The 70,316-nt window shown below is 44.5% G+C and overlaps 4 protein-coding genes and 1 pseudogene across 7 annotated transcripts; 1 reads left to right on the top strand and 4 right to left on the bottom strand.

Annotated features, from left to right (window-relative positions):
- Positions 1-3,841: 3,841 nt before the first annotated feature.
- On the top strand, positions 3,842-8,290 carry LOC109767049 (uncharacterized). Of its 2 annotated transcripts, none has more exons than XM_045229691.2 (18): positions 3,842-4,470; positions 4,550-4,612; positions 4,791-4,853; positions 4,930-4,992; positions 5,070-5,132; positions 5,756-5,818; positions 5,895-5,957; positions 6,038-6,097; positions 6,177-6,239; positions 6,325-6,387; positions 6,465-6,527; positions 6,607-6,669; positions 6,759-6,821; positions 6,901-6,963; positions 7,041-7,103; positions 7,180-7,242; positions 7,316-7,375; positions 7,528-8,290. In XM_045229691.2, exons 1-18 carry the CDS (start codon positions 4,383-4,385, stop codon positions 8,205-8,207), a joined length of 1,770 nt encoding a protein of 589 aa, XP_045085626.1. In that variant the 5' UTR covers positions 3,842-4,382; the 3' UTR covers positions 8,208-8,290. The 2 variants fall into 2 exon arrangements, with proteins under 2 accessions (XP_045085626.1, XP_045085625.1); XM_045229690.2 differs by having other exon boundaries at positions 6,035-6,097.
- A 1,966-nt stretch (positions 8,291-10,256) lies between these two features.
- Positions 10,257-22,356, bottom strand: LOC109767047 (protein TPR1). Its single transcript, XM_073501048.1, has 16 exons — positions 22,227-22,356; positions 22,017-22,153; positions 16,320-16,475; positions 16,061-16,170; positions 15,868-15,937; positions 15,687-15,760; positions 15,491-15,586; positions 15,316-15,408; positions 14,940-15,067; positions 14,611-14,857; positions 14,366-14,533; positions 14,191-14,286; positions 13,913-14,065; positions 12,993-13,809; positions 12,641-12,872; positions 10,257-10,720 (listed from the first exon to the last, which is right to left on the bottom strand). Exons 3-16 carry the CDS (start codon positions 16,459-16,461, stop codon positions 10,711-10,713), a joined length of 2,436 nt encoding a protein of 811 aa, XP_073357149.1. The 5' UTR covers positions 16,462-16,475; positions 22,017-22,153; positions 22,227-22,356; the 3' UTR covers positions 10,257-10,710.
- A 1,194-nt stretch (positions 22,357-23,550) lies between these two features.
- LOC109767048 (uncharacterized) lies at positions 23,551-29,023 on the bottom strand (annotated as a pseudogene).
- Positions 29,024-42,226: 13,203 nt separating this feature from the next.
- LOC109767050 (phytyl ester synthase 1, chloroplastic) lies at positions 42,227-50,714 on the bottom strand. 2 transcript variants are annotated; one of them, XM_020325798.4, is made up of 14 exons: positions 50,545-50,714; positions 48,452-48,824; positions 48,307-48,358; positions 46,197-46,252; positions 45,635-45,793; positions 45,436-45,540; positions 44,699-44,805; positions 44,297-44,418; positions 44,098-44,203; positions 43,817-43,950; positions 43,355-43,724; positions 43,161-43,274; positions 42,786-42,874; positions 42,227-42,661 (listed from the first exon to the last, which is right to left on the bottom strand). In XM_020325798.4, exons 2-14 carry the CDS (start codon positions 48,801-48,803, stop codon positions 42,361-42,363), a joined length of 2,067 nt encoding a protein of 688 aa, XP_020181387.1. In that variant the 5' UTR covers positions 48,804-48,824; positions 50,545-50,714; the 3' UTR covers positions 42,227-42,360. The 2 variants fall into 2 exon arrangements, with proteins under 2 accessions (XP_020181387.1, XP_020181388.4); XM_020325799.4 differs by lacking the exons at positions 48,307-48,358; positions 48,452-48,824; positions 50,545-50,714 and adding an exon at positions 46,559-46,636.
- Positions 50,591-57,435, bottom strand: LOC109767051 (phytyl ester synthase 1, chloroplastic). 2 transcript variants are annotated; one of them, XM_020325800.4, is made up of 13 exons: positions 56,927-57,435; positions 56,737-56,788; positions 56,431-56,486; positions 54,762-54,920; positions 54,565-54,669; positions 53,823-53,929; positions 53,233-53,354; positions 53,034-53,139; positions 52,114-52,247; positions 51,651-52,020; positions 51,452-51,565; positions 51,211-51,296; positions 50,591-51,050 (listed from the first exon to the last, which is right to left on the bottom strand). In XM_020325800.4, the coding sequence occupies exons 1-13, from the start codon at positions 57,351-57,353 to the stop codon at positions 50,750-50,752; spliced, it is 2,139 nt and encodes a 712-aa protein (XP_020181389.3). In that variant the 5' UTR covers positions 57,354-57,435; the 3' UTR covers positions 50,591-50,749. The 2 variants fall into 2 exon arrangements, with proteins under 2 accessions (XP_020181389.3, XP_020181391.1); XM_020325802.4 differs by having other exon boundaries at positions 54,565-54,651; positions 56,927-57,375.
- Between the last annotated feature and the right edge of the window lie 12,881 nt (positions 57,436-70,316).

Below are 70,316 nucleotides of genomic sequence, written 5' to 3'. Positions count from 1 at the left end.
TCTTAGAACGGTCCTTCATTTTTTTTTAATTGTATTCTAACTAAAGTAGCCCGCTCGCAAATTTAATTGAAAATCAAATGAGCAAATGCCACATATGGACCGAGGGAATAAAATTCCAGTATGTTGTTCACATAATGTAAGAAGATCATTTAATTGAAAATCAAATGAGCAAATGCCACATATGAACCCAACGAATAAAATTGCAGTCTGTTGTTCACATACCGTAAGAAGATCATGTGCTGGCATTGAATGAACTAAATTATGCAGTGCATGCAAGGCATTTTGTTTGTTTGTGCATTAGGGAAAGCGAGACTGGTCACGGGCAATGATGGTTGATAGATGCTAAGGGGAAAATAAATCAACAGGTAGAAAGATTAATGGCAAACAATTCTCAATAAAAAATGATAGTAAAATAATTCGAACTTGTTTGTTGGTCCGCATCTATTAAATAGAATTGAAAAGAAAAAAAACTAAACTATGTAAGTTGTGTCTTCCTAAGCATATAGGTAGCTGAAAATGCAGTGAATATATTTTTTTCACAAACGTAGGTTCATAAGAAGACACAAGGCACACATACTTCCTATATTCCAAGCAGATAAGGCATAAAGTTTCTTTGGATAACTAATCTTGTCTCACGATTGATATAGTGTCAAGCATTCAGTGCAATCGTCTCATGCCCATTCAAACAATTGTTCTATAGGTCTTTGCACATGATGACTGTCTCATGTGAAATTACATTAAGTTTGCCTAGAGACCATAAAAACTTGCCAACTATGAATGATCCATAAACAAATACATGCATGGAGTGGTAGAATTGTATGATAGATACACACATCTTTGTATAACTGTTCTCTGCATGCATGCATACATATTGTTCTGAGTGTTGATGGTTCTGAAGAAATCTGTACCTGAACATCCATGCTGATGGTCATGTAGAAATCCCATATAGCCGCAGAACTTATCATGCAAAATTCAAAAAGGGGCAGCTCCTCACCTACACGCTGGCATGCTGATAGATCCCATATAGATGCAAAACTTGTCATGCTGATAAATCCCATATTTCTCTTTCTTAACATATACATTGCTTCTCTGTTTCTTGAACACACAAAATGTATCATTATATTTACAAATACGAAACTGAACCAATCACTGACTGCAAGCACTCCTCAAATCTGGATATTACATAATTCTGAAGATAAATTTCTCAAGTTTACAAAAATTTCAGAGAGAGAGAGAGAGAGAGAGAGAGAGAGAGAGAGAGAGAGAATCCAGTCCTTGTTGTTGCTTGAAGTGCTGAAGAGGAGCAGCAGTGGGGTAGCAGGGAGAAAAGAAGCAGCAACAGGTTGGGGTTCAGAGAAGCACATCAAAGGGAGATTCAGAGAGGAGTAGATGGGAAGGAGCAACAGCGGAGAGCAAAAAGATATTAGGATTAGCAAGGGGCAACAAGATTAGAGGAGCAGCAGTATAGAGAGTAAGGAGAAGAGAGGATACATGAATTTGTCTCTTCTTTCTCCCTCTTGTTTCTCTTTCTTTTTCCTCTACAGAGAGTCGCGGCCCTTGTGGAATCGCCAGATCCGCCTGCATCCGATCCATTCCCAGCGCCGCTGACCCTCGCGAGCTGCTCCTCGTCCTCCTGCATCGACCCGAGCATCCATGGGCGGCTGCTGCGTCTGCAATGACCGCGGGCGAGCGCGCGCGTCCGACGCATCCGGCGGCGCCGCCGGCAACGACCTCTTCCTCCGCGTCTCCCCTCATGCTCCTCATCTCGTCCGGCCAGCGTGCCGCCCGCGCCCGTCATGTTGCTCCCTGCCTCGCCGGACGGCCATCGCGACGTCACTGCCCGAGCGCCAACTCACACGCTAGCGGTGGCACGTCCTCCGGTGAGCGTCTCGTCTCCCGCTTGCAAGCTCCAGCTGCTGCCTCCCCTGGCGTTCTGCATCGAGCAGCCGCGCCGTCCCCAACCGCTTGAGCCGCCGCGTTGACCCTGCTCCACCTCGCCGTGTGGCAGCAGCCGTCCCCGCCGCCGGCAAGGGTGCCGCCCCTTACCCGAGCACATGGCCTGGCGAGGCGTCCTTCATCCTCCGTAACAACAAACGCATACAGACTATGGAGGCGTTGATTGGGTGAGGAATTGATGCGGGAATAGCCGGTTTGCATCATTGCATGGATCACATATGCCTGGTTCCAAGCATTAGCTATAATGACATCGCTGTCAATTAGGGATTGATTGTTGATTTCTTTTCTTGTAAATAACGCTTGCTCTCTTCTTCTATATAGGTATGGTACGCCTTTAGCATACTTTTAAAAAAAATTGTTGATTTCTTTATCTATTTGGAAGAGAGATTTCTGGTTGAGAGAAAACTTACGGAGGGGAAGTTTCGTCTGCCGGTGGAGTGGTGGTCAGCCTATTATAATGGCCAGTACTGGGCGCCGGCCGGCGCGCCGGCGAAAGTTTCGGCCAGTCAAGCCCCAGTCGTTCGATTTACTCAATAATAACCGTCCAGATTGCATCTTCTCCCTTGCGTGCAGGTCAAAGCCTCCTCCTTCCTCGCGTACGGGCTGCGCTCGACGCAAACGCATCCTCCACCATGGCGCCTCTTTCTCTTACCCGACCCTCGCGAAAAAACACCCGCCTCCCATGTCTACCCTCCCACGAAGGACGCCGCTCCTCGCTCGCCTCGCCGTCGACGTGCTGGCAACCACGCCGCCGCTGTTGAAGCTGCATCTCGTGGGTGTTTTGCGGCCCTCGTCGTCATTGGTTGCAACATGGCGTTGCTCCGTGGTCGCACCCTCCGCTGTCGTTTGGTAGCAGCCTCGCCATTGCAGCCTGCAACCTCGCCGTCAACCCGTCGTAGCCTCGCCGTCATAGCCATTGCTGGCTCTAGCTTGAAGCTTTTTTCATGGTCGCTTGAAGCTTTTTTCGTACCTGCTTCCAGCTTTTCCATGAGGGTTGAAGCTTTTCTGTCATGTCTGTTGAAGCTTTTTTATCCATCGGTTGTAACTTATACTAGGCCGGTTGAAGCTTTTTTCCATGTCCGTTTGCACCAATTCGCCACCGTTGCCGTCGCAGGTCGCGGTCTCCCCCCACATATGATGGATGTAGCAAAAATCCCGCCAGTAGTAGCAAAATCTTAGGACGGTTGCAACAAAAAAGCCACTGGCCTAGTAGGTCGCAGACCCACCGTGATGAATGTAGCAAATCCGTCGCCGGTAGTAGCAAAAAAATATGACGGTTGCAGCTTCTGGCTCAGCTGGTTGTAGCTTTCAGGGGGGAGGTCGTCGTTGGAGTGGAGCTAGATGGATGGACAGAGTGCGCCATGAGGACGAGGGGTAGGTGACACACGCCATGGCGCGTCTTCTCCAGCACCGATGGGGCCGTCCCATGTCGCTGGCCAAGGTCGTTGCAGCTCCGGCACCCCGCGGTTGTAGCATCTGCCAACGTCGTTCCAGCATCCCGTCGCTGCCGGTCTCCAGGATCCTGTCACCGCCAGTCTCCAGCACCCCGTCGCAGGACGCCATGGCCGTCGGTTGGTGGCGTCGTCGCCAAGGCTTGGATTGGATTGAGAAAGGAGAGAGCCAGGAGTGAGGAACGAATGGATGGGAACGAGTGCATCGCGTGAAGTTGTTTGCACGGGCCTGTGTGTTAGTGCGTTACGTGACGAAGCGGCCAGCCGAAGTTTCAGCCGGCGCACCGTTTTCAAACGTTTCCCTATTATAATTGCTAACTGCACCCCTGATAACTCATTAGATTAATCCAATCAGTTAGATTACATTGATTTAGATAATTAGACGGTGCTAATTAACCGGTGTACACTTAACGGGTGCATGTAAAAAAGTTCTTGTTTGATTGTTTAATAGTAGTGGAGATGGTGCTAATTAACCGGTGTACACTTAACGGGGTGCATGTAAAAAAGTTTTTGTTTGATTGTTTAGTAGTAGTGGAGATGAAGAAGTGGAGAAAACACACACACATTCAAGGGCATTCAGGTAGGTAGTGATGGTTAATTCCTCCCCGCAAAAAAAAAAGTGATGGTTAATTCCCGGACATTGCATGTCAGGCGAGATTATCGCACTAGGCAGCATGCACTCTGTGTGTGGGGGGTTAATCCGCTTATTATGGGCTGGTGATTAAAGCGCGTGATTTGGGGGATATTATTGCTGTTAAAAAAGGGCAAGGAGCATTCGTGGGGAGATATTATTCCAGTTAAAATATAACCATTTTCTATCCTTATGGTTTGTTTCCAAACCACAGCGTAGGTAGTAAATAAATAGAGAAAATTGCGGATTGTTTGCTACCACCGCTTTTTTCCCACTACAAATAGGCGCCTAGACCATCTCTTCTTCCTCGCCAAACAGAATTCAATTTCGTAGTTGATCTAGACATGGCGACCAAGCTTACGGCAATAGCCTTTTTCCTGCTCCTGCTCACCTTTGGTGAGTCCAGCAACAGGGTTGAACCTCCATCTTCTCGTAAGTACCAGTGCTAGATTTACCAAGTTGAGACTATTTCAAGTCTGAATCACCTCATATAGTTTGTTATCTCCCGCAGAAGAGAACACTTTTGATACGAGTGCTTATGCGGTTCGTTGGGACCCAGATCATGCACCATCTGGTAAGGACGACTTGTGCTACCTTATCAAGTACTCCCTCTGTTCGGAATTACTTGTCGCAGAAATGGATGTATCTAGACGTATTTTAGTTCTAGATACATCCACTTCCGAGACAAGTAATTCCGAACGGAGGGAGTAGCAGAATGTGTCAACTAACATGCATTTTGTTATTTTCTATAGAAGAAAAAGGTTTTGGTGAAAGTTCTTATGCGGTACATTGGGATCCAGATCACTCACCTTCAAGTAAGTACCTATGCTATCTGTACAAGTCGAGAATCTGTTGATTTAGAATCAACTTATATTTTGTTATTTCCTATAGAAGAAAATGGATTCGGTGAAAGTGCTTATGCGGTACATTGGGATCCCGATCACGCCCCTTCAAGTAAGTACCTATGCTATCTGAACCAAGTTGCAAATGTGTTAATTGAGAATCAACTCATAGTTTGTTATTTTCTGTAGAAGAAAACGGGTTCGGTGAAAGTGCTTATGCGGTACATTGGGATCCAGATCACGCCCCTTCAAGTAAGTACCTACATAAATGCTATCTGTACCAAGTCGAGGATTATTGTGAATGAACTTTTTCTTTTTTTGAACATTTATTATTAATGAACTTGGTAGAGTAATTAGGTGCAAGCTAGCTGGCTGGTGTGTAGTAGTACTAGCTAGTTGGCTTTGAGGTATGTTTTGCTCGTGTCAGGTTCAAATTGAATAGAGTTTGTACTAGTAGATGCCAACTCCGGTCAGGTTTTGTTAAGACATGTCCAACACTAGTAGGCTACGTGTGTCTATAGCTTGATGCGTCTAGGTATTCTTACACGCCCCATTCCCAGTAGGACTAAGTCTGTGTGGTCCTAGACTTTAATCGTTGAGAACAAAAAGAAGAAATAAATAGAAACTTTAGGGTGCGAGACGTACCCTTGGCCAAAGTTTTTGTGTGCATGTGCAATTTTATTTGACCGATCCTATGGTTGAAACTCAATAGAAATCATATGTTATTTCCTGCATAAGAAAACGGGTTTGGTGAAAGTGCTTATGCGGTACATTGGGATCCAGATCATGCCCCTTCAAGTAAGTACTAACGCAAGCTGTACCAAGTTGAGATCGTGTGAAGTCTGAATCACCTCATAGCTTTTTATTTCCTGCAGAAGAAAATGGTTTCGATGAGAGTGCTTATGCGGTACATTGGGATCCAGATCATTTACCTTCAAGTAAGTAACCTATATCTGTACAAGTCGAGCATGTGTTAATTGTATGAATCAACTCATAGTTTGTTATTTCACGCAGAAGGAAATGGGTTTGCTGAAAGTGCTTATGCGGTACATTGGGATCCAGATCGTGCCCCTTCAAGTAAGTACTGGTACTACTTTATCAAGTTTTGAATATGGTAAGTCTGAATCATATATCACATGTGTTATTTCCTCTAGAAGACAAGGGTTTTGGTGAAAGTGCGTATGCAGTACATTGGGATCCAGATCATGCACCTTCAAGTATGTACTTGTACTACCTTCTCAAGTTTTGAATATGGCATGTCTGAATCATATATCATATATGTGTTATTTCCTATAGAAGACAAGGGTTTCGGTGAAAGTGCTTATGCAGTACATTGGGATCCAGATCATGCACCTTCAAGTAAGTACTAATCTAATGCAATCTTTACCAATTCAAGATGGTGTCAACTGTGAATCAACACATGGTTTATATTATTTTTCTGTAGAAGAAAATGGTTTTGGTGCAAGTGCTTATGCGGTACATTGGGATCCAGATCACTCACCTTCAAGTAAGTACCTATGCTATCTGAACCAAGTCGCAAAAGTGTTAGTTGTGAATGAACTCATAGTTTGTTATTTTCTGCAGAAGAAAATGGTTTTGATGCAAGTTCTTATGCGGTACATTGGGATCCAGATCATGCTCCTTCTCGTAAGTACTAGTACTAGCTTTACCAAGTTGAGATTGGGTGAAGCCTGAATCACCTCATGTAGCTTGTTATTTCCTGCAGAACAAAACGGTTTTGATGAGGGTTCTTATGCGGTGCACTGGGATCCAGATCATTCACCTTCAAGTAAGTACCTATGCTATGTGTACAACTTGAGCACGTGTTAATTGTGAATCAACTCGAGCATGATTCATAGTTTGTTTTATTTCCTGCAGAAGGAAATCGGTTTGGTGAAAGTGCTTATGCGGTGCATTGGGATCCAGATCGTGCCCCTTCAAGTAAGTACTTACGCTACCTTATCAAGTTTTGCATATGGCAAGTCTGAATCATATATCACATATGTGTTATTTCATGTAGAAGACAAGGGTTTTGGTGAAAGTGCTTATGCAGTACATTGGGATCCAGATCATGCCCCTTCAAGTAAGTACTTATGCAATCTTTGTCAATTCAAGATTGTGTCAATTGTGAATCAACTCATCGTTTATTATTTTCTATAGAAGAAAATGGTTTTGGTGCAAGTGCTTATGCAGTACATTGGGATCCAGATCACTCACCTTCAAGTAAGTGCCTATGCTATCTGAAGCAAGTCGCAAAAATGTTAGTTGTGAATAAACTATAGTTTGTTATTTTCTGCAGAAGAAAATGGTTTTGGTGCAAGTGCTTATGCGGTACATTGGGATCCAGATCACTCACCGTCAAGTAAGCACATGTGCTACCCTTACCAAACTTAATGTGTTCGAACTGAATCATCTCACCTTGTTTTATTTCCTAGAAAATGGTTTTGGTGATAGTGCTTATGCGGTACATTGGGATCCAGACCATGAACATTCAAGTAAGCACTGTGCTACCTAACCAATTTTAGCAAGTGTTCTGGCCGGATAAAAGCTATTAGTTTGTTTATATATGTATTGAATCTCCTAAATTAACTTTTGGATGTCGAATTTTTGATAAACTGATATTATTTTTTAATTTATAACTATGCAGCTTCTGCTGTTCCTGAAGCACAAGCCAAACGCCACCAGATCAAAGTTCAGACTGGCATGTTGTTCTTGAAGAAGAATCTGCGCGTTGGCACTGTACTGCCGCAAGGAACCATGTTTGCACGAGGCGGTTCACCAAAGTCTGTCAATTCTTTCTTTACTCCGTTGGAGTCAAAGTACTTGGCAACCATCCTTTCACATTACAAGATATCTCACAGCTCGATAAAGGCCCAGCAGGTAGCTGACACCCTTCGTTCATGTGGCAAACCGGCTGACAAGGAGGAGCCTCACATGTGCTTCTCATCTTGTGAAGCAATGGCCAGGTTCGCTACCAAAGCTTTGGGAGTCAGCGGTGCACGAGCAGCCATTACAAGAATTCATGGGCATGAGACCCCCAACACCATGTATGTTGTGGCACAGATCGCCCAATTCAGCAATAATTCGGTCCCATGCCACCCTATGGATTTCCCCTATGAGGTTTTTTATTGCCATAGGCCAAGAGAGGTGCAGTCTTTGACGGTGCAACTCAAAGGCTTGAAAGATGGAACACCAGGCGTGACGGCAACAGCCATGTGCCACATGAACACATCTGATTGGGACCAGCAGTACTTTGAGCTGTTAGGCGGAGAGCGTGGTGAACCTATTTGCCACTACATGCCTACCAATTACATCATGTTCTATTAGATATATTTAAAGTTCGGGCTAAACGATGTAATCATGTTATCTGATCAATAAAGCGTTCTGAGTGGCCGGCTTTTTGTTAAAAATTCCAAATTCTGGGTTAATTACGGGTGATGATGCACTAGAGCATTATTATTTTTGCATGTTCAATAGATAAGCTGTATTACTTCTTGATGATGAAACTATCCTACTCTCAAAAGGGAAAAAAAGGGAACTTTTGAGGAAACATGTTTGGAGAAAATTATTACCACGACAGTCGCAAATTATCTTGTTGTCAAGCAGCCTAGATTTTCTCTCTCTCCATATTGGCCCAAATTACCAGGATGCAAATGCAGTCGACGCGTTTTTTATCCTTGCCCTGATAGGCACTTCTGTGACTTCTGGCTCAGAATTGCAAATGGTCCACACCTCAACAAGCTCAGGTTGATCATGTCCAGCGACCAACCAAGTAACCACCATCAGTCTAGAAGTGTCTCTTCCGTTACAAATCTGAACCCTGGCGGCTAGTGTTTCTTCCGTTATCAACCTGAACCCTAAGTCCTGATGGCTGTATTGCTTAGTGACAGAATATTCCTTCGTGGTCCACTGGACAGAGTTATCTATGAACCGAGCATCCTCGAATAACACAATATCTTATTTCTCATACCGAGTAAGTTGTTCATATGTATGTACTCTACCTCACCGAGACTTCTGCAATATTATTCCTGTTTGTAAAATTCTCCTTTTCTGGAGGTATAATGGACGACGACTATATGTATTGTATATACGACTGAAATGGGTGAGATGTGCAAACACTAAAACAGAGATTCATGTTATCACAGATTATTATATCAAGAGTAATATTGTATTTTTATCACAGGTAATAATACTGTATTTTTATCACAGGTAATAATACTGTATCCAAGAAAAAACAGAGAAAATTAATATTACTGTACTCAAGAATCACAGGTTGCTCTATTTGATGACAATCCATCATTCCGTGGTTTTTATCACCTATAGCAAATAGGTATTTTTATCTCATCATATTTGCGAGTATCACAGAGAACTTCAAGTATTTATAGCAAAACAAGAGATGATATATGGCCAAAACTGGACCGAATGAGATGTCCTTTGGTGAGATCTACTTTCAAACCTGTGATGTACAGAGACCATATGTCACTAGGCAACAAATCAAGTCAAAAAGCTCCCCGTATATATGTATATATGTGTTAATTACCTATCACTCGCGAAGAAAATCAAGTTGTAATCTGCTTTCAGAACCATTTCTTTTATTCAGAACTGCATAAACATTGCACTTATAGAAAATGGTTACTGGAACAAGATACATGTAAAAAATGATTAGTGACATTCAGAAGTGCTCATTGGGCAGGATCGTAAGTGGAAACTGAGGAGATTGCATAAACATGCCTGCAAAAAAAAGTACAGCAACTTTGATATACGTAAGAAATAAACATGTTCTCTGAACTGGAAGAAATGCTTCACTTGGGCTTGGAATAATTCATATATCGGCTATACATGAAACCCATTGGCTATTCGTTGGTATATTTACAGTTCGATTCTTGTCAATCTAATTGCTAGGTATGCATTTCCCAGAAAATGCACAAGTCGCTTTTCTTGTGATGTCTGATGTGTTTCTTGCTCTCTTAGAATTGGAAGATTGGCTGTGTGATCTCAACCCACACCCAAAAGAGGTTGTAAAGGGCGCAGATGATGTACCATTGCCTGCGACCGCAATTGTCGGCAACAAGTTCCAGTTTGAGCGGCTTGGTAATCTCTGAATTGACGTCTCTGTAACATGTTGGCTGTATCTGTTGATGCAACTCGCTGTGCTTGAATGTAATGTAATTTCAGACTACTTTCCTGTGGGCACGGACTGTTACTCTGAGTGACTAATGGGAAGGCTGGACCCAAGTGACTGCTAATTTAGTCTACTGCAGTTTTGATTTACTTTGCTTGGTGATGAACATGGCATTGTATTGTGATGTACTACTATGTTTCAATCCATCTAATTTTGGCAGAATTGTTATTCACAAAGAATGGACTGCAAGTACATATCTAAAACACCATTCATTGATATGAAAAAAAAAAACATGTTCGGACAGAGTTGTTATTCACAAAGCAATGATCTAAAATTCAACATTCACTTTTCACATAATCACTTGTTGATTCTTACTTAGTCACAACTTAACATAAATGCAAGTTAAGACAGCAGCCAAGGTAATGCCAACACTGCCGGATGGATGCCACTGAAAATCTGATCATCTTATCTCCTCGACTTTGAGCTCTTGTTGCGCATCAATCCTTCTTATCATATTCTTCAACCTTCCCTTCCAACTCTTCTATCCTCCCCCTAAATGCTAGCTTGGCCTCCAGTTGAATCTTGTTCTTACATGACTACTGTGAAATCTTCTCCTCTTCGTACACTTGCACTTGCAATTCATCTATCAAATGGCGCTGACTGGCTCCCCTCCAACTCTAACTTGAGCTTTGCCCCCTCCATGAAAATTTATTTGGAGCTGAAGAAGATTGCAGAGGTCATCATATATGAATTTATTTGGGACTGTGTATTAAACATGTGTGATGACTTAGAAGACTAAGGATCAAGGTGACCTTCTAATGATACGAGGAAGTTAGTAAAACATGACAAAAGTGCATCACTGAAGTTTGTATTGAATATGAATAAACATTGCAAGTCGACATAAACAAAAAATTCCTTGACCGATAAACAATAATTGCTCCATCCCTAAACTACACTAGGTTTTTCTTTACTACTGCTAACTGGGAAAGCAATACAAAAACGTCAAGAGCCATACTAAATGCAGAACAAAATGAAAACTACTTATCAGAATATGAATGGATTTGCACACACAGGTACATAGACCAGATGCTGGAATAAGTTTACTTTTGATTTCAGAAACTATTTCACTGATCTTGCTCTCATCGACACTGACAATAACTAACAAATTGCTACGGTAGGATAAAAGGGTTTAAAAACAAAGGGAGTATTTATACCATCAAAATGCATGGTTTTATAAATATACAAATGAGCTGACAGGTTGTTTCAGAACGAATCACCGCAAAAGAACAACATATTTAACATGACAGCCACAAACTACTACTTCCAGTGATTCATGTAGTGGTAAATAAAAGGCAGATATCTGGTTACGAGAATATGCACAGCATCCTGTCATAGGCCAATGATATAACTGATAACAGCTATGTGACGGAACTGAATAAAAACGACATCCGGGACTGAGACTAACTACTGACACCGCATGGATTATTACTAGCAAAACTGAAACTGAAGCAGAGTAAATGGGGATCATGTTGTACATATCATTCTATAAAGATGTGGAGTTGTTTCAACTGAAACTTTTGCAACCCTTTTGTGTATACTGAATGTAGCAGCTAGCTCAAAGAGATTGTCACTATCAGCCGGCAGTATGCACCTAATTAGCAACTATGCCATAATAATTGGAGTGCCTAAACCTGCATAATCAAATCCCCTTTTTTTAAACGATATGGAGTTAGCAGCTAATTATATTTGGTGAGTATGTATGTTCGTCACTAGGTGTTAAGAGCTGTAAACAAAAGCATCAGGATAGAGTAGAGTTAATTCAGCATCAGGATAGCATTTTTATTATCATTAGTTTTATTTTTCAAAAGCTCCAGCCTGTAAGCTTAAATGCCCTCATATTGCAGACTGGCATGTTTCCATTTCATAGTTGCATTCCAATGAAACAAATACCTGATCATCCAAAGAGAAAGGTGTGCTTCACACACAAGCACAAACTACCCAAAGTATAAAACGAACTTTCACGGTTCATGCATAAGCTCAATCATACCTGACAATGTAAAATCAACAACCACTTGTGTCAAGAAAAAAATAAAATCCACTAAGTGACATTCTTAAAGAAAACAAGTATTAACAACCTCATGCATAAGTTTCAGAATAAAACAATCGCATACATAAAGTTTCAGAAAATAAAATCGCATACATAAGTTCAATGAAAACGTCTCGTAAGCTTGAGGTTCACAGCTCAAAGGTAGGCAGTGAAAAAATACACCAAAATTTAAGAAATGGGAAGCTAAAATTTCAGGTTTGCGATGATATTTCAGGACAATGAAGTGGTCAACATGATAACAAGGCTATGCACTTTCAACTCTTATATACACGTTTTGTACTTTTGTACATAGTACACCATGTAATATTACACCACTAACACCATCTTAATGCACAAGTGATTTCAGGACATCTTAATGCAAGCATTATCTATGTCGCTAAACTAGTATACTGTTAAAATGGCCTAAAGAATCAATCATATACTAACACCATCCCGCAGCTATTTCAAACAGTCAATGAGTAGTGCACCTTGCAAAACTATGTAACCCGAACAAAAGCAATATACAAATCAACTGAAGGCCAAAAGACAAACCTTGCAGGATTATCCTTGAGCGCAGGGAATATCGGCGGCCAAATCATCTTAAGAGGATGGATATCACCCAAACACACTTCTTCTTCTGCCATGATATACACTTTACGCAACTGCATGCACTTGACATCTAATTGCAGTGCGCATCGACCCATCTCCAAGAAAATACACTCAGCATAGTCACCCACGTGCTTTATCCGAAGAGGAGCGTAGGACTCATCCTCAACCCTGTAACCTGGAATCCACATATTAGCAACCATCTCACGCAAACAAATGGTGTCCACCAGAAACCAGTTGTCCCCCTTGTGGAGCCAAATGTGAAGCTGAAGCTTCTTTGCATGGATGAGATACACACCAGAAGCATCCTGAGCCTGTGCCAACATGGTATCTCTATCGCCATACTCCACCCCTTGTGGGAGCTGAAACATAGAGATGCTCGAGGCAGTCAAATCAAAGACAACAATGTCGCTCTGGGCACTTGCTATGTAGATTTTATTGTTGGCGAGCACAGCTTTTGGTTCCCGTCGCGGATCAAGGAGCTGGTCTGTGTCCAAGGTAAGATACGTGCGCCACACCCCATCACCATGTCGCCACATATGTACGTGCACCGTAGATTTTGTTCTCTGCATGTTAGACACCACCGACACATGCAACAAGGACAAGTCATTGACTTCTTCTACCGAGAAGAGATCATTCATCGTGCGGGAATAGCCATCCTGGATTTCAACGTGTGGGAATGGTGGGACAACAGTCAGGCCTCTCTCAGGACATAATAGACTGTGCGCCCCAACTGTAAATTTGCTGCGGTTGACCTGGTCATACAAGCTGATGAAGACTCTGCCGTTCCGGGAGCAGAGGAAGTTGGCCGGCGCGCCGCGGTAGGCATCCCAACTGTAGCCCAGCAGAGAGCGGATGATGGCAGCAAGCTCTTGGGGCTTATTTAGCAAACTGAAGAAGCGAATAGAAGCCATTTTATGATCTTCCCTGTCCTCGACGTAGAAGCCGAGGAGGCAGGGCGGGTGGCGCTCGCAGAAACGGCGGAGGAAGGCGGGTTCAGAGGCATGATGGTACCAACGCTTGCAGACAAGGGCAGCACGGACAAGGGTGGTGGGGAAGCCGACGCGGATAATGATCTCCCTGAGGAGGTCATCGTCGTCGAGCACCTTTGATACCTTTCCAGCACATGCAGACATCACATAAGAATTATTCTTGGAGATCAACAAACGTCTGTGATAAGAAGTACAAACAAACAATCAAGAATAAGATGGGCCGAACCTTGCTGGCTTGGTCAGTTTCTAGCATTGTATCAAGACGAAATTTCTGGGGATTTAGAACTTCCTTCAGATCCCAAGGTTTCCCTTTATCAGACTTTTCTTCTGAAATTCTTCGCTTTTTATCTATGCTTCCAGATGCTGGATCACCGCCATTCTATCATTATCATGATTAAGTTAGATGATGCTTAGATTGTTGTTTATAAGATTTACATAGAGGCATTAACACATATGAAACTAGTCAAAGTCTTTTTACTTCTAGATCGGCATGGATCAGCATACCAGTATAGGAGATGGCTTTGCAGGATAGTTTCGGTCTAAGTGATCAGTTCGGCCAATGTTAGGAGAGATGCCCGAGACAACAGGAGCACCTGAGACCTATTAATTTAACAGAAAAATTCTGAAACTATACCCACAACCTGTCCTGACAATAGAAGGCCGGAAAATATGTGCTTACCTTCATCGCAGAAGCTTCATATGGCGATCTGAACACTTCGGAAGGCAGGTTACCAAAAGACAGTAAAGATTTGAGCCCATCATTATTTGCAATTATCTTAAAGCCACTGTCTACTGTAGTAACAGCAAGAAGATTGCCTTCTTTATTGAATCTTAATCTTGGAAAGCTCTATTAACATGTACAGAGGTTAGATTGCTACAAATGGAGAAAAAAGTTTGATAATATAATAGGGAACAGACACTAACTGGCAAGGCTCCGCCAGCTTCAATGCAGGCCAGCATGTTGGTGTTATCAAAATCCCAAAACTTAATTTGATTATCTTCGCCAGCAGCTAAAATGTGATTCCGAGCTATATCAAACTGCACGACACCCTGTACTACACCAGATGGTTTTTTACGAAATCCAGAATATGACCTCTTGACAGATCCTTCACTTTGGTTCCACTCGACCAAATGTGAGTCTCCCTGTTTGCTTGTTCCGCATGAGAACAACCTTCAAATCGACATCAAGTAAATATTACATCGACAATACGTCGAAACACTTCTAGCGAGCAAAATACCACATCTATGTTTACCTAGTTCCATCGGCACTATAGAGCATTGTAGTACACCATTTTCCTGGAACATCAAAGTCCACCCTAGAACCCACATTGTCATAAAACCATGCCTTCAATTTCCCGTCAAGGGAAGTTGAGAAAATAAACTGCAAGGAACACAATAAAATCATGTATCAGTACACCAGATAAAGGCTGATGTGCTTGAAAAAACTATGCACTCATAAATTTCTCCCGGAACACAAAATACAGTCATCGCCCTCATGATGGCTCATACTGCCTCAATTCAAATTATAATTGAGTGGACTTTTGAAGCATACAGACTAAGGAGCAACCATCGATATTCATTGCATTCTGAGATGTTAATGCCTAAATATTGTATTCAGACAACACATACCTGAATATCGTCTATGTGATGAGGGCAAATAGAATACACAGGTGCCTCATGCCCTTCAAACGAATATATTTTCTGTCCATGCATATCCCAAACCTACAAAATAGAAAGTAAGTTACAGAGGACCATGCTGGGGAAAAATGAAATAGATGATAACCATTTAAGATGTGTTAGGTACCCTAATAAGCTTGTCATCTCCGCAAGTGACAACACATAGTTGCTTATTTGGCTGGGAGAAAGCTATGTCATTAACTTCTCCAGAATGAGCCTCAATCTGGCATGAAGAATAAATGGGTTAGTAACAAAAGTCAATTCATATAATGAAATATAACATCTATACACTTGAAGTTCGATGAACAATTAGAAGATCATACCTCTACCACTTCACGTGTTTTATTTTGATGCTCGTATGCATACAGATGGATCAAATGTTTTGTGAATGCAACTCCTATAAAAGCAAAAGAAAGGAAGCTTAGCAACAATGGAGCACAATACGAAGAATTTACCAAGTGCAATGCAGAGTTACCGGCTAAAGATTGAAATATTGACACTAACCAATCATGTATCCATCAGGGCTCCATGTAACTTGACTAACGGCCATGGAGGGATCTTTAGCCACGACACACTTTTCTCATAGAAAATAATTAGTGAGCCACATATATAATATCAAACCAAGTAGGTGCTTGCAAACAAGGTACAAGACTACAAGTAAAAGCAACAGGAGAAAATTACATATATAATTTGTAACCTGAAATTGTGCTGAACATGCTTGCATGTTCCAAATTTGGAAGGGCTCTGAGACCAGCCTCTCACGCGTACCGATCTCCCAGATTGTAAATTCACCATTAGCAGATCCAACTATGTGAGCAGTAAACATGACAAGAAAATTAATAAGGTGTTGAAATCCAAACATTCACCCAAATTACATGAAACACATTTTGTACTTGCAAAGTTACGACTGCATCTATGTACATTTTTAGATATTAAATTAGCAACCTTGATCATACCTAGTAATAGTGTATGACAAGGATGAAAGTCCATGCTAGTTACATTAGATCCCTGTGATAGCGTGCAAACTACTTTCGTAGGAATGATATCCAATGACCATGAGGGTTGAGGAACAGGTCCACTGGGACTCAGTTGATCCATCAAATGCTCAGATTCTGCAATTTGGTAGTGTGTTATAGATGGGTGTTCCCGTCATGGAAACAGATAGAGAAATAATGCAATATAAGTACAGAACTGAGGTCATCAATCACATTGACACATATTAGGCTCCCTTTGGTTCATCGGATAGGAAAAATGCAGGAATAGAAAAAACACGGGAATAGAATAGGAATCAAGGTTAAAAACAGAGGAATGAAAAACACGGGATTTTTTCCACGTTGGTCATTTGGTTTGCAGAAAAGGAAAAAAATAAAGGAATCTAACTAAAATTAATAAATTGGCTTAACAACTTTTTTCCATAAACAAACTTGCCTAACAACATAATAAGAACATGTCGTATTTGCTTAATAAATTGACCCATCTAATTCATGTCAACCATATACGGAAGTGGATTGAACCAAAAGCACCACTCACAGGTCCTTTGATATAAAAAGGGAAAAAAATAACTTAGGCACCCACACAAACTGTCAAATACCCCCTAAAAACGATCAAACACAAATCAGTATCCAACCATGCCACTTCTCTCGTATCCCACGCCGTGAACAGCCCAGTCGCAACGATGAGCGGTTGTGGTTGGCTGGGGTGATGAGTTTGTCTAATTAATTTGATGAAGCTCGATTTGCCTCGGGCATCCGCAAATTTTGAGAAAAAAAGAGATGCGAGTAGATGTTTGGAACCTTGTACGATTCCTGTGAAAGCAAAGGAATTTCTTCCCTATCATCCAAAATTCCTACAACGATTCCTATGAACCAAACTGCAGGAAAGGAAATATTCATGTGTGTGTAGTATTCCTGCACTTCTCCTTTGGTTACAGGAAAATCAAAGTTGTCTAAATGAGCCTCCTGTAAATTGCGGTGCAGAGAAGCCTTTGTATTTGTAACCAACTGTTTGTGTTTAGAATGACTTCTAGCAATTGAGGTTTTGTAGTTGGTAAATGGTGTATATAAATTCAAAAAAAACACCCATGACATCAACAAAGCGAAGGCATAAAATTATTCTTGCATATATCCATACAATGATACATCAACGAAGAGTTGAGCAAAATTCATTCTGGCACTGCAGTGTAAAGCAAATTTTGTAACCATAGCTCTTGCGGTGGTTTTCTAGCAATTTTGTAACCTGGGATTGGGGTGGGTTCGTGTAGGGTCCAAATGGTTGGTTTTTGTGTAGTTCTCAAATGGCGCGGGTTCAAACGGGTTCAGCAAGAAAATGATCTGGACTGGAGCGGGTTCAGCGGATCACCGATCTGGTGCGGTGCGAGCCGTGCGGCCTGATTTCAAATCACAGCGGCTCATAATGGTTCTGGTTCATGGCCCGAACCCACTAGTTCCTGACAAACAGAAGCGCTCCAACCCTTGGCTCCACTCCCCCGTTCCCCCACCCGAGTCTCTCTCCTCTAGGGTTCCTATGGCCACCACCCTGCGCCGCCGCCGCTGCCGCCACCACGCGATGCCGCCACCATTCTCCACCGCCAACGCTGCTTCTCCTCTCCTCTTCTCTCATACTATCCACCCCCTACCTCCTCTCTGCTGCCGGCGACGGCATCTTCTTGGTCGCCATCGTCGTCTTGGTCGTCGGCTTTTTCTCCCACTCCGCTGGCCAGCGGCACTGATGAGCCCACCGGCGACCTCCACCACCGTATTACAGCGTTGCCCGTTACCCTACAATGTTGCTCCTCCATGAGACCACGATCGGTAAATCCCCTTCCCCTCCTCCTTTCTTCGCCGGATATGGAATGTTTAGACAAAGTCTCTACTGAATTGTAGCATATGGAATATTCAGACATACTGCATATGGAAGTGTACGATATCTGAACTAAAGATGGTAACAGCACAAAAGATAAAAGAAATTGTAAGATTGCCGATTTGATAATAAATAAACCAATCTGGCTGTGTTGTACAGTTGCTACTCATCTGACTGTGTTGTCGCTAGTTGGAAAAAGAAAGCTTGCAATAAACACTCACTAGCAATCAGTATGAAGAGAATGCAGGTGTTACTATTATTTGTCCTTTAATTTAATCTTCTTCTTTGGTACTGATGGGGACAATAATGCCTTAGATCTCACCTGCTACCTATCTCAGACTTTTTTCACACCCCTGCCTGTATGTACTTCACAAGTTTCCGTGTGCTATAAATCTATATATAGCCTTGGGTTGATCCCTGCGCTCCATGATTCAGTTTCTACTAGATTAGGTAATCAGTTTAGTGTTATGTGTCTTTGTTCAGTGCTCCATGGTTGGTTGCACTCGGCGGTAGCAATGTAGTAGGCTCCAGGTCAATCAGTTCAGTACTTTACATTGTCTGTTTGAGTGGGTAGTAACCAGCACCAGATTTACACATTTAGTTTTATCCAGGACGAGGCAGGCAAGAATTGGATCGTCCAATTGTCTGCTGGTGAGCAATTGGTAAATTTTTTATGTGCTTTTCTGTGGAGATGTGTAGATATTCAAGCTCCATTTGAGGTCATCTTGTATCCTGCTGGTACTATGATGAAATGACCAATACGATGTTGCTACCATTCTCAAATGCAATTCTTTGACTTTGTATGGTGCCGCTATCTTGTATGGGTAGCTTGTGCTTCTGTTGTGCCTAGGAAAATAATGAAATTGTTACTTGCACTAAATTCTGATGCACGTGATCGATCATGTGCTATTAGTTTCATGAGTTTCTAACCATCTTTAGAGACTTCCTTCCTTACTGGCACATGTGGAATGCTCGTATGTGTAGAAATAAAATATAATTTTGTTTGCTATGTCAAGAAAATAATTGTTCTTCTATGCCGAACATATCTCTTCAGCAGATTTGTTGATTGTCAACAGATCAATGCTTACCAACATGTAGTACTACTGACTGTGTACATTGGTAATTTTAAGGTGCCTTTCATTGTGTCCATCAATCTCTGTTTTTTATTATTATTATTTTTGAAAGAGCAACTGTTAAAAAAGGGAAAGGGAGATTGGTTCGGATCTAGGCGTGGTGGAGGAGAGACCCGTGACCTTGGTCAGCGATCAGCGCGGGGGCAGGAGCATACATTCTCTTGCAAAGGCTGTTTCAGTCTTTCTATTGTTATTTGCTTGTGAAGATGTCTTTGGAGGTCATTTATTCTTTTCGATATCTAAGTTGCTCCTAGCTGGAAATAGATTGAAGCAGCTCCAAGGGAAGCATACGAAGTCAGGCAACTCCTTTAACTATTATGATGAGGAGGAGGCCAGGCGACACCGCGGCACATGCAGAAGGAGAGGTGGAGGGTGTGGCATCGGTGCGTGTGAAAGGGGAGGAGACTCCAACGCACTGATGCGAGCCCATGTCCTGTCGTGTCCCAATCCATGGATGGCGTAGCTGTCTCAGATCCGATGTTGGTGCAGATGGAACCCCAGTCTCTTCTCGGTGCAAAGAAGCTAATTTAACAAGTTTTGGCAGTGTGTTGGACACTTCCTTTCCCCGTGCCTCCCATGCCTACAAGGCTCAGAATTGTTCCCCTTCCGGAGAAACAAGCATAGAACACCATGATCTGAACATGTAGCTTAGTCTAGTCACAGTTGACACCATCATCAAGGGCTCATCCTTTGAGGTAGAGATCCATGCTCCCCAACCTCTTTTGGTTATATTCCTTCATGAACGGCTCGCTCAATTTCTGGTGGAGGGTGTCCAATGCACTCATGCCAGCTCCATGTCCATGACCTCCCACTCTCCCTGCTTGCTTGTTTGCTCGCTTTTTCCCCTCCCACCTATCACGCCGCAAGGAGATGCCTATCACAGTCTGAGGAGGGGTCTAGATCCCTCACATGCACTGCATCAATGCAAACACGAGTACGCATATATGCTCAGTTCTCGCACATGCACATAGTGCAACTCCACGCAGCTCGATCCCATCTATCATCCTCGGCCAACATTAACCAATCCTGCTACGCAACCGGCTCTTCTGTTATGTTTGCTTGGCCCGAACGATACCATGCCCTCCATTACTTTGTTAATGGTTCATCGACCATCACACTGCTTGGTTGAAATTGGGGTGGGCATATGATAGGTTCTGTGGGCCATTTTATTTTCTCAAGAACCTCAAAGGTGTAGGAGCATTCAATTCCATTAGAAGAAGAGTGTGTGCTTGTTTCTCAAATCGTTGGGACATCTACAAGTTATTAGTTGAGCATAATTTGAGATGCTTTCTGCCAGATGATTTGTGAACACTACAATTTGTTACGTGGCTTTGACCTTTTCTGTTTCGGAATGTAGAAGAAAAAATAAGTCAGTTTGGGACATAAAGCATTTGATCCACATTGGTCGAACGTACTAATATAAATTTAGAGTGCGCTCTAGATTTGGCTGCCGTTGTACACCTACATGTCTTGCCAATTCGCTTTATCTATTTATATTTATATTTAGTTACCTTGCCTCCATCTTATCCTTGTTATGTTTTTCCTTTTTACTTGGAACAGAAATGCCATGTGAAGAATAAGCATATTAAGTTTGTTGTATCGTATCCATGTCCGTGATAAGCTAGGGTGCCATCATATAGTTAAGTTGAGTTGTAGTGAGCTGCACTTCGTTCACATCTGGTAGCGGAAACTGTCTTATGTGGGAGCCCATCACAAGCCTTTACTTGTGTGTCTTGAATTTTGAGAGACCACAACTGAAGCATGGTATAATGTTTCATATTCGATTAGTTCAAGTTATGCACCTGGAGCAGGTTCTTCTATGTTATCATTGATATTTGCGATAATTCTTGGTGTTTATTTTCTACTCAGAGTAGTTGTTCTTTCTTTCTAATTGTTGTGTTACTGCTGGGTTTTTTATTTCACTAGACTACTGGCTAAAATAGAAATATGCCCAGTCAGGTACACGAGGGCGTCTATTTCTTCGAATTAATGAAGGGATATCAAGGTATCTAAGCTGCATAGCTGTACCGGATGTATTGCTTTATCTGAATATTCACTTTGTCTTTCGAGTGGATCGCAAGCTAGTTATACTCTGCACTGGACTAAGATATGCTCCTAGTATCAGTGAAACATTATTGTTTCATTGTTTGCCACCTGTATGAGTTGAGTAATGTGCTTCTGTTGCAGGCCTAATTGGGGTTCCTCTTGCTCTGTGGATGGATGCTTGTTATGGCATTTGCAGAACTGGAATATCCAGTTCATCATTGCTAATTCGGTTTTAATGAACCGAAACACCGTGCAATTGCGGGAAAATAGAAGCACAGAATTGATGCGTTTGTTGGATGGAAGGTTTGCAGTGCAAGAAAGATTTTCTTTTTAGAAAAGAAAAAAAAAGAGAGTGGCCCTCCTATTTCCATTGAGGAAACCAAGATGAGTACTTGCAGAAAAGTAAAGAAACACAGAACGAACAGAGCCTATCTAGCCCAACTCTGTCCCCTAAGGTGAGATAAAAAAAAGTTCGGTAAAAATGCAAGCATCCCACGGAGAGGCAATATTTTGAATCAACATCGGGTAGGGATGCAGTGGAACGCATCCACGCCTGTCTGCGCAGCCAAAATTGAACAGGGGCGGGGGCGGGGGTGGGAGGAGGGCGACCCTTACCTGGCCGATGACCCGGTGCAGAGGGATCGATCGGAGGTGGGGTTGAGAGATGGCCACCTCCTCGCACGGTTTTGGCGGCAGGATGGAGACGCGCGCGCGGCGTCCCCGCCTTCCGACCGGACACGGGCGCCGACGAGCTAGGGGAGAAGAGGAAAGAGAAGATATCAGTAGGAGATGGAGAAGGAGAGGAAGGCAAGGTGGTGGACTGACCTCGATTCGCGGGTGTCTGCCGGGGACGGGGCCGATTGAGGTCGCCGGCGGCGCCGCTCCGCTCCGGCCGCCGCCGCTGTCTTTTTTTGATCTGCTGTGGGGAGACTGCGGACTGAACGAGTGAAGAATTGCCTTTTGAGAGAGAGAGAGAGAGAGAGAGAGAGAGAGAGAGAAGTGCACGGGTCCCTATGTAGCGGCCTACCAGCATGTAATGTTGGCCCGTGCAAGTCCGGCCCATTTGTCAATTGGAGAAAAAAAACACTGGCTTTCTATTCTTTTCTTCTTCTTTTTTGCGAGGAAAGCTTTCTATTCATTAGATACATGGCTTTTCTATTTAAAAAGATCTAACCTTTATAAACCCAGAATACAAAAGATATCAAGTCTTACATGAAGTCTTGGCGGTTGCAGAACGACTTCTCGAATTTTTTCATCATGTCTTACATAAAGTGACAGGGACTGAGGTGGTGGGATGTGTTTGCAGTAAGGAAAGTGGCGGCCTTGTTCAGTTTTCATGTTAAATATGCATGTCTCTGTTTGGCCTTTATGGGTCAAATTGGACCTCTAAATTTCATCAATATTCAAATTTTTTTTCTAAAACCGACCGAAGGTATATTATTATGGGTCGAATTGAACCTCTGAATTTCGTCAATATTCAGTTTGCTTATTTGAACATGCTTTCGAGAGCTTCCATTGATTGACACAACAGCAGTAACAACTAGCTAGCATGTAGTGTGTAGTCATGTACATATTGTGGAACTTTAGATTGTCCATGCGCCACCTGACTAGCACATTTTTCATGACATTCCCAACATAAAAGAGAAAAGAAAGCCATTAATCATAGTGGTAAGAAATAGTTTTTTATAACATGGTCATGACCGAGGAATAAGAAATAGTAGCAAAAATGTTTATTTTTGTACATGTCATGTTAATGTTTATTCTTGTACCTACCTGTACTGTTATGTCCATGAATATAGGATTAAGCAATATATATGCATATTGATATGGAATATTTATCGAAGTACAGTAGTAAAGAGAGTAATTAAAAAGGAAAGATACTGGATTAGAGTTATAGATTGGATCCATATCCTTTTGATCATTGCTTAGGTTCAATTATGTCCTACCCAATTTCAGAAGAAAAAGAAACAACTCAGATTTTGCGTCATGGATCCAGGCAAGCGCGTGAGGGTGAGCAATACTCTTTCAGTACTGGGGTGAAGGAACTGCATGCATTTATTTTCTTGAGGACGAAATATTGAAGAAAATACATTGCATATTTTGTTTTGCATGCCTGGCCATGAAATCTTTCCAGTGTAATTCTAGCAAATACATGCAATTTACCATGTTCATGATCAATCAATCCCAGCATGAGTCAGAAGTAATACAGGAAGATAAGATACCTTCACAGGGTGTCCAGAACTAATTTACAGCCACAATACCAACAAGCTACATTCAAGTCAGCGCGAACATCCTTGCGGCAACTTTCGAACATGATTAGTTTTTACCTAATAATGCTGGGACTGAAATCAGTTCAACCCCAACAACAGCGGACACCGACCCTCTGCCTGACGCCAATTTCACGAAAAATGATAAGAACATCGAGTGCTATCAAAAGGCACCCATGAGAACTGAGTGGCATAGATGAGCCCCATGACTTTGTTTGCAAGTTTCCTCAAACATCAGACATGCTCCATCCACTGGGACCAAGAAACCGGTCTTCATTCAGTATATGCCAACGAATTTGTGACAAGCAAAAAAACATCCAGCAGCTGAATACACCAACTCAGTCAGTTAAAAAGTTTATGTGCCACCAGACACCAGTCGCCAGATCATTATCATAACTGAACTAATAGACTATTTACTCCGTCCGCATGGATTGATCATAGCAAGGTAACGTCATCTTTTGAAACATAAAATACGACGACATTACTGCAACCAGACCAAAAGACATATCATCATTTGCTCAAGCTACCCCGTTAAATGTAAGACTATGTAGGTTGGTACATTATCCTGGGCTCAGGATACTTGAACGGAGACATCAGCATGCATCGCATGTAATGAAGACATTCTAAATTGCAAGATGGACTGTACAAGTGTTGATTGAACTTGCCCTTAAATTGCACCAAAAGTTTCTTACATAGCTGGTTACAGAAACTATCAGATTGTGATTGTTTTCAGACAAGATCAGCACAGATGTAAGATTCATAGACAGAAGCAAGTAACAGGGCATTCAGGGCTGGCATTGCTCATAGAAGTTATTGAGAGAAGCAAAATGTATCAAAGGCTATCGTCACCATGCAAGGATTGTTCACGTCATATACTAGTAGCAAGCATTACTAAGTACTGTGACGTCTAACATAACTTGCTCAAAAGGAAACATGGCACAGAGGGAACAGTCGGTCTGTCTTGGCCACTAACAAGGTGACATTGTGCACTAAGCAATCCATCTTGGATCTGGAGAAGCAAGCTTATCTCATCGGGGTGGAGAGGAGGAGGCAGAGGCTAAACTATTTTTTTAAACTGTGGCAGAGGTTAACCTTGGTCAAGGAGGAAGACAACTGGAGGGGACAGGAGCTCTGAGGCGGGGATGAGCTCAGCTCGGGGACAGGACATGGACGACCATCGTCACCGGAAGGAAGAGGAGTGCTTGGGGGACCGTCACCTCACCGAGGGAGGCAGAGGAGATCGAGAGGGGATCAAACGAGCTCCAAACTTGAAGAGGACTATTTTGTGTAATTCCTATAACGAACCTTAATGAGATAATTTCCTTAGGAAGAGAAAAAACTCAAGTAGGCAAAGTTCTCCTTTGCGGATCTTGGTCTTGCATTCCTGAAACCGAACAAAAGATAATAAGCACGTCAAATTATCAGCGACTACGATAACATTCTGGACACTTGAAATGTTATTTGTAGCATCAAGAGATACTTCTCAAGTTCGAATCCACCTCAGAATGAAGAATGAAAAAAGCGTCAAGCAGGTGCAAGCTTGACCCTTTTTCAATTCACTGCTCGAACTTTTTGTTAGAAAAAGCAGTAGTAGCTCAGCTCGAGATAGGGTTGAGCTTCATAGGTTAGTGTGCACCAAGACTCGAGGCAACGCATCAGCTTAATAGAAGCTCCTCAGATGGAGAAGGATCTTTTATTTAGCACAATCCATCACGCATACTGAGTTGCCAGGTGCAAAATATCATCTGTGAACAGAACATAATCTGAAAATGGAGACAGATAGATCGGACTCTGGACATAGACAGCTTTTTCAAGCATAAACATACAAGGATTCTTACAAACAGGGCAGAGCAGCAACTGATCCAGTTACGCATATACATAAACATCCTTATCCAGTACCCAATAAACTTGTGACTGACTGAAAACCAAGTTTGTGCACACTAAGATAGGCTTTGCCAGAAAAGTACTGTGATCTAAAGACCTTCCGGATATCCCTTTTTCTTCACATGGCGTCCCTGTTCAAAGCAACACAGAACAAGGATCAGGATGGACATAATTGAGCATGACAAGGATCTGGAGAACTGAGAAGTAGTTCTACAAATGGAGGTCCAACTCTATGCAGTACCCAAAAGTCAAAACGATAAAACTGTTCATATAATAAATGCCCTGACCCTTGATATCCCTCCCAAACTACAAGCGGGTTATAGAGGGGAAAACCACGCCCAGGTACCATACTTTTTAGATTGGATTTATTATACACTATTTGTCATATAAAAGGAAAATCTTCATTGACACATATATGAAACGGAAAGCATACATAACCATGAGCATACGATTCATAATTGAAATCCATGTGAGAGACAGCATGCTTCAGCTTACAGACATGACACATCGATTCCGTTATACAACAAAACTCCGAACATACAAAGGATTGATACTCTGAGGTATATTAGCTTGACGACCACAGTTCATAGGCTAACCCCTGTCCCTCTAGGTTCTCTTAGCTATCCTTGATTGCCCGTTGTGATATCACCGACCATGCGCTCATGCACAGGGGACACCTCTATTATGAATGTTTCTCCTCTATGATAACTCAAATAAAAACTTCAATTGAAGCTGTTTCGCGAAAAACGAACGTACCTACACAAAACAAGCATCATCCAAGCAGCAGAAGAACAATTATCTGTACTATCATACCTCCACGGAGTACATAGCAGACACATCCGACATGTAACTCAAAGACATGTTTTTTTTTTGGAAATGTAAGAACTAAACAGTTTAGGAATTAATCAAATTCATGCACTGGAATCTTAAAAGAATGTATCACACATCACCTTTTAAATTGGTAAGAAAGCAAAAAAGATATGCACGTAGATTTACTTCACCTGCTCAACCAACATTGTACAGTAGAAGATCTCATGTGCTTACAGTTTCAGGTTGACCCATTTCCACCCAACTCCCCTGTCTGCCAGAAAAAAGAAGGCCAATTCAAGGAGAAGTTGAATCAACTAGAAGACATGTGTGCAAAACGTTTTTATATATGATGTAACTTTATAGGAAGGGATAGTAGCATTTGTGAATGACAGTAAAAAATAAAGCCGCCAGGACTGATCATAATCTTTTGCCAAGACATGTTAAAACTGTTTGACTGTTCACAGAAATTGTGTTCATCCAAAATTATTGTCGAGAGAGCTTGTACCATGTACGCTCAATGGGCCAAACAAAATATTCACATATTTAGAAACCTCTGACAATGAGTATTTACTTGGTACATCAGAAATTAATGAATTCGTACAATTTTTGGATCAGAAAGTAAATACATGCTGTTATGAATCGATTGATTGATATCAAGATATTTTTATCTTGCAAGGATAAGTATTAAATGAAAAACATAACAAACTTTAAACTTCCACAAGTGATTCGAATAAATCATGTTAGGTACACACAAGGTACAGAGTTAGCTTAATATGAAGGTATTACCCGCAGTATAGAAATTTCTGTGCAAAACAAACTAGCCTCAACAAGAGCAATACATAGATCATGTAAAGGCCAAAGGGAAAACCTTGCTTGATCATCCTTGAGCGCAGGGAATATGGGCGGCCAAATCATCATAAAAGGATAGATAGCACTGAAATGTCGATCCTTTTCTGTCATCCCATGCACTTTATGTAGTGTCCTGCTAGTGACGTCCAGATAGAGTATGCATCCACACATTGTCTTCAAGAACACAAACTGAACATTATCTCCCACCTGGCTTATATAGGCGTAACTAATATCCTCGTCCTCGAGCGTGTGATCTCGCATCCTCAAATTAGCCCACATCTGATGCAAACAAAGGGTATCGACCAGCAACCAGTTGTCCCCCTTGTGGAGCCAGATGCAAAGTTGATGCTCCTTGACATGGACATGGATGAGATATAGACCGGAAGCATCATCAGCCGGAGACAAGATGGTATGAAGAGTGTGATACTTCACTCCTTGTGGGAGCAGAATTCTGGAAAAACTCGAGGTCGCCAAATCCAAGACAATAATGTCATTACTGAGGACGTCAGCCATATAAATTTTATCATCAACAAGCACAGCTTTCAGTGCCGGCAGCGTATGAGGGAGTTGTGTTGTGGCCGAGGTATGCATGCACCAGACGCCGCCTTGCAACATATACACGCGCACCTTGAAAGTTTTTGTTTGCCTAGTACACTCCGCCAACACATACAGGTAGGACAACCCATCGCCTTCTTGTTTGGAGAGGATTGCACCAAGAAGTTTTTGAATGCAGTTCTGAGCGGCTGGGAGTGTTGGGATTTAGTCCATGTCTCGTTCAGGGCACAATGGGCGGTAAACTCCATGTGTCACTTCTGTTCCTTTATGGTACCGGGTGAAGATGCTGCCATTCTGGCAGTGCATGATCCATATTCCGTCATCGTAGGCGTCGAAGCTATGGCTTGCCACACGACGGACAACGTTGTCGAGCTCCGGGGGCTGGGGCTGCATTGGGACGAAGTGTGGAGTACCATACAACCCCAACCCGGTCCACTTTACGTCGATGTATAAGCCAAGGAGGCGGGGTGGGTTGCGCTTGCGGAAACGGCAGAGGAACCCGCGGTCTGAGGCGTGGTGGTACCAGCGCTTGCAGACGAGGGCGGCGCGGACGAGGGTGGTAGGGAAGCCGACACGGATGAGGATCTCGATGAGGAGGTTGTCGTCGTTAAGCACCTCGCACTGGCCCATGGATGTCTGGGAATGCTGCTGTTGATTGCCATCCACACATGGTTTCTTCTTGGGATGGACACTGAGACATTGGCGCCAACAAAAGAAAAATGCAAACTGGCGTCAATTTCTTGAAGCAACTGCCGGGGCAAAACATCCAACACACAACATCCAGCGGAACGGACTAAAGGAAAGAAACTGTTGGGGGGGATAGAAAGAGATGGGGGGGATTGGAGGTCTCACCGTTGGGGAATCGCCTCCGGAGCATCCATCGATCCTCCTTCCCGCCTCAGCTAGGCTCCGCACTGAACAAGTAGATGCAATTACGGTAATTTGGGGACAAATCACAAAACTGTAGCTAGGGTTCGATTCCGCGAGAAGAGAAGAGAAAAGAAAAGAAAAAGGAAACTGAGAGATTACAGGAAGAAGAAGAAGAACTCACATCGATCGAATCGGGAGAGAGAGGTAAAGCCGAAGCCTTCAGTGGCCGCCGCCGGGATCGCCGGAGAGATGGCTGGGCGAAGTCGCCGGAGGACACAGAGCCTTTTCTTTTTCTTTGGAGTCACGGGGGCAGCTGGGTCAATTTCCCGTGAGATTACTTTTTTTCAGGGAACTGTAAAACGAGCTTTTAAAAAAAAGATCAGATGTTATAAAAGTTCACTAAAAATACAAAGCACCTTAAACATAATAAAAATTACATCGAGACTCTGAGATAACTGAACGACCACTACTGCCGTCAGAACGAGCCGCCGACGCGCCGCTGTTGTCGTTCCCCTACCGGGGCCGGCTTGACCTTTATCGAAGACAACCGGGGAGGTCTTCGTGCACGTGCCCCTAAGGACCAACGTCTTGGAGCCACGGTCGTCGTTGTTGAACTCTTGCATAGATTAGAAGTACCTAACACCAAATCTCGTCACATGACAAGAAACTCTAACCTCACCCCCCGCCCACCCACCCCCTACCCCAAGAAGACAGCAGGAATCTACGTCGGAGCTCCGTCGACTACGTCCAAGTGGACGAACTAAAGGGGGACCGAAGCTCGTCAGACAAACTTGAAGAAGAAACGTCGTCATCTGCTCGAGCGCCGCACCTGCGAGGATTAAAAAACCTAACCCAAACTACTAACCGAGCGGACGTGGCGGGACTTCCCTCCCACCACGGACCGCCGGAACGGCAGGCAGAGGGGAGGCGAGTCCACAGGCTCGCCGATAAAGTCTGGAGGGGAAAGTTTGCTCTAACTACCTAGGGTTAGCAAGGAAACGAGAGAAAGTCATCTATGCTTGATTTTATTCATCAACAAGTTTCAAATGAACGATTACACTATTATGCAGCTCATTTAGATATGTCTGCCTAGATTTTGATATAGAGAAAACTATTTTAAAATGAAAGAAAATGATGGAAAAATTAATCTCATTGATTGAATAATGGGTATTTATACCTTCTTTGCGAGGTGGTTAGGATTACCTTGTCACTAACTACAACCGACTTAAGCATTGATTATTAGGATAAATTTAATCTTTTTTGCATTGAGATAAATTTAATCCTTAACACTCCTCTCCAATCTATGTTAGTCTAATACGAATCATCTTAATAAAGATTCCTCCCTGAGAATGTTCATCATCTTCATTTTGAGAAAGATTCCTCCAAAAATGTTGTGGGAAAAATATGAGGAGAATAATATTTTGATATGTTGTTTAAACTCCTTCAACCAGTGGGATAAAATAGGTAGAAAATGATAAAACATATAATGATTATTGTCTCTCGGCAACTCATACGAGAACATTTTCTAAAGGGGGATAAAATTTATTAGTAAGTTTATAGAACAATCAGTATGCTTTATATGTTTTCCTTTAAAACCCCTAGTAGGGGAAAACAGAAAGCATGATATATGATTTTTGAGAAGATATTGCCTCATTAAGAAACATTATGAGAAACATTTGTTGGAAATATGCCCTAGAGGCAATAATAAAATGGTTATTATTATATTTCCTTGTTCATGATAATTGTCTATTGTTCATGCTATAATTGTGTTAGCCGAAAATCGTAATACATGTGTGAATACATAGACCACAACATGCCCTAGTGAGCCTCTAGTTGACTAGCTCGTTGATCAACAGATAGTCATGGTTTCCTGACTATGGACATTGGATGTCATTGATAACGGGATCACATCATTAGGAGAATGATGTGATGGACAAGACCCAATCCTAAGCATAGCACAAGATCGTGTAGTTCATTTGCTAGAGCTTTGCCAAATGTCAAGTATCATTTCCTTAGACCATGAGATTGTGCAACTCCCGGATACCATAGGAGTGCTTTGGGTGTGCCAAACGTCACAACGTAACTTGGTGGCTATAAAGGTGCACTACGGGTATCTCCGAAAGTGTCTGTTGGGTTGGCACGAATCGAGACTGGGATTTGTCACTCCGTATGACGGAGAGGTATCTCTGGGCCCACTCGGTAATGCATCATCATAATGAGCTCAATGTGACCAAGTGTTTGGTCACGGGATCATGCATTATGGTACGAGTAAAGTGACTTGCCGGTAACGAGATTGAACAAGGTATTGGGATACCGACGATCGAATCTCGGGCAAGTAACGTACCGATTGACAAAGGGAATTGTATACGGGATTGATTGAATCCTCGACATCGTGGTTCATCCGATGAGATCATCGTGGAACATGTGGGAGCCAACATGGATATCCAGATCCCGCTGTTGGTTATTGACCGGAGAGTCGTCTCGGTCATGTCTGCATGTCTCCCGAACCCGTAGGGTCTACACACTTAAGGTTCGATGACGCTAGGGTTGTAGAGATATTAGTATGCGGAAATCCGAAAGTTGTTCGGAGTCCCGGATGAGATCCCGGACGTCACGAGGAGTTTCGGAATGGTCCAGAGGTGAAGAATTATATATAGGAAGTCCAGTTTCGGCCACCGGGAAAGTTTCGGGAGTCACCGGTATTGTACCGGGACCACCGGAAGGGTTCCGGGGGTCCACCGGGTGGGGCCACCTATCCCGGAGGGCCCCTGTTGGTAATCGTAGCATAATTTAAAATTTTCCTACGCTCACCAAGATGCATCTATGGAGTCTACTAGCAACGAAGGGAAAGGAGTGCATCTACATACCCTTGTAGATCACGAGCGGAAGCGTTCCAATGAACGTGGATGACGGAGTCGTACTCGCCGTGATCCAAATCACCGATGACCGAGTGCCGAACGGACGGCACCTCCGCGTTCAACACACGTACAGTGCAGCGACGTCTCCTCCTTCTTGATCCAGCAAGGGGAAAGGAGAGGTTGATGGAGATCCAGCAGCACGACGGCGTGGTGGTGGATGTAACGGGTCTCGGCAGGGCTTTGCCAAGCTTCTGCGAGAGAGAGGGAGAGGTGTTGCAGGGGAGGAGGGAGGCGCCCAAGGCTGTAGGTTGCTGCCCTCCCTCCCCCCCTTTATATAGGCCCCCTGGGGGCGCCGGCCCAGGGAGATGGGATCTCCAAGGGGGGGCGGCGGCCAAAGGGGGGGAAGGGGTGCCTTGCCCCCCAAGGCAAGGGGGAAGCTCCCCCCTAGGGTTCCCAACCCTAGGCGCATGGGGGGGAGGCCCAAGGGGGGCGCCCCAGCCCACTAAGGGCTGGTTCCCTTCCACTTTCAGCCCACGGGGCCCTCCGGGATAGGTGGCCCCACCCGGTGGACCCCCGGGACCCTTCCGGTGGTTCCGGTACAATACCGGTAACCCCCGAAACTTTCCCGGTGACCGAAACTTGACTTCCTATATATAATTCTTCACCTCTGGACCATTCCGGAACCTCTCGTGACGTCCGGGATCTCATCCGGGACTCCGAACAACTTTCGGGTTTCCGCATACATATATCTCTACAACCCTAGCGTCACCGAACCTTAAGTGTGTAGACCCTACGGGTTCGGGAGACATGCAGACATGACCGAGACGCCTCTCCGGTCAATAACCAACAGCGGGATCTGGATACCCATGTTGGCTCCCACATGTTCCACGATGATCTCATCGGATGAACCACGGTGTCGAGGATTCAATCAATCCGTATGCAATTCCCTTTGTCAATCGGTATGTTACTTGCCCGAGATTCGATCGTCGGTATCCCAATACCTTGTTCAATATCGTTACCGGCAAGTGTCTTTACTCGTACCGCAATGCATGATCCCGTGACTAACGCCTTAGTCACATTGAGCTCATTATGATGATGCATTACCGAGTGGGCCCAGAGATACCTCTCCATCACACGGAGTGACAAATCCCAGTCTCGATCCGTGCCAACCCAACAGACACTTTCGGAGATACCCGTAGTGCACCTTTATAGTCACCCAGTTACGTTGTGACGTTTGGCACACCCAAAGCACTCCTACGGTATCCGGGAGTTGCACGATCTCATGGTCTAAGGAAATGATACTTGACATTGGAAAAGCTCTAGCAAACGAAACTACACGATCTTTTATGCTACGCTTAGGATTGGGTCTTGTCCATCACATCATTCTCCTAATGATGTGATCCCGTTATCAATGACATCCAATGTCCATAGTCAGGAAACCATGACTATCTGTTGATCAACGAGCTAGTCAACTAGAGGCTTACTAGGCACACATTGTGGTCTATGTATTCACACATGTATTACGATTTCCGGACAATACAATTATAGCATGAACAATGGACAATTATCATGAACAAAGAAATATAATAATAACCATTTATTATTGCCTCTAGGGCATATTTCCAACAGCCCCATGGGCTGAAGTGGGGAAGGGAACCAGCCCCTGGTGGGCTGGTGCGCCCCCCTTGGGCCTCCCCTGCGTCTAGGGTTGGAAACCCTAGGGGTGGGGGGCGCCCCACTTGACTTGGGGGGCAAGCCCCCCCCTTGGCCGCCGCCCCCTTGAGATGGGATCTCTGGGGGCCGGCGCCCCCCTGGACCCCTATATAAAGAGGGGGAGGGAGGGCAGCCGCACCCAAGCCCCTGGCGCCTCCCTCTCCCTCCCGTGACACCTCTCCCTCTCGCTGAGCTTGGCGAAGCCCTGCCGAGATCCCCGCTGCTTCCACCACCACGCCGTCGTGCTGCTGGATCTCCATCAACCTCTCCCCCCCCTTGCTGGATCAAGAAGGAGGAGACATCTTCCCCAACCGTACGTGTGTTGAACGCGGAGGTGCCGTCCGTTCGGCGCTCGGTCATCGGTGATTTGGATCACGACGAGTACGACTCCATCAACCCCGTTCTCTTGAACGCTTCCGCTTGCGATCTACAAGGGTATGTAGATGCACTCCTCTCTCTCGTTGCTAGATGACTCCATAGATTGATCTTGGTGATGCGTAGAAAAATGTTAATTTCTGCTACGATCCCCAACGGTGGCATCATGAGCTAGGTCTATGCGTAGTTTCTATGCACGAGTAGAACACAAAGCAGTTGTGGGCGTCGATATTGTCAATTTACTTGCTTTACTAGTCTTATCTTGATTCGGTGGCATCGTGGGATGAAGCGGCCCGGACCGACCTTACACGTACGCTTACGTGAGACAGGTTCCACCGGCTGACATGCACTAGTTGCATAAGGTGGCTAGCGGGTGTCTGTCTCTCCCACTTTAGTCGGATCGGATTCGATGAAAAGGGTCCTTATGAAGGGTAAATAGAAATTGGCATATCACGTTGTGGTTTTGGCGTAGGTAAGAAACGTTCTTGCTAAGAAACCTATAGCAGCCACCTAAAAATTTGCAACAACAATTAAAGGACGTCTAACTTGTTTTTGCAGCATATGCCGTGTGATGTGATATGGCCTAAAGGATGTGAGGAATGATATATGTGATGTATGAGATTGATCATGTTCTTGTAATAGGAATCACGACTTGCATGTCGATGAGTATGACAACCGGCAGGAGCCATAGGAGTTGTCTTAATTTATTTATGACCTGCGTGTCAACATATAACGTCATGTAATTACTTTACTTTATTGCTAAACCGTTAGCCATAGTAGTAGAAGTAATAAATGACGAGACAACTTCATGAAGACACGATGATGGAGATCATGGTGTCATGCCGGTGACGAAGATGATCATGGCGCCCCGAAGATGGAGATCAAAGGAGCAATATGATACTGGCCATATCATGTCACTATTTGATTGCATGTGATGTTTATCATGTTTTACATCTTATTTGCTTAGAATGACGGTAGCTTAAATAAGATGATCCCTCGCAATAATTTCAAGAAAGTGTTCCCACTAACTGTGCACCGTTGCGAAAGTTCGTTGTTTCAAAGCACCACGTGATGATCGGGTGTGATAGATTCTAACGTTCGAATACAACGGGTGTAAGCCAGATTTACACACGTAATACACTTAGGTTGACTTGACGAGCCTAGCATGTACAGACATGGCCTCGGAACACGGAAGACCGAAAGGTCGAGCATGAGTCGTATAGAAGATACGATCAACATGAAGATGTTCACCGATGTTGACTAGTCCGTCTCACGTGATGATCGGACACGGCCTAGTTGACTCGGATCATGTTTCACTTAGATGACTAGAGGGATGTCTATCTGAGTGGGAGTTCATTGAATAATTTGATTAGATGAACTTAATTATCATGAACTTAGTCTAAAATCTTTACAATATGTCTTGTAGATCAAATGGCCCACGCTAATGTTGCCCTCAACTTCAATGTGTTCCTAGAGAAAACCAAGCTGAAAGATGATGGCAGCAACTATACGGATTGGGTCTGGAACCTGAGGATCATCCTCATAGCTGCCAAGAAAGATTATGTCCTAGAAGCACCGCTAGGTGACGCACCCATCCCAGAGAACCAAGACGTTATGAACGCTTGGCAGTCACGTGCTGATGATTACTCCCTCGTTCAGTGCGGCATGCTTTACAGCTTAGAACCGGGGCTCCAAAAGCGTTTTGAGCAACACGGAGCATATGAGATGTTCGAAGAGCTGAAAATGGTTTTCCAAGCTCATGCCCGGGTCGAGAGATATGAAGTCTCCGACAAGTTCTTCAGTTGTAAGATGGAGGAAAATAGTTCTATCAGTGAGCACATACTCAAAATGTCTGGGTTACACAACCGCTTGACTCAGCTGGGAGTTAATCTCCCGGATGACGCGGTCATTGACAGAATCCTTCAGTCGCTTCCACTGAGCTACAAGAGCTTTGTGATGAACTTCAATATGCAGGGGATGGAAAAGACCATTCCTGAGGTATATTCAATGCTGAAATCAGCGGAGGTGGAGATCAAAAAGGAACATCAAGTGTTGATGGTGAATAAAACCACTAAGTTTAAGAAAGGCAAGGGTAAGAAGAACTTCAAGAAGGACGGCAAGGGAGTTGCCGCGCCCGGTAAGCCAGTTGCCGGGAAGAAGCCAAAGAATGGACCCAAGCCTGAGACTGAGTGCTTTTATTGCAAGGGAAGTGGTCACTGGAAGCGGAACTGCCCCAAGTACTTGGCGGACAAGAAGGCCGGCAACACCAAAGGTATATGTGATATACATGTTATTGATGTGTACCTTACCAGCACTCGTAGTAGCTCCTGGGTATTTGATACCGGTGCGGTTGCTCATATTTGTAACTCAAAGCAGGAGCTGCGGAATAAACGGAGACTGGCAAAGGACGAGGTGACGATGCGCGTCGGGAATGGTTCCAAGGTCGATGTGATCGCCGTCGGCACGCTACCTCTACATTTACCTACGGGATTAGTTTTAAACCTCAATAATTGTTATTTAGTGCCAGCTTTGAGCATGAACATTGTATCAGGATCTCATTTAATTCGAGATGGCTACTCATTTAAATCCGAGAATAATGGTTGTTCTATTTATATGAGAGATATGTTTTATGGTCATGCCCCGCTGGTTAATGGTTTATTCTTAATGAATCTCAAACGTAGTGTTACACATATTCATAGTGTGAATACCAAAATATGTAAGGTTGATAATGATAGTCCCACATACTTGTGGCACTGCCGTCTTGGTCACATTGGTGTCAAACGCATGAAGAAGCTCCATGCAGATGGACTTTTGGAGTCTCTTGATTACGAATCATTTGACACGTGCGAACCATGCCTCATGGGTAAGATGACCAAGACTCCGTTCTCCGGAACAATGGAGCGAGCAACCAACTTATTGGAAATCATACATACTGATGTGTGCGGTCCAATGAGTGTTGAGGCTCGCGGTGGCTATCGTTATGTTCTCACTCTCACTGATGACTTGAGTAGATATGGGTATGTCTACCTAATGAAACACAAGTCTGAGACCTTTGAAAAGTTCAAGGAATTTCAGAGTGAGGTTGAGAATCAACGTGACAGGAAAATAAAGTTCTTATGATCAGATCGTGGAGGGGAATATTTGAGTCACGAATTTGGCACACACTTAAGGAAATGTGGAATAGTTTCACAACTCGCGCCGCCTGGAACACCTCAGCGAAATGGTGTGTCCGAACGTCGTAATCGCACTCTATTGGATATGGTACGATCTATGATGTCTCTTACCGATCTACCGCTCTCATTTTGGGGCTATGCTTTAGAGACTACCGCATTCACTTTAAATAGGGCTCCGTCGAAATCCGTTGAGACGACACCGTATGAATTATGGTTTGGGAAGAAACCTAAGCTGTCGTTTCTAAAAGTTTGGGGATGTGATTCTTATGTCAAGAAACTTCAACCTGAAAAGCTCGAACCCAAGTCGGAGAAATGCGTCTTCATAGGATACCCTAAGGAAACCATTGGGTATACCTTCTACCTCAGATCCGAAGGCAAGATCTTTGTTGCTAAGAACGGATCCTTTCTGGAGAAAGAGTTTCTCTCGAAAGAAGTAAGTGGGAGGAAGGTAGAGCTTGATGAAGTACTGCCTCTTGAAGCGGAAAGTAGCGCAGCTCAGGAAAATGTTCCTGTGGTGCATGCACCGACTAGAGAGGAAGTTAATGATGATGATGATCAAGGTACTTCGGATCAAGCTCCTACTGAACTTCGTAGGTCCACAAGGACACGTTCCGTGCCAGAGTGGTACGGCAACCCTGTCTTGGAAATCATGTTGTTAGACAATGGGGAACCTTCGAACTATGAAGAAGCAATGGCGGGCCCAGATTCCGACAAATGGCTAGAAGCCATGAAATCCGAGATAGGATCCATGTATGAAAACGAAGTATGGACTTTGACTGACTTTCCCGATGATCGGCGAGCCATAGAAAATAAATGGATCTTTAAGAAGAAGACAGACGCGGATGGTAATGTGACCATCTATAAGGCTCGACTTGTCGCTAAGGGTTATCGACAAGTTCAAGGGGTTGACTACGATGAGACTTTCTCACTCGTAGCGAAGTTGAAGTCCGTCTGAATCATGTTAGCAATTGCCGCATTCTATGATTATGAGATATGGCAAATGGACGTCAAAACGGCATTCCTTAACGGCTTTCTTTAAGGAAGAATTGTATATGATGCAGCCGGAAGGTTTTGTCGATCCTAAGAATGCTAACAAGGTATGCAAGCTCCAGCGCTCCATCTATGGGCTGGTGCAAGCATCTCGGAGTTGGAACATTTGATTTGATGAGATGATCAAAGCATTTGGGTTTACACAGACTTGTGGAGAAGCCTGTGTTTACAAGAAAGTGAATGGGAGCTCTGTAGCATTTCTCATATTATATGTGGATGACATACTGTTGATGGGAAATGATATAGAATTCTTGGGAAGCATAAAGGCCTACTTGAACAAGTGTTTTTCAATGAAGGACCTTGGAGAAGCTGCTTATATATTAGGCATCAAGATCTATAGAGATAGATCAAGACGCCTCATTGATCTTTCACAAAGTACGTACCTTGACAAGATATTGAAGAAGTTCAATATGGATCAGTCCAAGAAGGGGTTCTTGCCTGTATTGCAAGGTGTGCAATTGAGCACGGCTCAATGCCCGACCACGGCAGAAAATAGAGAAAAGATGAGTGTCGTCCCCTATGCCTCGGCCATAGGGTCTATTATGTATGTCATGCTGTGTACCAGACCTGATGTAAACCTTGCCGTAAGTTTGGTAGGAAGGTACCAAAGTAATCCCGGCATGGAACACTGGACAGCGGTCAAGAATATCCTGAAGTACCTGAAGAGGACTAAGGATATGTTTCTCGTTTATGGAGGTGACGAAGAGCTCGTCGTAAAGGGTTACGTCGATGCTAGCTTCGACACAGATCTGGATGACTCGAAGTCACAAACCGGATACGTGTATATTTTGAATGGAGGAGCAGTAAGCTGGTGCAGTTGCAAGCAAAGCGTCGTGGCGGGATCTACATGTGAAGCGGAGTACATGGCGGCCTCAGAGGCAGCACAGGAAGCAGTCTGGATGAAGGAGTTCATTACCGACCTAGGGGTGATTCCCAATGCGTCGGGCCCGATGACTCTCTTCTGTGACAACACTGGAGCTATTGCCCTTGCCAAGGAGCCCAGGTTTCACAAGAAGACCAGGCATATCAAGCGTCGCTTCAACTCCATTCGTGAAAATGTTCAAAATGGAGACATAGATATTTGTAAAGTACATACGGACCTGAATGTAGCAGATCCGTTGACTAAACCTCTCCCTAGAGCAAAACATGATCAACACCAGAACTCTATGGGTGTTCGATTCATCACAATGTAACTAGATTATTGACTCTAGTGCAAGTGGGAGACTGTTGGAAATATGCCCTAGAGGCAATAATAAAATGGTTATTATTATATTTCCTTGTTCATGATAATTGTCTATTGTTCATGCTATAATTGTGTTATCCGGAAATCGTAATACATGTGTGAATACATAGACCACAACATGCCCTAGTGAGCCTCTAGTTGACTAGCTCGTTGATCAACAGATAGTCATGGTTTCCTGACTATGGACATTGGATGTCATTGATAACGGGATCACATCATTAGGAGAATGATGTGATGGACAAGACCCAATCCTAAGCATAGCACAAGATCGTGTAGTTCATTTGCTAGAGCTTTTCCAAATGTCAAGTATCATTTCCTTAGACCATGAGATTGTGCAACTCCCGGATACCATAGGAGTGCTTTGGGTGTGCCAAACGTCACAACGTAACTGGGTGGCTATAAAGGTGCACTACGAGTATCTCCGAAAGTGTCTGTTGGGTTGGCACGAATCGAGACTGGGATTTGTCACTCCGTATGACGGAGAGGTATCTCTGGGCCCACTCGGTAATGCATCATCATAATGAGCTCAATGTGACCAAGTGTTTGGTCACGGGATCATGCATTACGGTACGAGTAGAGTGACTTGCCGGTAACGAGATTGAACAAGGTATTGGGATACCGACGATCGAATCTCGGGCAAGTAACGTACCGATTGACAAAGGGAATTGTATACGGGATTGATTGAATCCTCGACATCGTGGTTCATCCGATGAGATCGTCGTGGAACATGTGGGAACCAACATGGGTATCCAGATCCCGATGTTGGTTATTGACCGGAGAGTCGTCTCGGTCATGTCTGCATGTCTCCCGAACCCGTAGGGTCTACACACTTAAGGTTCGGTGATGCTAGGGTTGTAGAGATATTAGTATGCGGAAATCCGAAAGTTGTTCGGAGTCCCAGATGAGATCCCGGACGTCACGAGGAGTTCCGGAATGGTCCGGAGGTGAAGAATTATATATAGGAAGTCCAGTTTCGGCCACCGGGAAAGTTTCGGGGGTCACCGGTATTGTACCGGGACCACCGGAAGGGTCCCGGGGGTCCACCGGGTGGGGCCACCTATCCCGGAGGGGCCCATGGGCTGAAGTGGGGAAGGGAACCAGCCCCTGGTGGGCTGGTGCGCCCCCCTTGGGCCTCCCCTGCGCCTAGGGTTGGAAACCCTAGGGGTGGGGGGCGCCCCACTTGACTTGGGGGGCAAGTCCCCCCCCCCTTGGCCGCCGCCCCCCCTGTAGATGGGATCTCTGGGGGCCGGCGCCCCCCTGGACCCCTATATAAAGAGGGGGGAGAAGGGCAGCCGCACCCAAGCCCCTGGCGCCTCCCTCTCCCTCCCGTGACACCTCTCCCTCTCGCTGAGCTTGGCGAAGCCCTGCCGAGATCCCGGCTGCTTCCACCACCACGCCGTCGTGCTGCTGGATCTCCATCAACCTCTCCCTCCCCCTTGCTGGATCAAGAAGGAGGAGACGTCTTCCCCAACCGTACGTGTGTTGAACGCGGAGGTGCCGTCCGTTCGGCGCTCGGTCATCGGTGATTTGGATCACGACGAGTACGACTCCATCAACCCCGTTCTCTTGAACGCTTCCGCTCGCGATCTACAAGGGTATGTAGATGCACTCCTCTCTCTCGTTGCTAGATGACTCCATAGATTGATCTTGGTGATGCGTAGAAAAATTTTAATTTCTGCTACGATCCCCAACAACATTGAGATAAAAACTCATAAATGAAAAGGAGTGCAATACGATATGCCATTAAAAACTCCTTTAAAACTCAGTGGGAAAATATAGAGAGAAAGTGTTATGGCAAACCGGCGAGCCTTATATGAGAAACCGTTAGGGAACAACTAATAAAGGAAAAAAGAGTACAATATATGCAATCCGATGATCATTATTAGGTTATAATTTGAGAGTTTTACTCCTCCTGAACTTTACAAATTTTAAGATTTTCACGTACTCATTCCATGGATGTGATTATGAAATGTAACAGTTGGTAATGACATTGTGATTAATCTATTGGATCTTCATAATATTTTGTTTTGCAAAAAAATCCTCACTTCTCTACAATTTGTAGTTAAGTAATTTTCAAGCAATGTGCTTTATGATATTGATCTTCATATAACCTATAGGTATATTGAGTAACACTGGCTCCACTACATGATTTTAAGTGTGGTTAATCATTCTGCCGAGGAGGGGGGCATAGCCGCCTCAAGAAACGCACATAGCTCCTGTCACTGAAACACGCACTGCTAACTTATCACGTCGATTGACATGAGTATAGCGTTACAAAGATGTTTGTTGCACCGAAGAAGGAAATGTGTTCTTTCCTTCTGGCAAATAATGTAGTCGTCGCTGGGTGGTCTACAGATCTGGATATAATTTTTTTATTTCTGGTGTTCTTTATACTACCTTGACATTGATGAATAGATTGGAAGTTCTCTCGCAAAATAAAATGGCTACATCGATTTATTTAGTTCAGGTTCAATCATCGGTTTTTGGTAAGTGTTCACCCATACTAATATAGTAGTCAAAAGGGTCAAATCGAAGGGTTTCTTTGAAATGGACAACGAATGGGCTGAGGCAAGTTGGGCTTCAAGCTAGTGCTTTGGCGAACTGGGTTTGAGTACAATATCTCCACACTACATTTTTCTCAAAACCACCCAATTCGAACGGTTTTCGCTAGAGGTACGGGACCGGTTTTTTAAGCCAAAATCTACCATACATCAATTTTCTTATGACATATGGACCAAATTCTTTTGTTTCAAGATTTACGGAGAGAGTACAACCGGTACGGGGGAGAGGTGGAAGGTGAGGCGAGCGTACTAACTCTCTCTCTATATATATGTGATAGCATCTAGGCATCTCAAAGAAAAGCAAGTCATCGCGATGGAAATCATGCACCGGAGCCTGCTTCACGGGAGGCATGGTTGCCAGAAGATATTGCCTGGAGGCCGCGGAGCGGTTGCAGCATCTCAAAGAAAAAGCAAGTCATTGCGATGGAAATCATGCACCGGAGCCTGCTTCACGGGAGGCATGGTTGCCAGAAGATATTGCCTGGAGGCCGCGGAGCGGTTGCGGTAGCTACCGATGACTGGCGTCATAGACTCACAGCCCCCCCCCCTCCCCCCCCCACACACACACTCACTTGGCCAACAGTGGCAGTATGCGTGTGTGGTGTGCATGCTTGTAATTACACTTCAATAAATCAATATTGTAGGTCTATAAGTGATCTCATAGTTAATTCTCAAATTGCCTCAACTTACAATCCGACATGAAAGTCCTGATCAAACTGGGCCTAAAGGAAACAAGGCTAGAGTCAATCTTTCACGGCTCAAAAGTCGGCACTTGAGTAGAAGGATCCTGAGTTGCATGGTACAACGCGCGTCGCGTAATACTCCGATAAGGATCTTCCTTTCTCTTCCTCTTGAGGTAAGACACTACATTCTCCACTTCGGATTCGATTTGCAAATATACTTCGTTTGCCTTCTTCCTATCCGTCAGCACATTGTCCATTCCTTTCATCTCGATTGGCTTGCCGAATAGGAAGTATAGCCGACCTGGTACCTTTGGGAGAACAGCGGGTAGATGCAAGACTTGATTCCCATCATCTCCTTTCACCGTGTCCCTGCAACCAAGCACACACACAGTAGGTGACCAAGGTTTTTGTTCCTTGGATAACGTAGGAGACACTGAGTGTTTTGGATGCTTCTTTATTGAAGGAAAACTGACAAGGATAATAGAAATCCGACCTTATTAGTCCTTTAAAATCTTCATTGAATGATTTTATCGCGTCTTTGAGATAGGGTATGTTCTTCTGATCATTGTAGTCCAGAACTATCTGCAGAAGGTACAAAGAATGCATAAGTTTTTCTAAAGTTTTATAAAAATGAACGATAGAAAGCATAAGTTGACTATGTAAATAGAAGCTACACAACATAACCACTTCTCCTGCCTTAAAAATATAGAATGTACTCCCTTCGTCTCAAAATAAGTGACTCAACTTTGTACTAACTAAAGTTAAGTTGAGTCACTTATTTTGAGATGGAGGGAGTAACTTTTTACTATGTAATATGTAAATCATGTTGCTTCAGATGACTCGGTGTACAGAGGCACATAAAGCTAACCTCCACAAAGTCATCTTCTCCCACACAACCAAATGGTACGACGGTAACTCCAAACCGTGCTGCCATTCTTACAAATTCTGGTTGATCTGGCCAAAACAATTTGTATGCCTCACCCTGCCAGGTACAACAAAATAAGCAGATCAGACTATAGAGAACGCAATTTTCGTACAACAAAATTTAAATTTCAAGGACACCTTCCTATGTAGAGCTTCCCGCACACCACCTGGATAGAGAAGAACAAATTCATTTCTCTCAAACATCTTGTACGTATTGATCGGACTGACTGGAACCGCGCCGAATGCAGAGAACCAATCAAACAGAGACAACTCCTGACGCAGTATCTCATAATTTCCGACAAAAAATACTTGATGAGCTGCTGCTCTGAGAATTGTTTTTTTCTCTCTTAGGAACCCTTCAACTAGTGCAGGCACCTCCATGGCCAAGAGTTGGTGATAGCCCACAAACAAGACAGGACCTTTGTCAGGAACACCGGCAAGGCCACGAACAATATTTCCATTTTTCAATGTAGAGAGCATAACTGGGCTCAATAACTGATTAAACAGTCTGCAAAATTTTGAGCTTACAACTTATGACTCCAATCATCCTTATATAATAGTACGCGAAAGTTGAATTGGTGTTAGATAGTCAATACATACTTGAAATCTTCACCAAATGTTTTCTTGAATTCACTTAATGTAGGTGGGAGGAAATCGTTCACGAAGTCCCGTTGTCTACCACGACGGTACATGCTTACTCCTTTAATGATAGTTAGCAAATTGAAGCCATCCCCCTGTCGAAGTGCCACAAAAATTTCAGAATTCTTCTATGACACAACCCCACTGGTTAAATAAGTGTACACTGCTCAATCGAGTAAGTCAAAACATGGAAATGCTTGTAAATAATGTACGAGAAGAATGGTGATCATGATAGTCTGTACCATGAGTAGTCTATCACCCCGGTTCCTAAAGTATCGAAGTTTAGAATTTTTCAGTGTCTTAAACAGTCGGTCTGCTTCTCCACTTGGCGGCAGATTCGCAATGCCACTAAATCCAAATATGTTTATAGTGGGAGATCAAATTTGTAAGATTATACCTCACCTGAGCTACCAAATGTGTGAAACTGTTAAATAGAGATACCTTGCAAGAAGTAGTACTTCTGCTTGTACCGCATGAAGTTGAGAGTTGGCATAGTTTGCACCTGACTTGAGAAGCTTAAGTTTCCACACGAGAGTGCCCATTTGTATTATATCTCCTAGTTCCTGATAAACACCAATCATCAAGTCTGACAAGACAATATTACGATCTACTTGTGTGTGTGTGTTTTTTCAGCAATGATCTACTAAGTTTGTCTTGTAAAAACATATGGAAGTAGTATAATTGATGACCATCCAGATGTTCTTGGGTGATAAATAATGTTGTTAAAAGCTACAATATTTTTCTTAGAATAAATAAAATATATTAATTGTCCATAAATTTCAAATTGTATTTGTGCATGATTGATAAAAAAATCTCAAAATAAGTGATAAACTGAAAACTTACTGAAACTAAAGGTAGCATTGAAGTGAGACTGTTTGAAAATTCTTGTAGAGTTTCTTGAGGCGAAAGACCATTCTGAACACTAACCATAGCCACATTAAGAGGGTTACCTATTTCGCCACACATAAAAACATTTTGAGGAGCACTGATTTCCCGAAGACATTGAAGTAGATATAATTAAGAGAAATTATTATATTCAACTCCGAAGAAGAATATAGTGAGAACTGAGGTTGCCCATATACCAATGAATAAATTTTCTGCCTAAAAATATAGAAACGTTTTTTTTGGCACCAGTAAAATTCATATACCTGACTCGTATCCTTTGCATTTATTGTATATCATATGTTTAGTTCACGAGTTGACTACTCATGCGAGTGCTCTAAATTTGCTATATATGATAGTTGGGTAAAGATGCAGAACAAACATAACTAGCTTTGAACCCGTTTGTATTTACTAGGTTCATGGAGAAAAGAAGCCTTTACTAAGTATTTTCACTTTTTTTGTTTATAATGAGTTATACTTAAAATTAGGTTGCCTGGGAGAAAATTAATAACCAAAACATGCAATAAATATTATCTTGAAATAAACCACCTTCAAGGGAAAATATGTAAAAATTGTTATGGTCTACTGAATTTTGAAGATATACATGTAGCCAAAGTTCACGATCATCACCGCACTTAAACTATGATGACTTGTGTTTACTTATAGAGGCATAATTGACAAGTTTACGAGTAATATACCAATTAAATATCTGAGAAGGTGGGGCTGGACAACTGGGAGGTTGCTTGGCATCGTTTCCAAAAGAGGCAATACTGCCTGCAACGAAGTTTTTGCTGATGATGTTGCTGAAAAATCAAATTTAAGTGTAAGAACCAAATCTATATTTGGATCACAGGATAGCAGTAGATATTAATGTATAGGTAGATTTGTTTCACCTACCTGGATTTACAAGTGTAAGAACCAAATCGATTTCTGGATTGCGAGCTGCAACTGAAATTGCGAGACATCCACCAAAAGAATCTCCAACAATATATATTGGTCTGCTTGGTGACAAAGCACTCTCATATTTGACATATTCTTCCACAATTTGTAACAACCCTGTATAAGTTATGATTAAGCAGATGTCAAGCTTGCAAACTTGGTTTGGGGTAAAAACTCTCAAACAATAATAATTTTAGGGGTTTGAAGTAACAACTATGATTATATTCCCCGCAAAAAAAACAACTATGATTTTATACAATGAATCCTAATAGCCATTAATACAGTGATAATAAACAAACAGAAATGCATGCATATATGTTTTTTTCATAGGATAATCCAGTTGAATCAAACAATCACCACAACCATGTGCTCTACACATACGACACACAATTGTCTCCCTGTTTAAGATTTGTCCATTTTAGGTCTTTCTGTAGCAAGTAATGATGGTCAGTGCTTGTGAGGGCATAGACATGCCAAGCTAGTGAAAATAATAATATTTGGACTATTCATTTATCCTTACCTTCAAATGGTGTACGGTCATTTACTGGTATATGGAAGCAGCAAACCTCAAATAGTCTGCATAAAAAGAAGATCAAAAACTAAATTAGAACCTGGACATGGGTTTACTTCATACAAGCAAGATATGACGCATGATTATCATGACAAAATTGAATTATGCATTGCAACTTTATGCCAGTAAAATTTCTAACATAAAGCAATAATATTTTCCAAATTCAGATTTACTGTTCAATTGCACCTTAATTTGAGTCACTCTTTTATATGGCGTGAGTCAAGTTAAGTAAACAAGAATATGGTATTTCTCAACAACAAAAATGATAAAACACGTATAATTGGTTGTCCGTACAAGAAACCTATACTCACTTGCCCAAAGCTTTGTGGTGCAAAGTGAGCTCCATTCCAACACCATCTGTTCTTGCACGTAGTGTTGCTAACATTTTTGACAACTGGTTACATAGGATAGATAACAGATTTAGAATTCTTCTCAGGGTGGGAGCGCTTGCCATTATTTGGTCGCTTTGATTATGTAGAAATGATAAGGTGTTTACCGATAAAAATACTTCCCTTATGCAGGTTATCTATAGGTGTACCGGTGCGCTCCATTTACGGTCGTCTCTACAACGTGTGGAGAATCAAAACCTGTTTACGGAGGTGTGTACACGTTTGGAGAATACGACGAGGGATACTTTTACCCAACATGGATGACAACATGATCCTAGGATTGGCCCTCCTCCATTTTAGGCGTTATGCAGTCTCTCTACATGATTTCTTGTATTTCACTAGTTTCTTACTTTTTTTCTCAAATACCCTTTTTCTTACTTTTTGAGCTTGGACTTAGTTGTGTGCATTTTAGTTATGCAGAGGTCGGGTGTCTATCCCTAATAATAAAGGGGTTATTGCTTCTGGCGGTACGTCATTTAAATTGTCCTAAAGTTGCAAAATATTACCCACCAATGCGGATGGGATTTGGAGCTCTCAGGTGCTCCGCACCCCCATACGAACGTTTCGTTCAAAAAAATACCAAGAAATTTTAAAAAAAAATCTGTAATTTTGGGATATCAAACCTGGGTCCTGATCTACCCCCGTGTGAAAATTCGTGAAAAAATACCAGGAAATGTATTCGTGGCAAAAAAGACAAAAATTTCCAATGCATAGAAAAACACTGTTTGGATGGATTTTTGTTCCGACAGTATTTCCTTCGCCACGGATGCGTTTTCTGGTATTTTTTCACGAAATTTCACACGGGAGTAGACCGGGGACCCAGGTTTGGTATTCCCAAAATTCAGCCCCTTTTTGATTTTTTTTGTATTTTTTACGATTAATTTTCGTATAGGGGTGTGGAGCGCCCAAGAGCTCCTGTGTATTTTCCCCACCAATGCCACCTATAAGTGATAAAAAAGATGTTTCACCAAAGGAATCCCTACTTGAGCCGGCCCAGTAGGAACCCTCTATACTGCGCTCCGCGCCCTGGGAGACGACAAGCGCGCCTATTTTGGCCGACCCATATCCGGCGGCCAATTCAAAAAATGTTCATGAATTGAAAAACATCCTAAAATTCAAAATTTGTTCTTGACTTACAAAATAGTTTAATGATTCATAAAATGTTCGTGGATTCAAAAAATGATCATGCATTTCAAAAATTGTTCGTTAAATCAAAAAAATGTTTCTGAATTTTAAAATTGTTCCACCAATTTCCAAAATAAATGTTCGTCAATTCTAGAAATGTTCGCCTATTCAATAAAAATGTTTTAGAAAATATGCTCAATTTTTTAAAAAATGTTCGCAAATAGCATAAAATGTTCATGATTTTAGAAAATTTCATGATTGCGGAAAATGTTTGAAAATCTGTAAAAATGTTCACGATTGCAGATATGTTCACGAGTTTAAAAAAATGTTCGTAGTTTTCAAAAATTGTTCATGATTTCACGAAAATGAGAGCGATAGTGTATCTTGGTGATGCGGCAAAATATGGTCATGGCCATTGAACATTATGAATTTTTTTCTCCCATTGCAACGCACGGACCGTTTTGCTAGTAACACTTATAAATCGTTTAAGTAATAAAACGTCCTTTATAAAAAAATGGTCGCCCATTAAAGAAATCAATACTCACTTGCCCAAAGAATGGTGGTGCAAAATGAGCTCCATTCCAACACCATCGCTTCCTGCAGATTCAGACAATTCCACCGATAGCATCAGTAGAGGAAAAGGAAAAGGGGAAAGGCACACGATCGATTTTGCTTACAAGAACGACTAACCTGGCAAGAAAAGCAGCAGCGGCGCCCTGTCCACCTCCGGCCGGCCGCACTCCACTGGGCAGAACCACCGCGGCGGCCCGCCGTCGTCCTTGGGCATGGCCCTCACCGCCTCCCAGTAGTCCTTCATGGTGGCGCTCCCGAACCCGTCGTCGTAAAGGACCTCCAACCGCGACTCCTCCGCGGCCTGCTTCTTCCTCCTCCTGGTGTTGCTGCTACCGCCCGGCAAAGTCCCGGTCGTCGCATCCACCGAGCTCGCACGGCGGAGGCACAGCCGGGCATGGTGCCGTCTGAGATGGCCACCCGCGGCGCACGGGTTTACGCCAAACGGGCGCAGCATGGTGTGCGGAACCATGGACACCGTCGTGCGCCGTTACTGGTTGGAACAAACGCACCGGAATCAGAGATGGCAGCCGCCACGAACTCCGGCAGAGGGATGGTCACGGATGATTCCGCTTCCACATATGGCCTGGTGGTGCGTCCCGCTCTGACACAGTGGGTGGCTCCGGCGAGCAGCCCTCCGATGCTCCCACGCGGTGGCGGCCGCTGACTACCAGCGGACGGCGACGAGCTACTATGGTGGAGAGATTGTTTCCTGCCCTCCATGGAAGGAAGCGGCGGGAAGAGATAAAGAGTTGGAGAGGCAACATGAATGGCTCACGTGTGTCCTTCTCCCCACCATTAATCCCCCTGATTTATTAATTTGTTTTTTTTGTGGTAAAAAGAGAGAGACAGGGGGCTGCCATTTTTTTAGGGGTAAGGCCGAACTTTATTAATCAAAGTCCACAAATAGTAGAGGTTGGGCTAGCCCATTAGCCGCTGGTAGGAAGCATGCGCGCGCAGTGGGGTGTACCGATCCCTCGCAGGCCAAATTTCTTCTTCTTTTCTCTATGCCTTTTCTGTTACTTTTTTTACTAAAATGTACTTATTTTTAATGTGCAGGTATTTTTCAAAAATTATTCAGGTATTATGAAATTTCATAAAATGCATTCGCACGTTTAAAAAAATCATGGATATAATCAGGTGTTCATTAATTTTAAAAGTGTTCATGTAACACAAAAAGTGATATACTTTTTGGAAACATAATTAGCTAATTAAAATAATGTTAATATATTTTAGAAAATATTCATATAATTTTAAATATGTTCATGCGTTAAAAATGCCCATGTAATTTGAAAAAGTGTTAATGTATTAAAAATGTTTATGTAATTTAAAAATGTTCATTCCTTTTAATAAAAATGTTATGCCATTTTTAAAGTTTTCATGCATTTTATAAAAAAGTTTATGTAATTAAAATAATTTTGTGTTTTTTTAGTGTTCGGGTAATTTTTAAAAAGCATTCACGTCGTTTTGAAAAAATATTAATATCTTTTAAAAAATACTTGTGTGTTATAAAAAAATTATATATTTCCTTTGAAAAAATGGAAAAGTAAAAGTTTGTGTGAACACCAGACATGTAATCAGGCAACTCGAGCATCATGTGGAGCAGCACATCCAGAGCCTCATTCGTCCGCTTCATGTCACAAAGGCACTTGATTAGGTTACCGAAGGCGATGATACTCAATGTGATGTATGTCATGAGGAGGCACCCAGAGCAGGCAGACCCTAGGTTTGGGCGGTGTGAACAGCAAGAGGAGTCAATTAGTATGCCATAGGTGTACATAATGTCTACCATCACCAAGCTATATCCTCGGGCCATGCGTTATAATAGAGCGATGGAAAGGTGATGTCATGTCAGTGTGCATGACTAGTTGAAGCACAATTACCAACCCCACAACTATGTTGTCGCATACGTAGCGATGCTCGCACTCAAACCGTAGTTTGAAAATATTATACTCTATCGGTTGCTAGGAGTATGATAAATAAGTGAATTAACTAAGTATGAACTAGAATGTCAAATAAATACTAAGACTAAATGACAGAGTAACTAGAGAGGAACTGCAAATGATGGGAAGGCGTTCTTAGAGAGTCTAGATTTTTCACTACTATTTAAGATACTTAATTGTGTAGGTACACAACTTTAGTAAAGATACATCTATGGGATACGAATTATATGAGCACGGAGTTGATAATAAGATATGTGAGTATTGCCGCACCTTCATATCATGCACATCACCACAATCTCTCCAAAAGGCATGATTCTGGTGCTCGCAACTTCTTTAGATTGGTACTTGGTTTCTTTCATCGTGCTAAGTCCATGGAAGTTTCAACTCACCCTATTTCGAAAATTGGCTCAACTGACAATTAAACATGAAAGTCATGGCCCAGTTAGCCTAAGCAAACAAGTCCTGACCCAATCTTTCACGGTTCGAAAGTAGGCACTTGAGCAGAAGGACCCCAAGTTGCCTGGTACAACGCACGTCGCGCAATACTCCGGTAAGGATCTTCATTTCTCTTCCTCTTTAGGTAAGACATTGCATTCTCCACTTCCAATTCGATTTGAAAATATACTTGGTTTGCCTTCTTCCTATCTGTCAACACATTGTCCATTCCTTCCATCTCGATTGGTCTGCCGAATAGGAAATACAGCCGCCCTGGTAATTTTGGGAGAACAACAGGCAGATGCAAGACTTGATTCCCATCCTCTCCTTTCACAGTGTCCCTAAAACCAAACATGCACAAAGAAGGCGGCCAAGGTTTTTATTCCTTAGATACTGGAGGTGAAGTGGTGCCAAGGCTTGAGATTGGTAACAAACTTTCTAAGGAGATACTTGATTGTTTGTTTATCGTAGGAAAAATGGACAGTGTAATAGAAATCTAACCTTAATCTTGTAAAATCTCTGTTGAATGACTTTATCTCGTCTCTAATATAGGGTATGTTCTTTTGATCATTGTAGTCCACAACTATCTGTAAAAGGTACAAAGGATACATAAGTAGACTATATGGGGTGAGATAAGAAAAGAGCCATTTTAGTGCCTTAAAATCCGGAATATAACTTCTACTACAATATGTAAATCTTGTTGCTTCAGATGACTCGAAGTACAAAAGCACATAAAGCTAACCTCCAAAAAGTCATCTTCTCCCACACAACCAAATGGTATGACCGTAACTCCAAACCGTGCTGCCATTCTTACAAATTCGGTTTGATCTGGCCAAAACAATTTGTATGTTTCGCCCTGCCAGGCACAACAAAATAAGCATAGCAGAATGTAGAAAATACAAGCAATTTTATCAGAATAAAATGTCCTTGTTAAAGAGCACCTTCCTATGTAGAGCTTCCCTCACACCGCCTGGATAGAGGAGAACAAATTCATTTCTCTCAAACAATTTGTACGTATTGATTGGACTGACTGGAACCGCGCCGTACATAGAAACAAAATCAAACAGAGACAACTCTTGGCGTAGTGTCTCATAATTTCCAGCAAAAAATACTTGATGGGCCCCTGTTCGGATAACAGTTTTTTTCTCCCTCAAGAACCCTTCGATTAGTGCAGCCCACTCCATGGCCAAGAGTTGGTGATATCCCACAAACAAGACAGGACCTTTGTCCGGAACACCGTCAAGGCCATGGACAATTTTTCCATTTTGTGTTGTAGAGAGCATGGCTGGGCTCAGTAACTGATGAAACAATCTGCAAGAGTTTGAGCTTCGTACAAATGAGTCTAATCATCTCTATATGATATCATGTGAAAAGTTGAATCGATCTTATATGCTAAATACATACTTGAAATCTTCACCAAATGTTCTGTTGAATTCACTTAATGTGGGTGACAGGAAATCGTTCACACAGTCCCATTGTCTACCACGGCGGTACATTTTTACTCCTTTTATCACAGTTAGAAGGTTGAAGCCATCCTCCTGTCGAAGTGCCATGAGATTCAGAAATATTCTACTCCCTCCGTTCCATAATATAAGAGCGTTTCTGACACTAGCCTAGTGTCAAAAACGCTCTTATATTGTAGGACGGAGGGAGTATTAGACAATATCAAAGTTAAACTTGGTGTACACTACTCAACCAAGTGAGTATTTAACCAAAAACTACCACATTTCACGGAAACGTGACAGAAAACTACCACTTTACGATTTTGTGCGGAAAACTACCACTTTTGTTCTAATCCGTGGCAAAAAACTACCAAGTCTCGAAACCGGTCGCTTCGCCCGCGCGAAGCACCAAACTGACCAGCCGGTCCCACGTTTTAGGTGCCACGGTGGCCAGCCGATGCCCGCCGCGCGTTAACGGCGCGTCCGCGGTCGGAAATGGCGGCTGTCAGTTTGCGTTCAATGCACCAAAACGTGGGACCGGCCATTTGATGCTGATCCTCTGACGACGCCGTTTCCGACCGCGGACGCGCCGTTAACGCGCGGCAGGCGTCGGTTGGCCACCGTGGCACCTGAAACGTGGGACCGGCTGGTTAGTTTGGTGCTTGGCGCGGGCGAAGCGACCGGTTTCGAGACTTGATAGTTTTTTGCCACGGATTAGGACAAAAGTGGTAGTTTTCCGCACAAAATCGTAAAGTGGTAGTTTTCTGTCACGTTTCCGTGAAATGTGGTAGTTTTTGGTTAAATACTCCAACCAAGTAAGTGAAAACATGGAAATGTTGGGAACTAATTGAAGAGAAAAATATTGAGCATGATAGTTTGTACCATGAGTAGTCTGTCGCCCCGGTTCCTGAAGTACCGAACTTTGCAATTTTTCAGTGACTTAACCAGTCGGTCTGCTTCTCCACTTGGCGGCAGATTCTCAATGCCACTAAATCCAAATATATTTATAGTGGGAGATAAAATTTGTAAGATTATACCTCACCTGAGCTACCAAATGTGTGAAACTGTTAAATAGAGATACCTTGCAAGAAGTAGTACTTCTGCTTGTACCATGTGAAGTTGTGAGTTGGCATAGTTTGCACCTGACTTGAGAAGCTTAAGTTTCCACACGAGAGTGCCCATTTGTATTATATCTCCTAGTTCCTGAGAAATAATAAGCATCAATTCTGACAGGACAATATTACTATCTACGGGTGCTTTTTTTACAACAATAATCTACTTCTGCTTAGTAAGTTTGTCTTGTGAGAACATTAGAAAGTATAATAATGGATGACCAATCGTCAGTTAGGTTGGACAGGTTCTGGAGATGTACATAGTTTGTGTCTCTTTCCTGTCGTTGGTGTGCTTTTACCTCTGTAAGCTGAATTTTTTCAGCCTATTGTACAGTTATTCCCCCATCTTAATTGAAAAGCAGAGCTCCTGCTGGTTACGGTCAAAAATAATAATGGATGGCCATCTAGGTGTTCTTAAGTGATAAATAATATTGTTAAAAGCTAGAAAATGTCTCTCCGAATAAATAAAATTTGAATTTCCACAAATTTCAATTCTTATTTGTGCATGTCTAATGGAAAGATTAAAATATTCTAAAAGAAATGATAACTGATAACTTACGGAAACTAAAGGTAGCATTGAAGTGAGTTTGTTTGAAAATTCTTGTAGAGTCTCTTGTGGAGAAAGACTATTCTCAAGGCTAACCATAGCCATATTGAGAGGGTTACCTATTTTGCAACATGAAAAAACAGTTTGAGGAGCACAGATACATAATTAAGAAAAATTCTTAGATTCACCGTCGAAAAACAATATAATAATAATTGAAGTGGCTCTTATGCCGATGAATAACCTTTTCTGCCTAAAGATATTGAAACTGATTTGTTCCAGTACCATTATGATTCATATACGTAGCTCATATTCTTGATATTTATTGTCTATCATATGTTTAGTTTAAGAATTAGCTGGTTATGCAAGTGCTCTAACGCTGCAATATACAATAGTTGGGAAAAGATCAGCAGAACAAGCATAACTAGCGTTGAGCCCGTTTATATTTATTGGGTTCTCACAGAAAGAAACCTGCAATCGGTCTTTGCAATAGTTTATCCCCTGAGAAAGTTTGACAGTAAGTTATAATAAAAAAATAAAAAATATTCCTTATCCAAAATAAAAACAATAATCAAAACATGAATTATATATTATCTTGAAATAAACCACTTTCAATGAAAAATATATGTCAACATCTTTATGATATACCGGATTATTTAGAAGATATATCTGTAGTCAAAGTAAAATTGTCACCGCACTCCAAGTACAAAGATTTATTTTACCTATAAGCATGATTGACAAGTTAAGAGAAATATACCCATTGAATATTTGAGAAGGTGAGGATGTATAAATGGAAGGTTGGCCGCCACTGCTTCCAAAAGAGGCAATACTGCCTGCAGGGAAGCTTTTGCAGATGATGTTGCTGAAAAATCAGATTATATACTATAATACTCTAAAACCAGGAGTGTAAGAACCAAATCAATATCTGGATCAGTTAAATGTTATTTCACCTACCTGGATTTACTAGTGTAAGAACCAAGTCGATTTCTGGATTGCAAACTGCCACTGAAATTGCAAGACATCCACCAAAAGAATCCCCAATTATATATATTGGTCTGCTTGGCGACAAAGCATTCTCATGTTTGACATATTCTTCCACAATTTGTAATAAACCTGTATACATTATAATTAAGCAGGCGTCAAGCTTGCAAATGTGATATAAGCTAAAAAAGATATATTAAATTTAGCAGTATTTTAACAGTTGTGATCGTACAATGAATCCTCATAGTCACTAATCTTTGTAAGATATAACGGTAATAAACATAAGAAATGCATATACAGCCACGGTAGGTAAGTCTGCCTCCTCAAATGCCCGCGGACATGCCCTGACGCGTCGGTGCGCAGCGACCGATTACACTTTAGTTTTTTCTTTGTACAACCGCACACCTCAATTAGCAAACCTCAAATCCATACAAAACACATGCAATCGTACGTAAACGTTGCAACACAAATCATCCGGTTACTACATCAGGACATGTCATCGGACTACCAAAAATTAGCATGTTCTATCTATATATTAGCTATGGATAAGATCACCCACGGCAGCCCTTGCCTTTCCTGGCGCCTTTGTCGTCTTTCTCGTTGAAGTAGCGCTCAAAAACGCAAAATGGATCGAGCCGAATTTGCTCGTTCCCGGAGCTGTCCGGTCCGTCGCTGTCCTCCTTCTCCCCTTTGGGCGGCAGTCCGACCATGGCACAGACCGCTCGATATTGCTCTCGGGCAAGGGAGCACATGTTCCTCCGTTGTCGCTTCTTGAGGATGCGGGCACGGATGGCTTCCTCCTCTACGACAGTGTGCGCCGCCGGCTACCCTTATCCTCCCCTTCCCACGGCAGGCACACCGGTCCTATAGCACTCATACTCAGGCGGACCGGAGATGGGGAGGCTACCGGACCATGATGATCCAGCCCCGGCGGATCCGAGCGCCCGTTGCACCGACCCAATGGATTCGCGCCGGACAGACCCCCCGTCGGTCGGGCGCGATCCTCCCGGGAGTGGCGGAGGGCAATGCGGACGATCATAACATCCTCCAACCCGCACAGGACGACACCCAATCGACGGATCCAGACTGGTCGGAGTCAGATCCGCTGTCCGCCATGCCGGAATCGGAGATCACCGGACAGGAGTTTGAGGCGGAGTGGACTGGAGTGGATAGGGTTTGGCACGGTGATCGGATATGGACGAATATATGTGAGGTCAGATGGCCAGCGTAGACTGGATCCGACGTGGCGGATGCGTCCGGGCAACCCCATATTCGCCCCAAATTGGAGCTGGATATGAGTGGTGCCAGGTGCCAAGTAGCCCAGACGTTTGAGACCGGTTTGAGGTGCTCGTCTGAGTCGCTTATTTTTGACCGGTCAGTGATCGGGCCGTCCGCCTGGACATTTGAGAGGGGTTTGAGGCCCCGGCTGTAGATTCTCTAACTTTTTTTCGTAGGATAAGCGAGAGAAGAATCAAACAATCACCACTCCACGTGCTCTACACATGGGACACAGTTGTCTCCTTTTAAGATTTGTCCATTTGAGGTCTTTCTATAGCAAGTAAAGACGGTCAAGTACTTGCGAGGGCATAGAGATGCCAAGCAAATGTAAATAATAATATATGAAATATTCCTCCATCCATACCTTCAAATGGTGTGCGGTCATTTACTGGTATATGGAAGCAGCAAACCTCAAATACTCTGCATAAAAGAAGATGAAAAATTAAATTAGAACATAAACAAGGGTTTACTTCTTTCTTTTGACAGAATATCTCACCGATGTGACACCCTAGTCTACACACCCATTATCATGGGTTTACTTCATACGAGCAAGAAATGACAGTATGACACATGACTATCATGATGGACAACTTTTTTTAAGCATAAAGCGACAATAGTTTCCAAATTGTTGACTGTCCTCTTTTGATATAGAAACAAAAACAATACTCACTTGCCCAAGGATTTGTGGTGCAAAATGAGCTCCATTCCAACACCTTCGATTCCTGCAGCTCAGATCCAAAAAAACAAAAAATAAAATAGCATTAGGCTTGCAGCAGAGGAAAGACACACGATCGATTTTGCATACAAGAACGAACAGTATCGTTGAGTAGTGAGTGGTGCTATGTCCGAGACCAACCAACCTGACAAGAAGAGCAGCAGCGGCGCCCTGTCCACCTCCGGCCGGCCGCACTCCACGGGGCAGAACCACCGCGGCGGCCCGCCGTCGTCCCTGGGCATGGCCCTCACCGCCTCCCGGTAGTCCTTCACGGTGACGCTCCCGAACCCGTCGTCATAAAGAACCTCCAACCGCGACTCCTCCGCCGGCCTCTTCCTCCTCCTCTTATTGCCACCGCCCAGCTCATTCCCGTTCGTTGCACCGACGGAGCTCGCACGGCGGACACACGGCCGTGCGTGCCGCCTAAGATAGCCACCGCCGGCGAATGGTTTTACGCCGAACGGGCGCAGAATGGTGTGCGGGACATAGGACATCGAGGGGAAGAAAGGGGGGGAGCAGAGCAGTGAGGGGAAGAAAGGGAGAGAAGACAGAGCCGACCGGTTGAAGTGCATGAATTTGTAGATGGTTTGCAGCTCACCTCATGGACTTGACAGCAGATTCAGCGAGACCTCAGTCCACTTCAACATGCTCTACTCTGCCTAGCCATGTGGCAATGGAGCTAACGGACAAGCAAGCAGCCCACGTGCCAGACAAGCACTAGTACCGACCTGTGTATTTCAAGTACAGTACCAAAGCTCGTGGAACTTTCGTCGTGCTGTCACGGTCTCGGTCTCCCTGCAGCATGTTTGATTGCGTTGCTGAATTGGCTCTGAACTCTTCGATGCGAACGTGCGCCTGATCACCACCGCCCGTGCCAGGAATCGGAGGGCTCAAGTTTCTCCATCCGCGGGAGCCGCTGGCTGGCCCAAGAGTCCTGTAGTGTGACGCACCAAAACTCATCGACACTGCCTTGTTTGGATGGATGCGTGGCCGGATATGAGCTCTGGACATGTTTATATCACAACATGTTTGTGGGTCTTCATGTGTTTGTGACACTGCCTCTAGACCCATCGTCAGAGGCAAACGTGCATGTGCTGAATTTTGTGACCGTTGCTGGAAATTTACATAGCACAAAGATGTTTAAACATCGCATTTAAGAAAAAAGGTTTCCTCCCGCTTTGTATACAAAGCAACCACTGATACATCTAACGATAGGTGCTGGGGCCGCAGCACAAACAAGCCCAAAGAAAAACAGAGAAAAAGAAAGAGAAACAATGCCAACAATGGCAGATCAACGAAACGAAGATGACCGGCGACCGCTGCACCCTCCGGAGAAGTACCACCGCGTTCCAGCATTCCGAAGCGCCGCGTACCAAGCAACACCTTCAAGAAGGAGGTGACGACGACGCCGCTGCTGCCCGGACTAGTCCTAGGGTTTCCCCCGGTACGCGGGGGGCAGTGGGGGGAGGGGTGTACCCGACGCCCTTCAGGAAGGTCCGACGGCACCCACAGGCGTCGCCGCGTCGGGGCCGAACGAGCCGCCAGAGATTTCTCCCAACCCCCACCACCACCCCAGACGAATCATAGTGCACCGCCCATCACGCCGCCCACCAACATGTGCCACCACAATCACCAAATCAACTTCGCCGTCTCCCTGAGGTCACCGACATGAGGCCTGGAGGACGGGAAAAGAGAGAGTGGCCTCGGGGGCATCCGCAACATCGCCGACATGAGGGGACAACCACCACCGCTACCGCGGAGCCGACCGGACGCACGAACAAGGGGCCTGCCAGGCGCCGAGGCACGGACGGACCCAAAAGGGTCCGGACAGCCCCTGCCGTCACGCTGCAGCTCGCCGACCGACGAAGCCGCCACCGCCCGCTGACCACCGCCACTTCACCATCAACCAGGGAGCAGCGTTGCCGCCCACCGAGCCGCCGGCCCGCCCTAGCCCGGATGGAGCCCGAAAGGGCCCAGATCTGGGCTGCGCGGGTGCCGCCGGCCACCAGCAACGCCACGCCGCCCCGCGGCCAACGGCCGCGCCGCCGCACCAAGGACCACGAAGCTCGCCGGAATCCCGCCGCCGAGCCACACCGCAGCCAGCCGAGTTGCACCGCCGCCATCGGGAGGCCCCCGCGCCCCCATGAGTGTGCGGGGAAGGGACGACCCGCCGCCACCAGCGCCGCGCGGGCAAGGCCCGGCGGACCCAGCCGGTGGCGGCGGGGAGGGAGATGGACGGGGAGGGGGGCCAGAGGAGAGGGGCGGCAGGGGCCTGCACGTCGCCTGCGGGGGGCGAGCGGGCGGACAGAACGTGTGGGAGGGTGAGGGGGGAGAGGGAGGCGGGGCGCTCGCGGCGACGGCAGGGAGGCGGCGGGAGGAACTCTAGTCGCGGGAGCTCAGCGGGGTAGACATGACTTAATGTTAAGCCGGCAACGCGACGGTTCGTCTTAAACATCGCATTGACAGGCACTTCCATAAATGTATGTGCGGTTGAAAGACAGAATGGATATGCAGCTGCATTTCTGGGAGAAACGTGTCATGTGGCACTTCACATCCATGTGGCGGATATCCATGAACCTTATCATGCTCCCGGTCTACAATGGGGCTAAACGGCCTGTTCTCACAGATACATCGCCATACTTACGGTTTAGCCCGTATGCTACGTCAAGTTCACATTTGAGATAGATATATGTTGTTGAAGAAACAACAAAAGAGTAGGGGTGTCACTAGTAATGTGGTCGTAACTGTTAGAGTTGTGTTGAATATTATTGTATAAAGTATGTTACAATTGGACTTGGTTTTGGACTGTGTGTAGACAAGGTAGGGGTTGTGTCATAATAGGACACTTGTATCCTAGGAGCCTTTCATATATATCGAGGGTAGACACACGATGTAACCTATGACAACATAATAGCACAGGCACGCGGGGGAGCCGGCGGTGTGTGCCGGCGGCCGGGCGGCCGGGGTGCGGTATTATAATGGTGTCATGGGGAGGAGCGCCCATAGTCAGGCCACGGGCTTGTAGCCATGATGATGAACCTCGTTAACAAATCTCACTGTCGTGCCTCGTGTGATTGCTTGGTCCTCGGATGATCAATGATGATATCGGATTTATTCTAACAAGTGGTATCATGAGCAAGGTTCAACTGAAGACCATGGTTGTTGATCTAGAGGAGCTGCGGCGGAGATCAAAAGTTGATCGATGTGTGGCTGAGAGATCGAAAGTTGTGGCCACGGTGGATAGCGACTGGTTTGATCGGGATCGGCGACAAGATCAAGCGATCTGCATGGATTGGCAGCAAACGAAGAAGCGATCGAGCAGAATTCTCGGCGGATCACAGGCGAGCGTACAAGCAAGGCGCGTGCGTCAGGCGAGACATGCGGCAGTCGATCAGGTGATCGATCGGGCGAGCGTCAGCGGCGGTGTACGTGTTGTGACTGCTGGGGACGGCGGCTGCGTAGCCCTAGCGCACGATGCGTGCGGTAACGCAAGAGGCGGCTGGTGCGTGAAGCAGTGAGGCCCAGGTATGCTATTGAAAATTCGTTCCTCTAGCAGTTTCGGTTTGAGCATTCCGTTCCCTAAAATGGTTTGAACTATTTACTAGAAAAAAAAGGAGGCACCCTGCCACCGCTTCGGATCCTGCTCCTCTGCAATTTCTGGCCCCATATTCAGGGTGCATTCAAAAAGGAACGAGTGCTGCCCGAGTCGACCAAGAAAAGAGGGTAACATCAAAATTATGGACTACTGAGCAAGCTAACTGAAAGGCCCATGGCGGTGCGGCTCATGTGGCTGCAGTAGGGGCAAGGCCGAAGCTGGCCAGAATCGAGTATGGGGTGCAGCCCAAGGATGCAAGTGCATGCGAGATCTGTTTGAAAAAAAGGAGCAATCTTCATTATATGGTGCTAATTTTTTTAAATAATACATTTTTTTATTAATTTTCAGAAATAATACACGGTTTTGATATTTTTCAAAAATAATGCGGCCTCGTCCTGCGGGTGGACGAGTGAAGCCCGTCGTCCTGCTGTTGGACGACTGGATGGAGTCGACGTATGGGAGGACGACAGGTGGCGAAACATCCACGTGGCGCTCGGAGATTGGCGCGGCCACGTCGCACTGCCCCCCCCCCCTCGTCCCGGCACGGGCTATCGTTGCCCGGGGCCCAGACGACACGGGCCTGTCGGCCTCCTGCAGGACGATCGTCCACCTGGTGGACGAGAGGGCGCCAGCACCCACCGACGCTCCTTTCTTCCACTTCCTTCCCTTATCCTCCTCTGTTCTTTCCTGGTGTTCTTCATCTCTTCTCTTTCCCACTCAAAAACTACCCCATTTGTACACCAAAGTGAGCCATTTTTTTCCTGATTTTCCATCATAGATACGTTGTAGATAGTTGGGGGAGGCAAGGGAGACCTCGATCTAGTGATGGGGTAGCTCGTGGTGGTCGTGGTGAGCATTTTGGTGGGGGTGGTGGAGGTGGAGATGAACTGGTGAAGCTACGGCAGTGTGGTGGAGGTGAAGCTCCGGCTCCGGTGATTGAAGGCCGCCGTTCGTCGTCGTTGGTTCGCACGCTTCAAGGGTATAATTTAACAGACATTTTCTCCGATAGATGTATTTGCTCCAGTAGTAACCGATATATTTTTAGATGTCTAATATTTAGTTGTGTGAATATATTCAGTTGCTCCGGTAATATTTCGTATTATATGTGTGTGTCAAATTTTTAGATGTCAAACATGTAGTTGTAACAAATTTTGAAGTTGTTCCGGTAATATCCGTAATATATTTAGTTTAGTAAATATTTAGGTGTGTCAATATTTTTAGTTGCTCCGTTAATATTATGTAATATATGTACTTGTCAAATATTTAGGAGTGTGAATATTTTTAGTTTGTCATGATGTTTAACAGTTGTCTGTCCATGTTAAATAATTTTATAGGTGAGTCGAGATGTCCGATGTAGTGACGTTCATATTTTACTATGGTCCTGGTACTGTCCAAACAAATGAGATTGTGGTTGATCTGAGTGAATTTGAGCACATAGAGGTGCCACTGACCGCCCCTCAAACATGGTCTGTTAGTCAGTTGAAAGAATGGTTGACAACATGTTTAGGGCTGAATACTGAAACGCACACCGTGGGTGTTCATGCATTGTGGACCCGGTCAAGGAAAGACATTTTATTCTATATGAGGCCAATAGAGCGGACCTCTCAGTGGGTGCGTTGGTTACAAGGTTGCGAAACCAGGGGATGCAATCCTTGTGCCTTAGTGCTTCCCGTTGTGAAGGAGGTAATTGCACCTGAAGGCGAGGGTGGTTACAATCCTAGTCAAAGTAGTGATAGGATGCAATACTCAATGTTAAATGCTGGAGATGATGGTTACGAACAAGGACAAAGTAGTCAGGTACAAGGAGGAAATGCCGAAGATTATTACAGTGGGGAGGTGGACGGTGACGAGGTAGATGGGCACATGCAGAACCAGATGGAAGATGAGAATACAGATGTTGACATTGGTCATGCCGATGATTCCGACGAGTCTGATGAAGAAGAGAACGCAGAGGATGTGCCGAATCCTACATCATGGAATCATGACTTCTCATCAGCAATGATCGTGAACGATGGGCATGATTCTACATGGCAATATCACCAGAATAACATTGCGACGGGTGCTATGTATCCCAACAAGAACGCTTTGAAGGACGCAATCATTCCATGGGCAATGTCCACACAAAGGGTTCTCACAGCTGAGGTGTCAAGTCAGAAATACTTGACAATGGTATGCAAGAACGAAGATTGTCCCGCCGGGGTGCATGGCTATCTCCCAAAGTATGGCACAAGTTGGGTGATCAGTGACCTAGTTCATCACACATGTCTTATTCCATGCATCCCTCAAGATCATGCCAACCTTTCGTCCACGCTTATTGCTCGGTTGCTTTACAGCGAGATAGTGGAGTGCAAAGTGATGGAAGTGAAGGCTATCCAGACAAAAGTATTCGTGAGGTTCAAATACAGAATTTCTTATGGCAAGGCTTGGAGGGCTAAGCATAGGGCGCTTGAGACCATATTTGGTTCATTTTTCGATGCATATGACTCTGTTGTCCGGCTCCTCCACACGCTGCAGGACCGGAATCCTGGCACCTATGTCGGCATCCAAGACCTCTTCATGCCAGAGTTCCCAACTATGAGGGTGCTGCATCGACTGTTCGTCTCTTTCGGTGTATGCATCGAAGCTTTCAGGCATTGCCGACCAGTCATATGTGTAGATGGCACTTTTCTCACTGGCAAGTACAAGGGTCAGATCTTGATAGCCATTGGTCAAGACGGACAAAATCAAGTAGTACCACTCGCTTTTGCATTTGTGGAGAGTGAGAACATTGAGAGTTGGACATGGTTCTTTAGGCAATTGAAAGTAGCAGTTGTTAAGGATAAGCCCAATGTTTGCATCCTTCATGACAGGCATGCAGGTATACTCAGTGCGATAAAGACCTGACAAACCCTGGCCCTGAGGAACAAACTCCATGGCAGGACTTGCAGAGCCGTTGGTGCATGCGCCATCTGGGTGCTAATTTCTTCTCGCAGTTCAGAAATAAGAACCTGATGAATCTGTTCAAGAAACTCTGCAAGCGGAACCAGCTATGGAAGTACAATTTGATACGTGACAGACTTAATGTGTGCACGCAGAGACACGTTAGGGACAGGAAAGCTGCAAGAGATGCAGCGGTGAGAGCACATGTTGAAGCAGTGGCAGCACAGTTAGCAACTGGAACAGCGGCCGTGGAGGAGGAGCCTGTTGGGCTTTGTGACTTGCCAGGATTTGACCCACCGGGTACTAGGAGAAGGCTCACAGAGAACCATGTCAGCACTATTAGCATGAGCTACATCCATATTTCACTGGAGATCGCGAGCGCTGAGACGCCGGCTCAGATCACATAGAGGAGTTTGGGGTTTGGCTGTATTAGCGTATACATATCGAGCTATGTGCAATGCCTGCCAGCTTACGTCACCCACGTCAGCCCTTCTTGGATGCCCTCTATTTCTGCAACTGTGGTCGTGGGAGAGGTTCTCCGTAGGACGACCGGACGTACGTGTTGACGAGCCTATGGATATCATGTTCGATGCTGACGGCATCGACATGCCTACCTTCGGTATGAGTTGGACACGTTGCAGGGTATGTCTCAATCTAACTTTTGTTCTTTTTGTACACTATGGTTCAATCTAACTTTTGTTTTCGCAGAGACGCTTTGCTGGTGATCAGACCAGACGAGCTTACACGGCATTAAACGAGCAGTTTGACGCGTACACTGGGGTGATCTGGCAGTCGTACACGCAAGAAGCCATACATGCAAGATACCCCGGCGTTTGTCCGTGTTGTGCACAAGAGATGCCGATTATTGGATGACGAAATCGAAGATCATTGTCGATGTCTTCGTCGAGGAGATGGCCCAGCAGAGGGTTATGAGGCAATTTGGTCTTCTGCAATTGGAGACACCTCCCCCTACAGAGGCCCTGCTGCAAGGAGACATCCACAGGTATTGTCTGGTTATCCAATATTGCATTGTCCTTCTAAATTGTCCATAGTTAAGCAGTTAGTTAATTGTCCAACGAAAACACCAAAATTTTAGGATCACAAAGAAGGGGATTAACAGGACTGCTACTGAGTGGCTAGTTAGGGTTCAGCCGTACGTTACACAATGGGAGACTGCGAGCACACATCTGTGGCACGAGAATCACAACTTTGATTTGGAGGAATTCAATCTCTATCTGCAGGGGTACATGACCGGAACACGGTTATGCATCGTTCATCACAATAACCCAGATGAGATACCTGACCCTACTACGACGGATATGTACCCGAGCTATGATACTTCGGGCTCTAGGCAGCACGCGGTAAGATATATTCTCTTCATATAATGCAAGTAGTTCATACAAATTTTGTCGTGCATACCTAATAATCGTCCTGACAATTTCAGGCTGAGTTGACTCGCGGACTTGGCGAGGAGGTGGCCAACTTTCAGCGTTCACTGTCGTCTGCACCTCTAATGCTTCATCAGTCTCAGGTCCAGAACTGGATGACGCGCATTGAGGGGAAGTTACGATCTGTGTATCGGGCTATTACGTGCACACACACTTCGGACGTTCTTCACCAGCATCCCCCGCGTCACTCCACGCACCAGCAGCCGCCGCGTCACTCGACTGGTCAGCTAGAACCCACACATCACCGACATGATCCGCGTCCACGTCTAGGAGAGTAGTGGACGGCCAGGCCACCACCTCCTGACCAGGCCGGTAGTTCGGCGTGGCAGCACCAGCCGGATCCCACGTCTGGCTACGTGTTTCGGCCAGGACCCCAGCAGCAAGGTCCCACACTAGGATTCATGATGCAACCTCCGCCTACAAGTATGTTTCTTCATATTTATTCTTGTGAATATCGATTGGGCCTATGTATTTCATCATTACTTATGTTCGTCCATCCAGCAGGGTTCTACAGATATCAGTCGTATGGACATGACGCGTCTATGTCTGAATCTGGGTGGGATAGTGACCATGAAGGTGGGCACAACAGACATGATTTCTTGTCGCAGCACAACGAGTGGGTGGATATGTATTCGACTCCTGCACCACCTCCCACACAGGAAACACAGTATGACCAGGATTGGTCTGAGCTTCCTCCCCGTAACGTTCGGCCAATGCACAGGTATATGTGGACGACGCCGCCTACACCACCTCCACGACACGGACAACGTGGCGGACGACGTTGGTGATGCTTGTCTAGCACTATATCTATCTATGTACGCGAGAGACATATTCTACCTATGTATGCGAGAGACATATTCTACCTATGTATGCGAGAGACATATTCTACCTATGTATGCGAGAGACATATTCTACCTATGTATGGAAGAGACATATTTCTCTCGTCGACACAACACTCTTATAATAATACAACACTCTTAGAGATAATTAAGATACAAATACATCGAAATTAAACGGTACGAATTAGCTTAGATAATACAACATACAAACTACATGAAGACATCATCGTCATCCTCCGTCGATGCAACACTCTTCCCTTCGACGATGAGGCGGTCTTGCCCTTCGAAGATGAGGCACTCTTGCCCTTCGACGATGAGTCACTCTTGCCCTTCGACGATGCGGCTGTCTTGGCCTTGCTGCTCGGCATGAAGATATCGTCTTCGTCTTTGCTTTCATCAGTCCATAAAAAAGTATGCTCTCAGGCCATCCTTAGGAACGTTGCACTCTTATGTTGTTGCTTCTTCCACCTAACATTCAACCTGAGGAGTTCTTTCCGTATCTCCTCAAAGGTCCTTGCAGGCCACCCACACCTACTTAATGCGTGAGCCAACTCATTCAGTATGGTGTCACTACTGATAAGTTCGTCCCATTGAACAATCCTATTGTCTATCTCAAAATTGCTGGCTAACCTTAGAAGACATTTCGACATACTCGGGTGGAAACTACGATCGAAAGGATAATGAGGATGGGACATCTTGACGAGACTACAATGCACTGCTTGTCAACCCTTTCTGTATGGGAGGGGGGTTTATAGGTCGAGGAGAGAAATATGGCGGGAATAGAAGGCTTGGCGGGAAAGAAGATGGCGGGAAAGGAGTTGGCGGGAACAGAAGGGATGGCAGGAAAGGAGTTGGCGAGAACAGAAGGGATGGTGGGAAAGACGATGGCGGGAACTGCAGGGTTCGCGGGAAAGAAGATGGCGGGAAAGGAAGGTGAAAGAATTTGGCAGGAAAGACGATGGCGGGAACAACAGGGTTTGCGGGAAAGAAGATGACGGGAAAGGCAGGTTTGGCGGGAAAGAAGATGGCAGCAAAGGAGGTCGAGGGGAACTAATCATCTTCGGGGAGGATGACTGGAACTAATCATCTACAAGGAAGACGACTGGGACTAATCGTCTTCCTGTAGGACAACTGGAGCTAATCGTTTTACTGTAGGACGACTGGAGGCCCACATTGAGACAACTACCCAGTCGGCCAGCAGTTTGACGAGTGGAAGCTAATCGTCTACTAGTAAGACGATTAGGTCCAGTCGTCCTACAGGAAGACGATGCCGTATTATTTTTGAAAAATATCAAAACCATGTATTATTTCTGAAAATTAATAAAAAATGTGTTATTTAAAAAAAAGCTTATATGGTATTGACGTGGCATGGACAACAACACAATAAAGAAAAGGAGCTTTGAAGGTTATATGGGGGCAAAGTCTTGGTGCACCCGTGGAGACTATCAGGAAAGTAATATTCCTTTTGGAAGTGTTGCTAATTGCACACGAGGTTTTATTGTGATGATGGCAGATTGACGACGTGCGTATAAGTCTCAGAAGAGTCTGGAGTTCGTCGTGGAGTAAACATGCATACACAGGGCGTCAAGCAATGCAAGGAGATGTGCAGAGGCGGATGCGACACAAGGTGGAGCATGGTTGCAGTCAGAAAATTTTGGCTGGGTCGGACTGGACTGTCTGGCGGATCGATGGGTATGTCGATTAAAGCAGAAGATGGCGGTGATTTCAGCGACGATGACATAGGAGCATGATGCTGATGGTGGCCGACTTATGGGGCGTGGAGACACGTGGTGCAGGTCTGAGGGCTTGTGCGGCTTCGATAGACTATGGCGCGGTGTTGATTTAAGATGGTGCACATGAGAGCTTGGAGTCGACGGGGCGCGGGGGGGGGGGGGGGGGGGTGGCACGTACAACCACCATGGAGTCATGTTGAAGGTGGAGTTGGAGTCTAATGGAGGACTACACTCTGTGCTGATGGAGGGGCTACGGCGTAAATGCATGGAGAGTCGAAGCCTATTTCAGCGGGATAGCGAGAGACATGTCGATCGGACTGGGGCCAATGGTCTGATGGAGACGTGATACTCGGCATCGATCGGTGATGATCGGTGGTTCTCTGCAGTGGGGGTTGAGGCAGTGTGGGCTAGCTACCCGGGAGACTCGACCAGGACAGCAGAGGCTCGACGCGGTGATAGCGGCGAGGCGTGCGGTAAGCACGGAACACAACGATAGGACAAGGCACTGGTGGTCAGGCATGTGGTTAGACAAAGTGTGCAGAGGGTGCTAAAGCAGTGTTGATGAGTACCAGATTCAAGTTGGTGACTGGGTCTATCGGTGCTAGTTGATGGACAGGAGTTGACCGTGGAGAATCCGAGAAAGTGACGGAAAGTCTGAAATTGTCAAAAGCTGAGAGAGTACACGACCGTATATTCTGTGGTGTTCCGTGCACATGGCAAAGTGTGGATGACAAGTACAGAAGGAGGCGGAGTGCTATAGCTATGGGACATGTCAGAGACTATCCAGGAAAAGGGTGAGACAACTGCGAATTTGACTCAGGGTGATATTGGGCAACGATGAAATTCTTCAAGTTTCAGATATACGGTCAAGAAAGAGCGGTGAGTTGAGTTCAGGTAACTCTTATATGTGGAGTCCAATATGTGGGTTGTTCATTCTCACGCAGACAGCGGTTGGTGTGTGATGGCTTTGAACGGATACTCCGGAAGTTGGCAGCACAAAGTAGAGTAATGAGGAACTTAATTTTGCTCGAGTGTTGACTGTGAAGAAGACGAGAAGGGACTACAGTTGCAGGTGGAGTAACATGGAGTCTGGGAGTAGTAGCGGTGCTCATGGCGTATCTCATGTCCAATGTACATGGAGGTTCGATGCATGGATGAACCCAAGGTGGAGTTTGTTAGAGTTGTGTCGAATATTATTGTACAAAGTATGTTACAATTGGACTTGGTTTTGGACTGTGTGTAGACACGGTAGGGGTTGTGTCATAATAGGACACTTGTATCCTAGGCCTCTCATATATATCGGGGTAGACACACGATGTAACCTATGCCAACATAATAGCACAGGCACACGAGGGAGCCGGCGGCGTGTGCCGGCGCCCGGGCGGCCGGGGTGCGGTATTATAGTGGTGTCATGGGGAGGAGCGCCCATAGTCAGGCCCCCGGGATGTAGCCATGATGGTGAACCTCGTTAACAAATCTCGCTGTCGTGCCTCGTGTGATTGCTTGGTCCTCGGATGATCAACGATGAGATCAGATTTATTCTAACAAGTACCAATTGTTACACAATCTTGGGTCCGCTATCACCAGCGTTTCCAATCCCATGTGTCAACCAGGCCCAACCGTAGAGCAACACCGACTTATGAAAGGCCTTGGGCCCTCCCCCCCCCCCAAAAGACTAGCCTATTAGGAGGGTGAAAGAACATGCAGTGCCCCCATGTTTGGTTTTGGTAATTAATGACAATCTCTATGGACTAATGGTTGCCTTGAGTTATATTTGAAGGATTTGTCCATAGGCTTTTCTTGGAGTCCATTTGTTGGTTTCAAGGAGAGTTTGTGATGACCCAGGTGCTATTCAAGGAATTACCTAAATATTGGTCATGTGAGAGGTTGATCAAGACTAAGTCAAAGAGTAAATCAAAGTGATCAACACACAAAGCGTACAAGATGTACCAAGGGATCAAGTGATCCCATGGTATGGTAAGCATTGTCCATTACGCTTTGTATGCTAACCCATGGTATTCATGAGAGTTCTTTGTGGGGTTAGGTTGCGGTGTGCAAGTTCAAGTGGAGCATCACGAAGAGATCAAATGCTTGAAGCTTGCCGTCCATTGTGGTAACAATGGATTTGTGAAGATGTGCGGAAGAGTGGCTCACCCATAGTGGAGTATGGGGGAGCAATCAACTAGTCTTCATCGAGCCAACGCAATCAAGAAAGGTGGTCCAACTTGAGGGAGTCAAGATCGTCATCATCTAGCTCAAGTGGACCATGTGAAAGGCAAAGGTTTGCCCTTGATAGGGTTTCTATTTTACCGGTCTGATGGCGGTTGTTGGGAGACCGGGTTATAGGATCGATTGCCGTACTATCAAGGGGGGCTCTCGATGAGTAGCTTGATCGTATTGTTCGTAGAGAGCTCAAACCATTGCATCCTTGCATCATCTTTCTTGGTTCTTGTTTGGTTCTCTTTGTGAGATTTGGAGCTTATGGTCATCTTGATGACAAGCTCGAGTTCACCGAAAACGGAGTTCACATGCATCTTCTATGATGTTTTCGATGCTGGAGGTTCTGTCGGTTCTTCCCTGTTGGAGGATTCTCTCCTCTTTTTGTTAGGCATACCTCCCCTGCCTCTTGTTACTATAACCAACAAGCTTGTATCCAACAAGCTTGAGTTTGCTCAATTCGGAGCTCATTTGCAGAAGTTATGGCAGCTCTGGTTTTATTGGATCCGTCTGTTGTCTTTAGCTGCGTTTTGAAGGCATCCAAGTGCTAAAGCCTCTGTGGCGTGCGATAGTACTGCTCAAGGGAGCGGTAGTACCGCAGGGGCCAGCGGTAGTACCGCTCCTGGTGATCCTGGTGAGTGGTAGTACCGCTGCCTCTAGCCCAGAACGCTGGCGCGCACGGAAGTAGGCGCGGAAGTAATTTTTTACTTCCACGCCCTACGCGGTAGTACCGCTCCTGGTGAGCGGTAGTTGATACGTCTCCAACGTATCTATAATTTTTGAT

Source organism: Aegilops tauschii, chromosome 6 (assembly GCF_002575655.3).
Source record: "Aegilops tauschii subsp. strangulata cultivar AL8/78 chromosome 6, Aet v6.0, whole genome shotgun sequence".
Classification (NCBI taxonomy): domain Eukaryota; kingdom Viridiplantae; phylum Streptophyta; class Magnoliopsida; order Poales; family Poaceae; genus Aegilops; species Aegilops tauschii.
This window is presented reverse-complemented; position numbering and strand designations above follow the sequence as displayed.

Excerpts from the sequence above, each read along its gene's own strand:
- LOC109767049 (XM_045229690.2), top strand. The coding sequence starts at position 4,383 with ATGGCGACCAAGCTTACGGCAATAGCCTTTTTCCTGCTCCTGCTCACC. Across the intron at positions 6,388-6,464 it reads TCCAGATCACTCACCTTCAA|AAGAAAATGGTTTTGATGCA; the intron begins GTAAGTACCTAT and ends TATTTTCTGCAG. Across the intron at positions 6,670-6,758 it reads TCCAGATCATTCACCTTCAA|AAGGAAATCGGTTTGGTGAA; the intron begins GTAAGTACCTAT and ends TATTTCCTGCAG.
- LOC109767047 (XM_073501048.1), bottom strand. The coding sequence starts at position 16,461 with ATGGATCAACTGAGTCCCAGTGGACCTGTTCCTCAACCCTCATGGTCA. Across the intron at positions 15,587-15,686 it reads AAACACGTGAAGTGGTAGAG|ATTGAGGCTCATTCTGGAGA; the intron begins GTATGATCTTCT and ends TCTTCATGCCAG. Across the intron at positions 14,066-14,190 it reads CAAAGCCATCTCCTATACTG|AATGGCGGTGATCCAGCATC; the intron begins GTATGCTGATCC and ends TGATAATGATAG.
- LOC109767050 (XM_020325798.4), bottom strand. The coding sequence starts at position 48,803 with ATGGTTCCGCACACCATGCTGCGCCCGTTTGGCGTAAACCCGTGCGCC. Across the intron at positions 44,806-45,435 it reads CCTTCTCAGATATTTAATTG|GTAACCCTCTTAATGTGGCT; the intron begins GTATATTACTCG and ends GTGGCGAAATAG. Across the intron at positions 44,419-44,698 it reads CAATGCTACCTTTAGTTTCA|GAACTAGGAGATATAATACA; the intron begins GTAAGTTTTCAG and ends GGTGTTTATCAG.
- LOC109767051 (XM_020325800.4), bottom strand. The coding sequence starts at position 57,353 with ATGCACTTCAACCGGTCGGCTCTGTCTTCTCTCCCTTTCTTCCCCTCA. Across the intron at positions 56,789-56,926 it reads GCTGCTGCTCTTCTTGTCAG|GAATCGAAGGTGTTGGAATG; the intron begins GTTGGTTGGTCT and ends TCTGAGCTGCAG. Across the intron at positions 51,297-51,451 it reads GAGAAGATGACTTTTTGGAG|ATAGTTGTGGACTACAATGA; the intron begins GTTAGCTTTATG and ends TACCTTTTACAG.